Source organism: Hemicordylus capensis, chromosome 5, assembly GCF_027244095.1.
Source record: "Hemicordylus capensis ecotype Gifberg chromosome 5, rHemCap1.1.pri, whole genome shotgun sequence".
Taxonomy (NCBI): domain Eukaryota; kingdom Metazoa; phylum Chordata; class Lepidosauria; order Squamata; family Cordylidae; genus Hemicordylus; species Hemicordylus capensis.
The window spans coordinates 87,688,975-87,749,922 of NC_069661.1; the positions used below are offsets into that span (position 1 = coordinate 87,688,975).

At 45.4% G+C, this 60,948-nt stretch overlaps 1 protein-coding gene across 2 annotated transcripts; it reads left to right on the plus strand.

Annotated features, from left to right (window-relative positions):
• Positions 1-23,459: 23,459 nt before the first annotated feature.
• LOC128328192 (cytochrome P450 4V2) lies at positions 23,460-58,648 on the plus strand. 2 transcript variants are annotated; one of them, XM_053257930.1, is made up of 11 exons: positions 23,460-23,773; positions 29,078-29,190; positions 37,811-37,896; positions 41,474-41,664; positions 42,149-42,218; positions 44,196-44,322; positions 45,031-45,225; positions 48,781-48,883; positions 49,534-49,668; positions 49,763-49,942; positions 55,766-58,648. In XM_053257930.1, the coding sequence occupies exons 1-11, from the start codon at positions 23,560-23,562 to the stop codon at positions 55,936-55,938; spliced, it is 1,587 nt and encodes a 528-aa protein (XP_053113905.1). In that variant the 5' UTR covers positions 23,460-23,559; the 3' UTR covers positions 55,939-58,648. The 2 variants fall into 2 exon arrangements, with proteins under 2 accessions (XP_053113905.1, XP_053113906.1); XM_053257931.1 differs by lacking the exons at positions 23,460-23,773; positions 29,078-29,190 and adding an exon at positions 30,685-30,786.
• Positions 58,649-60,948: the final 2,300 nt, after the last annotated feature.

Below are 60,948 nucleotides of genomic sequence, written 5' to 3' on the forward strand. Positions count from 1 at the left end.
ATGCTTGATTCATGGTGTTATTTAGCTGGTCATTGACGGTAATACAAGAATCTGAACATATGCTTGATTCTTTTCTCAGGTGCTTTCTATCAGGTCCTTTTGAGTTCAGACGGTCTTTTTTTCATATGACACTCTACTATGATGCTCACCTTTCCCTGAAGTTATTCTCTCCCAGTTTGTAAAGAGTTAAAAATTGTTTGTTAGTCAGGCACAGAGTTTGTGTGACAAATATGTGTATGATTGTGTAACAGTGCTCTCAGATTGTAATTAGAGTGGCTGTTTTTAGTTAAGTGGTGAATGATTCCTGCCCTTACCATTCCTTCCTGGTGCTCCCTCCATCAGTAACTAAGAGCCAGTGTGGTCACTCATGAAGCTCACTGTGTAACTTTGGACCAGTCACTTATCTCTTAACTTAACCTACTTCTTAGGGTTGTTGTAACGATTAAAATAACTGAGCATGGAAGAAGGGTGGGATATGTGTGTAAAAATAAAGAACTGAGTACCATATCTTTTGGATGAGAATGCTGTCCATATATAGGAATCCACATAATCAATATAGTCATTTTAGAGCTGGAAGGGACCATGCTCCTAGTCCAGCCTCCTGCTCTGGGCTTGATGTTATAACATCAAGATTCCAGTAGCCTTGCGATTTACACACAAATGCACAGGAAACTTGATACCAAGCCAATTTGACAAAGCACAGCATTCCAAAGATGGGTGGAAAGTGCTTGAACAGACTTTTGAGAGCTGCCTGAGATATGCCACAAGGAAGGAATAGCTAATAAAACTTGTGGACAAGGTTTCAAGGACTCTTGAGATTCTTCCTCCTTGGCAAGAAGAATTCTATTTGCCTGCAGTTGAACAATAATTACTGCTTATACCTTTGGGGAGTAGGCAGGAAGTCACAAGGAAAGAATAGCTAATGAAGCTTGTGGACAAGGTTTCAAGGAGTCTTGAGATTCCTCTTCCTTGGCAAGAAGAATTCTATTGGCCTGCAGTTGGACAAGAATGACTGCTTATACCTTTGGGGAGGGGGAGAGCCAAAGGAACTGCTTGTGCTGTTCTCTAAATTACAAATGGATGTCTGCAAGTGCTACTAACAGCTCTCTGCTCAACAAGCTAATTGGTTTGAAGTTTGAATATGTCTTCTCAGGAACAAATGATAAGATCTGTCTTCCTTGGGATGCATGCGAGTGTTCATTTGCAATCCACAAACTGCCCCATGTGCCTTTAAAATTGGTATTCTAATGCATACCTGCACATCATAACACACAGACCCTTCCCAACTCAATGACTAATGCCAATGGGGAGCTTTTCTCTGGGGGCAAACAACAGTGATGGAGGAGTAATCTGAAGTGGGACTGTGGTGAGAGGCAAAAGGTTTAAGCTCCTTCCTCTCCACTGAAGTCCCAATTTGGATCAAACCCCCATTTGACTGCTATTTACATTTTAAACAAAACAAAAACCACAGACACAAATCAATAAATCACCATATTGTCTAGTTTGGCACTCAAGTCTTTTGTTAAAATGAATAAGGTGCCTTTCATATAATGACAACCTTAGGTTTGTTGTTAGTTGGGTTCAGTAAACTTTCCCCACTCTGGTAGTCTTTCCTGACTTTTGGAGGACAGGCAGTGACAACTGACACCCCTTCTCATCACCTGTCACACTGGCTCACGACTCACATCTTCTCATGAAGCATCTGGAATCTGTCTCTAGACAGTGGCTTAGTCAATCCATCTGTCACCATCCCTTCTGTTGGGCAGTACTGCAACTTGACTACCTCTTTTTCTTGCATGTCTCAAACATAGTGATACTTTATGGGGATGTGCTTAGTTCAAGGCTTCATCTTCTCCATCTGGGAGATCTAGATACAACTTTGGTTATCAACAAACATTACTGTGGGCTGTGGTTCCTCAATCCCAAAGTCTGATAGTAGAAAGTGTATCCACACCGCTTCCTTGCATGCTTCAGCTGCAGAAATATATTCTGCTTCTGTGGATGAGAGTGCAACAAGTGACTGCTTGTGGCTAGCCCAACTCATGGCTCCATTTCCATACAAGAACAGGAGTCCACTTGTGGACTTGCGGTCTGTTCTGTCTTTGCCCCAGTCTCAATCCCACTAGAATCAGTCTGAATTGACTGAATCAGTCTGAATAGACTGTATCCCACTAGACTGGGATTTCTGATTGCTGGAATTTCCAGTGTGAAGTGTTCAGTATCCTTTAGGTATCTGCCCAGTCTTTTGACTGCAATCCAATCATTATTGGTTGGTGCACTTACTTTTCTGCTTACTTTTCTCTCACTGATGAAGCAATATCTGTCCTTGTTACTGTGGCTATATACAGAAGTTTTCTGATTGCCTTTCTGTATTGATAGTTGGCTGGTAAAGGATCGCTGTCTCCATCTTGCTTCCAGAAATTTGCATCCATTGGTGTACTGACTTAATTGGCATCTGTCAGTCCCAGGCATTCTAGAAGAAGCTTTATCTTCTGCTGTTTGAGAAGAAATGTCCCATCCCTTTCTCTTTCTATTTGGATGCCAAGGTAATAGAAGATGCTTCTGAGTTCCTTCACCTCTAATTCCTTGTTCAGGTGCTGTACAATCTCATGACTGTCTTGTTTTTCCTCATGTTCAAGAATCAAGTGATCAACTTAAGTCAGGATGTAAGTCCATCTATTGTCTCTGAATCTTGAATATAGGCAGGGGTCAGCTTTTCCTTGTGTGAACCTTTCTTTAAGTAGCAGTTGATTCAGTTTCTCATTCCACACTCTGGCAGCTTGCTTTAATCTCTTTATGCTCTTTTGTAGTTTGCATTCAAGCCCCTTCTTTCTAGGTACCGCAAAGCCTGGTGGCTGTTGCATGTAGATGTCATCCTTGATTTCCCCATGAAGGAAGGCAGTCTTTATTAGGTCTTTCCGTGCATGGAATGGGGAGGCTCAAAGCTGGCGAGGGTACTGCTTTAAGAGTGGGGGAGGGTGCACTTACCCTTCCCGCCACTTTCCCCACACCGATGTCTTTTTTTAAAAAGCCCATTGGGTGGCTACACACTTCCCTGTCACCCCGTTGCCCCCATTGTCTGGATATGACCGGAAGTCTCTGATGTGCCTTTTGCACGCTGTGCCAGCACGCACAGGCACATCGGAGACTTCCGATCATATCCAGACAACAGGGACGACAGGGCGACAGGGTGGTATGCTGCTGCCCTGATGGACTTTTTAAAAAATGGATGCTGGTGGGGGTGGGGGGTGGGGAAGCAGCAGGAAAGGTAAGTGCACCCTCCCCTGCTCTTAAAGCTAGACACCCCCCGCCATCCAACCAATTCGGAGGTTCATAAAGGGCCTCTGAACCAGTTCTGTGCACATCCCTAGTCTTCACATCCAAGTGGTCAACTTGCATCTTTCTGGCTGCTGCCACGCTGAGCAGTGTCCTAACTGAAGTGTTTCACAACTAGTGCAAAGGTCTCATCATAATCCTCACCATAGATCTGGGAGTATCCTTTGGCTACTAGTCTGTCCTTGTAGTGCTGTACATCCCCTTCTCCATCCTGCTTGACTTTGAAGACCCACTTTTATCCCACAGTCTTTCTTCCAACGGGTAGTTCCATAAGTCTCCAAGACTCATTTCTGTGCAGCGAATCAATTTTTTCGAATGCTGCTTTTCTCCACTTCTCAGCTTCATCAGCTGGCATCTTTCCTATATCTCACCATGTGGTAGGTTCTTGTATCTCTCCTCCTTTGGTCATAAGTGAGAGCAGGGGCGTAGCCACCCCGCTGGCGGCCCGTGTGTGGGTGCCCCCGCTAGCCACGCCCCCGCGTCTGAAGTCAGATGCGGGGTGTGTGGTCTGTTCTCAAGGGGTGTGTGGTCTGTCCTCAAGGCTCTGTTTGGGAGTTGCAGTTTAACTGCTGAAGGGGCTGCGCGGCCCCTTCGGCAGTTAAACTAAGGCTGGCGCTGCCTTCGCAGCGCAGCCCAGGAGCGGCTCTTCCCTTTTAGCTCCTGAAGGTGCGCAGAGCTGCGCGGAGCTAGTTAGGCTGGCGCTGCCTTTGCAGCACGCAGCCAAGAGCGACTCTTCCCTGCCTTTGCAGGGAAGAGCCGCTCCTGGCTGGCGCTGCAAATGCAGCACCAGCCTTAGTTTAGCTCCTGAAAGGGCCGCGCAGCTCCTGCTCAGGAGCTAAACTACCACCCGTCAGACGTCAGATGTGGGGGGCGTGTGAGGGCTGCTCTCGTGGCCCCTGATTGGTCAGGGGCCAAGTTCTTTGAACCTGTTGGCCCAATGGTGGCTCCGCCCCTGAGTGAGAGCCTTTTGGGTGGAACCCCTTTGTTGGGCCTCAGTTCCGGCTCAGGCTGTGCAGCCCCTTCTGAATCTGTAGCCCCCTCTGAACCTGCTTCTGGTTCTGGCACAGAAGCCAGAAGCAGAAGTTCTTTGGGTTCACTGTCTGGCTCTAGCTTCATGAGGGTCCACTCACATGGTTCCACTTTCACCTGGATTTCTGGCACAAGTTCTGGTACATCACCTCAAATTGGCCCTTGTCTCTCATCAAAATACACCACCTCTACACTTGCAGGATCAAGGATTCTGTATTCGTTTTGGCCAGGTGCATATCCAACCAACATTCCCTGTTCACATCTGCAACTGAGTTTGGTTCTTTTGGCCTTTGGGACATATGCATAAGCCTTTGATCCAAATAGTCTGATATGGTTTAGAAAGGGTTTGCACCCATGCCATAGTTCAAATTATCTATTGTTTTGGCTGGCAATCTGTTTTGTGGGTAATTTTCAGTCATCACTGCTTCTCCCCAGAATTTATTTGCCAAGTCATCATTATATAACATGCATCTGGTCATTTATAGTAGTGAACAATTTTTCCTTTCTGCCACACAATTTGGTTCTGGTGTGTATAGGGGAGTAGGTTCATGTGAAATCCCATGTTCCGTTAGGAATCTTTTCATGTCATTTGACATGTATTCACCTCCATTGTCTGACCTTACTCTCTTAGGCTTTCTTCCAAATTTGTTATTGATAATAAATCAATGCTCTTTAAATTTTTCAAACACTTGACTTTTCTCTCTCAGAGCATATACGTAAGTAAATATTTTTAAATGGACTACAGACATCAGACATCAGTAAATATTTTTAAATGGACTACAGACATCAGAATGTATAAGTTCCAGAAGATGTTGTGACTCCCTCTGTTTCTGTCCAGAAAAACTGGGTTTAATAAAGTATGTTAAGAAAACATACTTTATTTAGTATGTAACAGTGACATTTAGTCATGGTTACTTCACATGATTCCACTATAAAATCCTTAATTAGTAATGAACAGCATTTGATACTATATGACTGTTACAGAAGGCTATTACTTACAGTAAGTTGGATTGGATTTATTTTCTTTCCCTTTTTTTGCATGGCGTTGGTAAAGAAGAAGCTTTCTCGGTTGTTTACAACCCAAGCAATCTTCGATGGTTTATTGCTTTGAATGGGTTTATGAGACTCTGTTAAACAATTAGTATAGAGCTATCTCTTTCCATGAGAACTTCTTCCCTTATCTTGAAGCAGAACATCTTCCAGTTTGTTTTCGTAAAGGACTTGAGAAAGCTGAAACCTCCCAACACAGCATATTCTAACTTGCCCGAGGACTGTGGGGGTTATGTTAACTGTTTCCTCTCCCCTTCGGAAAAATAGTTCGTGTTATTTTAATTGTCAGATAATAACGGACATGCGTTAATCTGGACTTTAGTATCTGATACTAGTAGGGGAACAATACTGTTAGGTAAATTTTTGTATTAACTCTTGCATTCCCTGTAAATATTACTTGGTAACTCTTTATTCGGGAATTCTACATTACCAAAGTATAGTCAAGCCCAAGTATTCCCTTGTCAATTCTGCTTGGTACTACTGTTAAGAGGGAATTCAGTTTGGGCCTATTTTTCAGTCTGTAGGAAACTCCTCTGTGAAGTTGCTTTTTGAGAATTATATATGTATTGAACATTATTATTCCCTGTGAAACTGCTTGGTGGTAAACAAAGTAGGGAATTTAAGTAGGGTTTAACATGACTGTTAAAATGATGTCTTACAACCAATTTTTTCTCTCAGTTATGGGAGAGCTAAATAAGATCTCCTCACAAATAGATAGTATGACTGCATGTTCCTTAAATAGCTGCGACTAAACTCTGCACTCTGTAAACATTACACAGCTCTTGTTTTTCTTGCTAATGGGAACAAACTTTATTCAACAGAAAGAGGAACAGCTGAACTGCATTGTAGGAAATCAATTTACACTACACTTACACTATAGTTTCATATTCTTCTTGCTTAAATGAAATGTGGTTCATGGAAGAGATCAAACTGGACTGTGATAGCTGTGAAAAGCTATTTGAATTTGTTTCTGAGTTTACATGTTTAGGATTGGAGCGCAGCGCATGAGGCTAAAAGTCAACAGAAATATGCATATGTTATAGGTTTGGAGGGGAGATAGAGTTTGTGTCACCTAAAGTTCCACAGTGGGTTTCGTGACTGAATAGGGAACACAAGTGCCCCAATCCTAGTCTTAAAACATTAATCACTTCACCACACTAGTTCTCAAATGTGTGGGTGTTGATTGCAAGAGAAATCTGATGCAGGAGAAAAATGATATTAATTTTTAGCAGTGAAGTAAACTAGTGGAGAAGAGAGTGTTAAATACCTTTAGAGAGCATGAAAGGATTTAATTATCAAAATGTGGGGAGGCTGTGGGCCTCAGCCAGGCCCTGTGGGCCCAAGCCCTGGAAGTTTTAAGTACCGTACCTAGCAAAACAACTGCAAGAGGAGAGAGTGGCAGGAAGGACTGTCCATGTAAAATCTGGTATCAGCAGGTATGTTGCTCAGGTTGTTCAGAATTTCCTATTAAATTCCTGCCCCCCCCATCTTTCCCTGAGTGTATTTTGGTGCAAAAAGTAGTGTATTCAGCTAATTTAAGTGGCAGGGCAAGGTGGTGGTGGGGGAAGGTGGGAGAAAGGGAATGAGAGAAAGCAGGGGAGGAGGAATGCATTTATATGCTGAAATTTGCAATCCAGAAGGTCTGAGTGAGAATTGTGAAGCAAGGGGCATGTGTTGTGCTTTTAACTTCCTCCCCTTACAAATGTACTACATGTCCAAGCAGGTTGGACATGTCCAAAAACTTCACTTTCACACACTATTTACATAGTATTTCATAAGTCAGTATGATTCTATAATCATATGAAATGTTAAGGGCCCCCCACACATGCTGACTTGCCCCCAGTCCCGTACTCCCCTAGGAATGGCACTGGGTGGTGGTGCCATGGCTGGCAGAAGAAGAGCTGTCATTGCAGGGCATTTAAAGGGCTTTCAATGCCCTTTCCTTGCCGAGGGAGGGTGGAGCACTCTGAAAATGCACGATTGCACTCAGCATGCCCCTTCTAGATCGTGGCCAACCACGGCCAGGCTGCTGAGATGGTGACACTTTGCCCGCAATTGGGCCGTGGAGCTGGTTGGAGTTGGCTTCAGAGGCTGAGCAGAAGGGAGAGGGTCCCCTCTCCTGCAAGTGGAGTTTGGCTGGCTGCAGTTGGTGAACATCTGTGGCACAATTTGGAGTTTCAGATTGAAACCTCAGCTACAATTAATCCATTACTTCTGAATACAGACTGAGTTAAACACCTTCCCCTTCAGAAATAGAACAGGGTTACCTGACTGGTGAGGGAGTCACAGAGTTTCAGCATTTTCTAATGTGGAGACTATTAGACAGCTTTTCCCCTCACTGAAGCAGAAGGGGTTGTTCAAGCTGAGAAACTGCCCGCTCTTTTTGATGAAGCCCTCCTCCCTTCCCCTGCTGCCAGCTCCATCCACCTGCTTAATTGTCTTAGCTCATGACTTTTCTATCCCATTGACTAACCTGGGGCAGTTGAGAGTGTTGGTGGCGGTTGGTCCCCTTCAGTTTTTTTGCTTCAGGTTTTTGTGAAAACAACCAACATATCTGCTGGTTGCCCCAGGCCTTCTGGTACCTCCCATTTCATAGTGATAAAGAAATTCCAAAGGGGTAACTGTGTTAATTTTATAAAGCATGAACAAAGAATCTTTTGGCACCTTAAAGATGAACATGCTTAAGGTTTTATGAACTAGAGTCCAGGTCACCAGCCACACCTCCACTGGCAGATATATAGACACACACATACCACTGGATACTAGGGATATGCAGAATGTTCCAAGCTTGGAACGTTTTGACTCAAATGGGCTGTTTTGATTGTTCTGAGCTCAGAACAGAACACCCTTCAAATGAAGACCCTGTTCCAAGCTTGGAATAGAACAGCCCCATTCTGAATTGAAATGTTCTGAGCATTCCGATTGCCATTTTGGGCTCCAACATGGTGCTCTCCTGGCCTCTGCATGCATGTGGCAGTCATTTGCATGGACAGCACCACGTGGCTGCTGTGCTGTGTGTGTGCATAGGCCAGGAGTCCAAAATTTTGGAGTCCAAAATGGCACTTGGAACATTTCGAGTGTTCCAATCTTGTTCATTCGGAACAAATGGCTCTACTAGTTGTTCCAACGGAATGTTCTGGGCATTTGCATTCCGTTCTGAGCTCAGAATGGAACACAAATGTCTTTCTGTGCTCATCCCTATTGGATACAGATAGGAGGGGGTAGTGGCAGACGTTACTGCAAAGCAAGGCCAGAAACCCTCACAATGCAAGTGTTAGGTGTTTCCCATGATGACTCAAAGTATAGATGCAAAAATAAGATCTAATCAATGTAGGTATGATCTGTGATCTGTTCTGGAACAGTAATGCAATCGCAAAGCAAGAGGAATGGTATATGCAATATTAAAATATGTAATTACTTAGCTTAATGAGTAAGCCACTCGCAGTTCTTGTTGTGCTCAGATCTGATAATGACAACTTTGTAGATCAATGCAAACTCTGGTTTTACAATGGAATCTCCCTGTGGCACTTTGCTTTTATTGTTGAATTACGACAACTATTCTTTTAACTATATTTCATTTGTATTTGTGCAATTGTAATGGGACATACTACTCTCTTGCCATTGGGGCATTTTGCTTTCAGTTTGTAATATAACATCTCTTCCACCACTCCCTCCATCTGTACAATCAGCTGTGGTGGTGCAGTGGGGAAGCAGGTTGCCTAGGAAGCAAGAGGCTGTTAGTTTGAATCTCCGCTGGTGTGCTTCCCAGACTGTGCTGAGGGATATATAGTGTAAAAATAGATATAGTGTGTTTATATTTATTTATTTATTTATTTGTAGTCACCTATATTGAGCAGCAGTGATATAGGAAGGTGCTGGAGGCGGATGCTCACTTCAGTGACAATGGCAAAGGCATCATCTCTTACTGTGCAGGAGAAAAGCAATGGTAAACCACTCCTACCAAGAAAGCCACATGGTTCTGTGGTCTCCAGGAGTCAACACAATCTTTCCTTCCCTTTCCATTTGTATGGCAATCACTCCATCTGTTTATTCCATCTGTAAGATAATCACTGAAGGTTCTTCTTTAAGTGCCTTCACCCAGGGCCGGCTCAAGGCTTAGGGGGCACCTTAGGCAAAGCCCACCTGGGCACCCCCCCACTGCCCCTGTCATCTGCTTGCCCTCCTTCCTGGCTGCAGCCTCCGCCGTGGTTGAACGCTATGGAGGCAGCAGGCGGTGGGGGGTAGGCAAGCAACGGGGAGCACGCACTTGCCTTCCTCACTGCAAAAGCAGTGGATGGAGGTGGCAGCAGGCAGGAGGGATTCTGAGTGGTTGGGTAATGGGAAACACCCACCTGCTCACCCTCCCCCCTTACCACCACCTCCTCCTCCACCCACTGCTCTTGTGGTGAGCTCGCTGCAAAAGTGGCAGGTAAAGGTGGCGGTGGTGAGGATGGGGGGGTAGTAGTGGCAATGGCAGGGGTGAGTGGGTGGGTGTTCCCCATCACATACAAGCTTGCCCTCCTCCTTGCTCCCACCGCGAAAGCACACGTGGGGGCAGTGGGTGATAGGGAGCGCCCACTGGAAGAGGTGGCAAGGAGGGCAATTAGAAGTGGCAGCGGAGAGGAGGGCAGGCCAGTGGGCAGGTGTTCCCCATCACCTACCAGTCTGTCCACCTCCTTGCTGCCACTGTGAAAGTGCAGGCAGAGCAAAGGCCACAGGGAGAGAACAGAGGGCAACAGGGAGCATCCACCAGTCCACCTGTGTGACTACGAGGCACAGCCACCCACAAGGCCCTTGCAAGGCCTGCCTGTGTGGGTGAAGGGCGTAGGCTGACCCTGGGTCCCATGTGACCCTGGCTCTTGCTGCACACCCTCTTTGTGCTCGAAGAGGGTGCTTAGTTCACTTAGTGGGTGGGCTAGCCCTGCTCTCACCATCTAAGATGAGGCAGGTGGAGGAAAGTGCTTTGATGCCCCATCTCTGGAGCTTTCTGTTGGAGACAGATCCAGCAGCATTGACTCTTTATACCTTCTATCCTATTTACATTGGGATTGAGAATAGAGATAGTAAGGCCCTGTGTGGTTTTTTTTTTGGTAGAATACAGGAGGGGTTTACCATTGCCTCCTACCACGCTATATGAGATGATGCCTTTTTCAGCATCTTCCTATCTTGCTGCTTGATATAGTGGGGATATCAGCTGGCAACCTTCTGCTTCTTAGTCAAGCATTTCCCTGCTGCGCCACTTAAGGTGACTAACAGAGATAGTAAGCAACCTCTATTCCCCACTCTTGTTGTCTCTCTCTCTGCTATGGCTTCCTGTGATTGGTAGACTGGTATTCTCAGTTTCCCCCACCTCTTTGTACCTGCTTGTTGTATTTTTACCTCTTTCCTTCTTCTTTGTTCTGATCTCACACTATGGAGACATAACACTCAGGGACACAGGCTTTCTGTTCAAGTATGTAACTCTTTTATTTTTTATTTTTTCACAAAAAATAATAATGGGCTTGGTTCTTCTCACACATGCTTGCTCTGTTATAACTGGGATCATTGAAATCCTTTCCCTACAACACTTTCTCCCTAGAGGGACTTGCTATGCACCATCCTTGATATCTTTTTGGTGCCAGGTGATACTTCCTCCCCACCCCACCCCACCTCCCCCCAACATTTTAATTGCTTTTTATGCTGTTTTGTTTATTGTTTTTACCAGTGTATTTGTTGGTCTGATGACATTGCTTTATTGTTATTCTGCTGGTATTGTTTTATTGTTGTTCTGATGCTATTGTTTTATTGTAAACTGCCATGAAAACACTTGTTGAAAGGCAGGATAGACATTATTCAAATAAATAATATACCAGTATCATGTATTTGATGAAATAGGCTTTGGTCTATAGAGTCTTATGCCACAACAAACTGATTACATCTTTAAGGTGCCTCAAGACTGCTTGTTGTAACCATATAGAAGCAAGCTTGATTAATCAACACTCCTAGTCTGTAGCTAATTGAGAAGTTTGGTGAAGCAGAGTGGTGCAGGAAAGCATATTGTGATAGAAGAACAGATTGCCTGACACTACAAGGGTCTGCTTAGCTCCAGATGATAAGAGAAAAACACACACACCAAATTAAAGCACTCACTACTGCTATAGTTGCTTGGTGATCCATGCCTGCTCTGTGTATTAGAAGCACAGATGGGAAGTTGGGGTGTTTTTTTAGCACATCAAAGCATGAGATAAATATGGAAGGATGCATTGAAATTGTTTGGTGAAAGGTGGAAGGAGACCCATAAAGGAAGAAGTGTTGAAAATGAATCAGTTAAGTAGAGCTGTAGCCACTGCTACTGTGGCTACTACTACTTAACTTTATTTGTTAGCTGCTCCATAACAAATTGTTCTCTGGGTGGCTCACAACACAACATCAAGATTTAATAGTGTAAATTTCTGGAAGAGTGGTATAGAAATCGAATTAATAATAACTAGCTGACCCTGCACAGAACATTTGTGTGCTCTTTGGGGCCAGCAGTTACCTCTCCCCCCTCCTTCTGCCCCAGTCTCTGCTTCTAGGCCCAGCCACCTCTCCTCCCCACTACCACTTCTGCCCCTCTGCCACTTTCTTTCCCCCCCTCCTGGGCCTTGCTTCAGCAGCCAGGCCCGCCACCTCTGGCCTCCATGGCTGGGCTGCCACTGCGGCAACCAATCCTCCTGGGTGTACCTCAGCCAATCAGGCGCATCCGCCACCCAGCCAATCAGCTGGGCTCTGGGACGCACATCCAAACACAACACAAATATATAAAAAAATACAGTTGAACAATCTAAAAAGTAATAAAATCAGAGAGCAAAAACCAGCAGCCAATAAAACCAAACCTAAGAGAGAGACAGCAGGGCTTCATACTCACTCTGCCCCCAAACCTGAATGAACAGGGTAGTTTTGAAAAGCAGGTGGAAAACCAGAAGAGAGGTAACAACACAAACCTCCTCAGAGAGGGAGAGAGTTTCACAATCGGGGGGCAACCACAGAGAATACTCTACGGACTGGCTTTAGCGTGAGGAGCAGAGCCCTCCTAGCAAATCTTGTAGGGCAGGTGGATTCATTTGGGAGCAGGTGGTCCAACTTCTTAAAGTATCTGGCACTCAAACTATTATGATTTTAACTGTGTTAACCAGCATCTTGAACTGAACCCAGAAACAAACTGGCAGCCAGTGCACTGCCTTCCAGACTGATATGATATGCACACATTACAAACAGTCCCTAATAATAATCTGGCTGCCAAATTTTGCATCATCTGTAATTTCTGAATGCTTTTCAATGGTAGCCCCATGTAGAGCACATTGCTGTAATCCAGCCATGACATCACCAAGGCCTGGGTAACAGTGGCCAAATCTGCTATCTCAAGGAAGGGTTGCAGCTGGTGCACCAGCCAAATCTGTGCAAAGGCGCTCCTGGCCACAGCAGCCAGCTGATTATCCAGGAGCAATGCTAGATCCAGAAAATCCCCCAAGCTGTGGACCTGCTTTTTCTGAGGAAATGCCACCCCATTCAGAACAGATTGATCACCTTCTTTCTGATCAGCATCTAACCCTCATCACCTCCACCTTGGCGAGGTTAAGTTTCAGCTTGTTTGCTCACATCGAGCCAATCACTGCCTTCCGCTCCTAGTTGAGCACATCCATCACTTCCCTGCGATCTGATGGCACTGTGAGATAGAAAGTGTCTTCAGCATAGGATTGTGCTGTTAATAACTTTAATTGGTGTGTTAATCAACTAAAACTTTGGTTGACTAATCAATGGGGGCCAAAATTTGTGAGGACACATTTGAAATGGTGGAGCTTTTTTGTTTCTGGTGTGGTACTGTAAGTTTTACCTTTAAGGGTAAGAAGTTAGAAACAGCACCTTGAATTGTGCCTGGAAGCAAATAGGGAGCCAGTGCAGTTGATACAGAATAGGCTATGGACCGGGTCTCACGATCAGTGAGACCTGGTTTTAACCTGTGAGCGGGAAGAGTGGGCTAAGCCCGCTCTCCCCGCTCATGAGCGGGCAGGGAGCCCTGGGCGGCCAGATCGGCCGCCCACACGATGGCCGGCCCCGAGACGGAACCGGCGGGGGGTGGGGGGAGCGGGGGCCACGCGGCCCCCACAAGCCCCAGTATGCCCTGCGCGAGTGCAGGGCATCTACTCATGAGCGCTGCAGGGGTCTACTCATGAGCGCTGTGGCTACTCACGATGGTAAAAAGCAGGTTTGCTGGAGCGCTTGCTCCGCAAACCTGCTTTTTACCAGGGGTTCTCGAGCGGGTTTGCCGCTCAAGAACCACCGGGCTCGGCTGCGAACCCGGTGGTTCTTACGGTCACCAAAAATCGGGCTAGCCTCTGCTAGCCCGATTTTTGCTGATCGTGAGAAGCGCCCCTATATGTCTGCACATTTACCTACATACATCAAAAGGCACAATTCAAGAAGCAATTCCTGAAATAATGAAAGAATAACTAATTGTTGCAAAGAAATTACTTATCCTCTAAAAGTAATTGATTAGGAAGCAACTAACTGAGAAACAAGAATTTGATATTCACTACTACTAACTAAAACATAGACTAAGAAAACAATCAACAGACTAACAGTGGCCAGATTCAGATGTACAATATGAATGCAGTTAACCATGGCCAGGGTTACAATTTCTAACTCCAATTTGCGCCACAGACATTCAAGAGACTGCGGCCAGCTGAACTGGTGTTTCTGGAAAGAGTAGCCCCTCCTTACTACTTGGCCTCCCAGCTCGATCCCAACCAGCTCTGCAGCCAGACTGTGGGCAAAGCGCCATCCCTTTAGCTGCTTGGCAGTGATTGGCTACAATCTCCAGTGGGGCGTGCCAAGCATCAACTTGTGCATTTTCAGCGTGCTCTGCCCGCCCTTTGTAGGGGAAGGACACTGGAAGCTCCTTAAATTCCCTGCAATGCCAGCGCTGCTTCTGCCAGCCATGGAACTGCTGCCCCCCCCAAGTGACCCCCAAAGCACTACGCAAACTCGAATTCCCAGTGGGTTTGGGGGCCTCTGTGTATGTGTGTGGAATCCCACTTTCAGTGTAGAAGGGGAGGGGGAAACCCACACTCACCAGAATGGGTTATGTAGATGGCGGAGGGCAAAGGATGCTGGGGGTGGGTGGGAGGCATCTGTCGCACCATGACCAGGGAAGTTGTTGCAAGGGGAGACCCCAGCAAAGCAGTCCTGCCAGACCCATCACAAACCCACTGCAAGCAGCTTGCTGCCCAGTGGGCTCACACTCTCATGAGAGGGCCAGTCTACTGGGGATATGCCTTTGCCAGCTAAGGTGCTATCCCCACCCTCAGACTGCGAGCAAATGACCTGAGCAGCCCACTTAACCACCAGGGAATCCAAAGGGGACCTACTCTAGTGGGGCCCCCAACTCTCTTTGTCGAAAACATAGAGGGGAATACTCCTCTCACCAAATCCCTCTGAAACCTTGCACGCACCCCAGAGGACATCTGGGGTGCCATAACCTGGCTGAGTGCATGGCCATGGAGTGGGTCAATGGGATGGTACATTCACTCAAGTTTTAACGTCTGGTCCAGTCAGTCTGTGTGCCATATGCGGATAAGTGGGCGTGAGGAATCTCAGGAGAGGGCACTTACCTCTGCTCTCCCAACCCTGGCGCCAGCTGGGTTGTCTTCAGGGGTCACTGGCAATGACACACCTGTGCACAGGTGTGAATGGCCAGGCGGGGGGCTAGTTTCCAAGGCAGCTTCAGCTGCTGCCCCTGGAAACAGGAAAGCAGACTCAAGGATACCCCCGCCCATCGCTTCCCAACATACAGACACAGCTCTACTTGGAGCACCCATGGTCTGATACTCTAATGAGCGGACACAGTGTGTGTGGCCATTTCAGTGCCACACTCATCATCATGCCTTGATGAGTAACCAGGGCCTTGCTCATGAGTTATCAGGGGTTGTAAATCCCCTCTCACAGGGAAGTGTCTGGGACCCACTTTTCCACCCTTTCTTTGTAAAAAATAGAACAGATCCCTCTGAAATCCCCTCACCCTCTTCCCTTATGCAGACTTTTGCATGCCCAAAGTCTATCTAGACCAGTGATTCTCAAACTTGGGTCCTCAGGTGTTATTGGACTTCAACTCCCATAATCCCCAACCAAAGGCCACTGAGGCTGGGGATTATGGGAGTTGAAGTCCAATAACACCTGAGGACCCAAGTTTGAGAATCCCTGATTTAGACACTCCGTCTTCCCTTTCCACCCATTCAAAACTCCCAGGTCCCAGTCCGTCCTCGCACCATATGCAGATCTACAGGGATGGGGATTGACGGGAGAGGGAAGCCCCATTTTTCTGGTCATCCCTGGACAGTGGGATCGCTGTTTTGGGGCAATGGCAAGGGTACATGTGTACATATGGGCAGGCTGGCAGACAGGGGGGCACGGTTTCTCAGACTTGTCTGCAGTCCTCAAGAAAAGGAAATTAGTCTCCGGGGTATCACTCCCCATGGCTGCCACCTCCAAAACATCTTTGCTTGATTAAGAGCACCCATGGTCTGATGCTCTCATGAGGGAGCTGTTAGTATGGGAAGGGGATGTTTTGCCGTATGGTATAATTGCAGATTTCTCTGGGCAGTTCTCTCCTCTCCCCTCTGGTCCTTCTTACGAGCTGTCTGAGGGTGTCTCTGCGGCCTTTCACTCTCATGCCTGGCCATTGAGCCCTGGGCCAGGTGACTGGATCCTTGAAAAGGGATTTCAGTTGACAGAAGACCGACTCTGTTGACTGGCCTTAATCATGAGCAAGCCTTTGGGGGTATGACCACCCCCATAGGGGAAGGGACTAGGGCCCCCTTCCCCAACCTTTCTGTGAACAGAACAGAACAGGGCTGCTCGGGAATCCCTTCTTGGGGGCTGCCTTTCAAACCCTGCCAATAGCACCCTCACATAAACCATTTGCATGGATGGTATGGGCAATGGGCTGTGGAGAAGACCCTTCCAGTCATTCAAAATTCCTGGGTCAGGACCAGCGTTGTGCCATATGTAGATCAGCCTCTGTGCGGGATCTCGGGTGAGTGGAGCTGTCATTTTCAGCAATCCCTGCCAAGCTGCTTGGGCGTGGTAGGCATAGAAAAATCAAGCATAAGTGCTGTGTGGTGACTTGACTGCAAGAGTGAGTGCTTTTAATCCGGCTGTCCACCACCCACCGAGACTGGGAAAGGTGTCCCTGCGGATCCCTGCCCCAGGGCTTACAGGGACATAGTATCCCAGCTGGGCGGCTGCAGCCCTCCGGCTCACATGCGTGCCTCTATGGCCTGTCACTCTCATAAGAGAGTGGTCCTGGTCTTTATTGGCAGGTCGATATCTAGATGTGACACAGGAGAATTCTGATCAAGAGGATCAATATCTAGATGTAACCCAGGGCAGTTCTTCTCATGAGGTATGACCAATATTGCATGCGTGCACCCCAGGGGAAGGGGCCGGGACCCCATTCCTTACCCTTCCTGTGTAAAAAAAAAAAAGTGCCCCTCCTAGCCATTTGCCCCCCTCCCGGCACCGTGATGGGGTGCCCTGCTTGTGCTGCCACTTGTAAACTTGTTTGTGTTTGTGAACATACATGACGGTTTCTCCCTTCTAAGAAACCAAAGCACTGGGTGCCCATCCTGTTGTCCCGTGCCCTTGCCGGGTGGGAGGAGCAAGGGACGGAGTGGGAATCAGGGGTGCCCCCGAGCGGCTGTGCGGCTTGACAGGCTGGCCAGTCCGGGATAGGGCATGGCGGTGTTCCTGTAGCCTCGTAACTCACTAGCTGCATGGCTGACAGGAGGGGCGTGGCATTTTTTTTGCTGCCAGCTGCCAGCAAGAAGTGCCTAAAGCATGGAGCAACCACGTCCTTGGGTGGGTCTGCGCTGCCTCCTCTATGTTTGGGGTTTGGAAATGGGCACGAAACTGCATTATAGCTGAGTCTGCAGTCGGGCGTAATGCTTCAGCGGCAAAACCTCAGTTGTCGGCGGCAAAGCTTAGAGAAAACCGAAGGTCCCAATTGGATTCTGGTGGGGCCAAATGTAGTTAACTTTTGGGCCATAACTGTGGTTTCATGCATTCGGGCTTACTGCAGTAGTTACAACCTTGGCCAGCTATGACCGTGGTTATCGTGTACGTGTGAATCCAGCCAATGTCTTATGCAGAGAGAGGGATGCAGGACAGCAAGTGAGGAAGAGACAAAATGTGAATCCACTCCCAAGCCAATACATAGTTACATTCAAATATAGACAAGTATGCCCTACATAAAGGACTAAGATAATGTCTATGGAGAAGTTCCAGAACTAATTGCAGTAACTAACTGCAGCTTATCTGCAGATTTCAAAGATCTGGAAACAGGTCAATATTCAAAAGATTAAAAACTGGCCTTGTATTTGCTATGCAGAAAACTTCTGAGCAGAGAGAATTTCAGGGGGGTGAGGAATCTACTTTTGTGTTTAATTGCTAGAGATAAGAACATAACCACCCAAAGAGCATAAGAACATAACCACCCAGAGACGCAAGTTTTGGGTGGTATGGAAATGTAATTAATTAATTAATTAATTAGAACAGCCTTGCTGGATCAGGCCCAAGACCTATCTAGTCCAGCACCCTGTTTCAGATAGTGGCCCTCCAGATTCCTCTGAGAGGCCCACAGGCCCTTTCTCTTGTTGTTGCAACTGCAACAGGTAAATACCTGCAATTAGCATTTAGTGGCCTCTTGCCTCTGAGGCTGGAGGTGGCCTATAGCCATTGAGAGACCTACCCTCCACAAATTTGTCTAAGCCCCTTTTAAATCCACCCAAGCTAGTGGCCATCACCACATCCCGTGACAGAGAATTTCATAGATTATTGATGCACGGTATGAAAAAGTACTCCCTTTTGTTGGTCCTAAATTTTCTGGCCTTCAGTTTCATGGGATGACCCCTGGTTCTAGTGTTGTGTGAGAGGGAGATAAATTCCTTTCTGTCCACTCTCTCTACCTCATTCATAATTTTATATACCTCCATCATGTCTCCCTGTAGTCACCTCTTTTCCAAATTAAAAAGTCCCAGATGCTGTAGCCTTGCCTCATAAGAAAGGTGCTCCAGGCCCCTAATCATCTTGGTTGCCCTCTTCTGCACTTTTCCCAGTTCGACAATGTCCTTCTTAAGATACGGTGACCAGAACTGTATGAAGTACTCCAAATGTAGCAGCACCATAGATTTGTATAAGGGCATTATAATATTCACATTTTCCCCCAACCCCCTTCCTAATGATCCCTAGCATGGAATTGGCCTTTTTCACAACTGCTATGCACTGAGAGAGAGAGAGCAGTTTATTCGGTCATTAACCAGCAAACCATGCACTGAGTAGACACTTTCAACGAGCTGTCCACCATGACTGCAAGATTTCTCTCCTGATTAGTCACTGACAGCTCAGACCCCCATCAGTGTATATGTTAAGTTGGGGTTTTTTTTGCCCCAATATGCATCACTTAGTTTTGTGTCATCTGAAATCATTTGGGCACTTCGCTAGGTACCCAACTTCTAGATCATTTATGAACAAGTTGAAGAGCACTGGTCCCAGTACAGATCCCTGGGGGACCCCACTTTTTACTTCCCTTCATTGTGAAAACTGTCCATTTATTCCCAATTCCTGTTTCCTGTCCTTCAACCAGTTACCAATTAACATATGAACCTGTCCCCTTATCCCATGACCACTAAGGTTATTCAAGAGCCTTTGGTGGGGAACTTTGTCAAAAGCTTTTTGGAACTCTAGACTATGTCAGCCAGATCACCTTTATCCACATGCCTGTTGACATTCTCAAAGAATTCCAAAAGTTTAGGTACATAGCTACATAGGAAACTGCCATATACTTAGTCAGACCATTGGTCTATCTAGCTCAGTAATGTCTTCATAGACTGGCAGCGGCTTCTCCAAGGTTGCAGGCAGGAATCTCTCTCAGCCCTATCTTGGAGAAGCCAGGGAGGGAACTTGAAACCTTCTGCTCTTCCCAGAGCGGCTTCATCCCCTGAGGGGAATATCTTGCAGTGCTTACACAGCAAGTCTCCCATTCAGATGCAACCAGGGCAGACCCTGATTAGCTATGGGGACAAGTCATGCCTGCTATCACAAGACCAGCTCTCCTCTCCTTAGAGCAGCCCTTGAAGAAGCCATGCTGCTTCTCCTTCACCAAGGCCTGTTCTTCTATATGTTTCACAATTTTGTCCTTAATTATGTTTTCCATCAATTTATCTGGCACAGAAGTTAAGCTAATCAGCCTGTAGTTTCTTGGACGCCCTTCTGGATCCTTTTTGAAAATCGGTGTTACATTAGCTACTTTCCAGTCCTCTGATACAGAGCCTGACTGTAGAGACAAGTTACATATTTTTGCTAGGAGATCAGCATTTTCACAATGGAGTTATTTCAGAACTATTGGGTAGATGCCATCTGGCCCTGGCAATTTGTTAATTTTTAGTTTTTCAGACAATTTAGAACATGCTTTCTCGTCACCTCAAATTGGTCCAGTTCTTCAGCCTCCAAGCCTGAGAAACTCGGTTCCTGAGTGGGTATATAGCCAGTATCCTCTGCCGTGAAGACAGAACTCATTCAGCTTCTCTGCAATCTCCTTATCCTCCTTAATAACCTTCAATGCCCTCATCATCCAAGGGTCCAACTGCCTCCCTGGCACATTTTCTGCTTGTGATATAGTTAAAGAGGTTTTTGTTATTCCCCCCTGACACGTCTTGCTATATGCTCCTCAAACTCTCTTTTTTGCATCCCTTTTTGTCTTGCATTTCTTTTAGAGTTTATGTTCCTTTCTGTTCTCTTCATTTGGGCAGGACTTACCTGCATGTGAATTTGCCCAGTCAATGCGAGTTTGAAGTCACCCATTATTACAGCTCTGTCTCTCTTTGATGTCTCTCTGATTTGCTTCCTCAATTCCAGGTCACTTTCAGTGTTTGGTTCCAGAGGGCGATAGCATGTCCCTAGTAGTAACACATTTTCTTTAGGTCCTCGTATTGTCACCCATAATGATTCTGTGGAGGATTCCAGTCCTCCTAGGATTTCTAGCTTGGATTCTATTCCTTCTTCAACATACAGTTCTACTCTATCCCCAATCCACCCCATCTTGTTCTTTCTGTAGAGACTGTATCCAGGAATAACAGTGTCTCACTGTTCCACAAGGTTTCTGTTATGCCCATTATATCTATGTTTTCCTTAGCTACCAAGCACGATCCAGTTTGCCCATTATGGCTTGGAGGCTTCTGGCATTGGTATATAAACACCTATACGTCAAGTCTCTTACCTAGCGTTAACTCATGCTATCTCCCTTACTGTCATTTGACCTTTTTGACCAGCTGTCATGTGTTTCCATCTGCTTTACTCCTAGTCCTACTCTGTCCCTTTCTGGTTTATTTGAAAAGTTTGCATACTTGCACCTTAGGGGATTTTGCTTGCCAAACCAGATACCACCCAGTTCCTGTCAGCAACACCCCCAGTCTCCTAAAGCACTTTGTAGGAAACCAATAAGTCGGAATTAAAAAGTTTGAATTAGTTGTCAGTCCTTGTTGTTCTTTTAGGTCTCCTTGTACTTTGGGCAACCACCCCATCAGTTTGCATTTGAGCCAATATGTTCATAGAATCTGCCATCTCTTATCAGGTCAATTGGGCACACAGCGTTGTGTACATGGAGCTGTCCTTGCCACTGAGTGAGCTCTGGAACATAGGAAGCTACATCATACTAGGACTGTGCATTAGATATCCAGTATTGGAAATCCTGGCTCCCACCGTGAGGAAGCAGCAATACGTGGGACAATTGTCCCTGGTAGTGTGGTGGTGGAGAGGCCCTTTAATTGCCATGCCAGCACTGGTGCAGCTGCAACAAATCTCAGGAACAAAAGGGTGGCAGGGAGTGGCACAGAGCACCCTGGGGAAGTGTGTGTGGCTTCCCATGGGAGAAGCTCTTAGTGGAAATATAGTCGTCAAATGCCTGCACTTCCTTCCAGCCACTGTGTGCGCTTCCCAAGGTTCCTGCATCACTCCCTGCTCAGCCCCCAATGCTCCCGAGACTTATTGAAGCTGCCTCTGCACCAGTGCTGGGGTGGCAAATAAAGGGCCCCCACCACTGCACTACCAGGGACAATTGCCCCACATTCTGTTGCCTCCTTGTGGTGGGGGCTGGGATTTCCGATACTGGAAATCCAATCCACAGTCCTACCATATACTAAGTCATTCCATTGGTCCATCTAGCTCAGTATTGTCTACGTTGATTAGCAGTAACTTTCTGAGGTTTCAGGGAGGAGTCTCTCCCTGCCAAGATTGAACCTGGGATCTTCTTGATGCAAATCAGATGCTCTCCCACTGAGCTAGGGGCCCATTAGAGTTTTCCCCAAAAGTCCAGTCTGCCTCCGCCCTGCACTGAGTCCATGAACAGCTTCTTGCAAGTCGGCAGGGAGAGCAGGCTTAGGCTGCTCCCCCCCAGATTAGTAACCTCCAAGCCCTGGGCGGCTAAATCGGCCTCCCACACAACTGCCGGCTCCGTCCTGGAGCCGGTGGAGGCTGTGGGGATTAGGGGCTGCCCGCCCCCTGGAAGTTCCGGAATGCCCTGTGCAAGTGGAGCACGGGGCATTCTGGAGAGACCCATGAGGCTGGCTGCAGCCTCCCAGTCGGGGGTCTACTTGTGAGTTGCCGTGCACCGCGGCGGCACACGAGCAAAAAAAATGAGGTTAACAGAGCGCCTGCTCCATTAACCTCATTTAAGGGGAGGGGGAATTAGGCAGGTTAGCCGCCTTGGAACCAGCAGGATCACCCGCAAGCCCAGTGGTTCTGATGATCAGTAGAAAGCAGGCTAGGTTCCCTTAGCCAACTTTCTGCTGAACGTGGGAATAGCTTCCATGAGTTTATATCTTTTGGTTTCCAGCTAAGCCCTTATTTTACTAACCAAGCTATTAATACAACAGATAGTGAAAGAGCCTTCTTTCTGCTTTTTCTTCTTTTAACAAGGTGACTTTTACCTAGGAGTGGTGGGCCCTCTCCCATATGTTGTGAATTAGGTTTATATCCTGGCTGTCAGTACATGGGTTACAAAGGAGTCTTCCTGCCTATGTTTTGAGTAGCTGCCATCTTCTCTGCCACTCAAAATATAGAGGGGGGAGGGGAATACCCCTGTTGGGGTCTCCTAGGATGCCCTCCTATATGCTGTGAATTTGATTTGTATCCAGCTGTAAGTGCAAATGACACACAGGCCACAGGCATGATCTCATAAGCTTTCTTCCGATCACAAGCATGAACGTCAGTCTACTTCATGCTTGTGATGGGAGGGTCTCTTATTGAGGGATGCACTTGCTGGAAAAGGTTTAGTTTTTTAAGGACCAGCCACTGGTGATGATACCTGGACAAATCTAGCCCTTGAATGAAGCCAGCTTGGCTCCTTAATTGCCAGAACAGGCAACTAAATGTGGACAAGCAGGAGCATCTGTGCCAATGGGGTGGTGTTGGGGTGTCATTCATATGACTTCAGGCCTTCCCCCACTTTTGTTAAGCAGCTCTGTGGGCAAATGAGTTGCTGACCACTGCCATAGGGAGGGATTCCCCAACTTGGGCCTCCAGATGCTGCTGGACTACAACCCCCATCATGGCTGTTTTCTTGGTAGAATACAGGAGTGGTTTACCATTGCTTTCTCCTGCACAGGATGAGATTTTGCCTTTCAGCACCTTCCTATATTGCTGCTTACCGATATAGGAGTTTCCCATATTCTGGGAAACACCCCAGTGGGGAATCGAACCAACAGCCTCCTGCTCTCTAGGCAGGTTGCTTCCCCACAGCGCCCCTGCTTAAAGTGTCAGCGGTCCGGTAGCTTTTGTGTAGCAAATCACCCCAGGATCTTCCGGCAGGAGCGACCCTTGGAGCTGCTGCCTGTGTGTGTGTGTGTGTGTGTGTGTGTGTTGCTGCAACGCGAGCAGCGGAGACGATCTCCTCTGGCCCCTGCTCTCCTTTTCCTCTTCCTCTTTGCTTCGTGACCTTTTCTCCTCCCTCTGCCCTGCCTCCGGGCACCGCCTCCTCCCGGGGCCTTTTTTCGCTGCAAACAATCGGCTTCTTCCTGCCTGGAATACAGGGAGGACACTTGGCAGCTGTTGCTGGTCCTGATACCGACGGCGAAGATGATGGAGTTTTTGCAGATGGCTCCGGAAGGCAATCGGCTCTTCTACTGGGGGGCGGCAGTGGCCGCCTTGCTTGCCACGCTCGTAGCCACTTTCACTTCTCGCTTTCTGCTTGACCACTACTGGAAGTGGAAGGTGCTGAAGCCCATCCCGGGGATAAGCCCCTGTTATCCGGTGCTGGGCAACGCTCTGCTATTTGAACGCGACGGGGCAGGTAAAGACTTGCTGCGCTGCCACCCCCGGTCCCCCAGGAAGGCGGGCGACCCTCTCCCGACATCTCACTTCCCCAACATCTCTCCTTCCAGTTGAGGAGGTTGCGTGGCATGAAGTGGGCGACCTCAACGAGTGGGGAGGGGCAGGCTTGCCAAGTTAAGAAAGAAAAGAACTGAGCGCTTTTGTGGGGTGGAGAAGCGAAAGTGTACGTAGACCCAATTCCTGGAAATGCTCCTCTGAACAACGGGCCATTTTGAAAAGAATTCTTTGTATATTGAAAGCAGCTTAATGCACAAAATACATTATGGGGTGGGGGTGGGGGCCGCGGGGAGGTCGGGGTCTTATCTGAGCTACACACGATGTTCAAAATGTTATTAGTCCTGATAGACAGTTTTCTTTAGCCAATAGCTGTCAGAACAGGTCCTCCTGCATACCAGGATCGTGGCCGCACTGGCCAGCTATGGATATGAAACGTGGTTGGTGTGTGTGTGTGTGCTTGTGTGTGATATTCTAAATTAACACAGGTTTCACTGCAAGGTTGTGATCTTGTGTACATGGTGCAAAGAGAATGGTCTAATGAGAACTGGAAGAATTAAAGTGACTTGTTTTAGCCCAGGGGTTCCCAGCCTTGGGTCCCCAGATGTTCTTGGACTACAACTCCTATCATCCCCAGCCTTTGGCCAGGGTTGATGGGAGTTGAAGTACAGCATCTGGAGACCCTAGGTTTGGACTCCCTTGGCTATAGTAAAAAAGTGTGTGACTCTTTTTATGCCTCAAATATCTGTAGCTGCAGAAAGTTCTTCTTTTTAATAATCAGTATTTCCACATAGGGAAGATGCAGACGATATCTTGTGATCGCCTCTAGAAAGAGCCTTGTGATCGCCTCTTGAACGCAAATCACATTTGCTGTAACTGTAGGGGGATGGCCATCTACAGATGGTCCACGGAGCACTCTTTTGAGCCAAACAGTTACAGACACTACATTATGGGCTGGTCCCTTGTATTAAACAAACAAACCTCCCCACATGTACAGAACTAGAATGTCAAGGTAAACCGTTCAGCCTTGCTCCCCCCCCCTTGTATTATGCTTATATGCAGGGAGTTTGTGTGTGTATGGGGGATGACGAACCTCCCCCACAACAACAGCAACAACACACACACACCCCAGCCTGAAGTACAATGGAGCGGCAGGGGGGCAGAATTACCATTTGGCTTCTGGCCTTCAGCTCTTGACTTTTAGGAAACAGACTGTGTTCTTTGCCTGTAGGCATAAGTGTTGAGTTGCACTTTTGTTGCTCTCAGTTAGTGGGACTGATGCCAGAACACACCCTCTTTTTTTCCAAACGAATTCATCCTGAAAAACTACAAGCATTTGTTTACAAATCTTTCTGAATGGCTAAAGCAGATTATAATCCCTCAGCCCATTCGTAAATGGGTGCTGGAGGAGATTGTGTGTGAGTGAGGAAAATTACCTTTCAGCATCTAATTTTACTCTTAACTAGCTTAATTATGAGAGACTAAGAATTAGTCCAGAGATTTCTCCAGAGACTCCAGAGATTTCAGAAGGCGCTACAACAGAAAGTTGAATGAGTTCTTTCTAGTAGGAAGTGCAAGAATGATGCCGGGCAAAACACAACCCTTGTCCAGGCATTAGTTTTTATAGAGAACATTTTAAGCAGGGAGCTTATTAGCTAGCTGCTTCCTCCCTGCATGCTGATGCATGTTCTGGCCATGGCACCTCGACACTCCCTTATTCAGCACTTGTCTAAGAAGTTTACACAGACAGGTGCTAAGAACTCTCGGGAGAACTCTCCCCACATTCAGCATCTACCCTTTGCAGACAAGCACTGAAGCAGGTGTGTATGTGCCTGTATCATGACTAAAGAGCCCATCAGCAAAGGCCAGCTGGCACACTCCTGTTTGTGCTCTCTAGTCCACACAGTGGTCCTCCATGGAGGCCTGAATCGGGTAGAGAAGCACAAGAACTTGTGCACCCCTTTCCTACTTCTAGTCATGAATGAAATGGCTCTTAGTTTACCATCTTTACCTGAATCCAAGACTAGCCCCCGCCCCCCAAGTTCCTTGATGTTAAAAACCAGTGAGTCAACTTAAATTCAGAGACCTCTTTCTTTCCAGTAAATACAGGTATAACCTGTATTAAAGCTCTAATTTTTTAAGGGGATTGTCTTAAATTTGGAGTTGTGTTCTGTTTGGGTAAATACAGTATTTCCTAAAGTGCCGGGCTTTCTTAACATTGCATCTTCGGGGGGGCAAACCGGATATGACACAGGAGACTGTGAACAGTTGTTTGGTTATTTATAAAATCATTCCCCACTTCATGTGAAATAGTCCTTGTAGGAGGGTTCAACAGGACTGGGAGCTATGCCTTCAAGAAAACTGTGCAGCTTGCAGAGGGGTGCACATTAATTTAAGTCACTCGAGGTAGTTCTAGTGTGCCTCAATCAGGGGCACTTTTAACCCTAGGACACCAGATAAGGCACCCTTTGGGAACTCCCTTATGGTGGAAGAAGAGGAATATGAAAAGCAGGCATTCTATGATCCCACTGAGTTTTCTGGGTGCCTTGTGCAAAGCAGGATTGGTGGTTTTGGCAAGGCAACAGGGCCATTATTGTTCTGAAGGTCCCTGTAACCGCCTAACCTTGTCACGTAGACCCAAAGGTAATTGTGGCTGGGAATGATGGGAGTTCATCATTGGTTGTCTAATAACTGCACACCATAGAGACGTCCGTGGTTTAATATCTTTAACAGCCTTTAAAAGAGCCCTTAGAACACTTTTTTTTTTTAAAGCCAGGCTTCTAGTAATCTTTGAATTTTTAAATTGTGTTGAAACTGTTTTAACAGTTTGTCTTATTTTGTTTTTGTTGTGTTTATTTTTGTGAACTGCCTAGAGCCTTTGGAGTCGGATGTTATATTAAATAGATAGATAGATAGATAGATAGATAGATAGATAGATAATAAAAATATGTGCCCACATGTCACTATTTTCCCATTCTCCTGAATGGGGGAAATAAGGACATGTTGGCAGGTAAGCAGCTGGGGCCCCAAGGTTGAGAATTCCTGCTAAAATAGGTACATCCTTACATATTAAATGCCTGTTCTGTCCTATTTGTGATCCTGGGCTGTTTCCTAGGGAGTCAGCATTCCTAGGGAGACAGCCTTAAAGTAATCTCTAAAACAAACCTGTTTGTTAGGAACAGGCGCGGCTCGTGAATTCGCCTCCGGAGGGCTGGCGGGCGGCTTCTTTAAGGTAAACGGAGCCGGTGCTCTGTGCCACCCAGCAGCCCCCGCGGCAGAGAATCGCTTCCAGCACTTACCTGGCCTCTGGTGGGGGCTCGCTTCCGCCGGAGCCAGGTGAGTGGCGAGGGCAATTCCCCGCCATGGGGGCTGCTGGGCGGCACGGAGCACCGGCTCCATTTACCTTAAAGAAGCTGCCCGCCAGCCCTCCGGAGGCGCGTTCACGAGCCGCGCCTCGTTAGGAACATTATAGGTAAACATGCCACACTCCATTCCAGGGGCATAGCTATAATTGAGCAGATGGGTTCAAAGAACCCAGGTCCCCCAGCTCCTGAGAGCCCCCTAGTCCCACCCCTCCCCATTTTCTTCATTCTCTCCCTCACTTGGAGGGTCCGCCAGGGAAAGGGCGAACACGGGCCCCCCTCACCTAGCTACGCCTCTGCTCCATTCTGTGCTTTCCTATCTGTCATAGCACTCCTAATCAGCTCTAACATTATTGGAGGCAATTATGTTTAGTGCCACAAAGCTGATAGGACCTGAATCCCATTTAGGGTATATTACAAACTACTGTAGATCTCAGAATATTGCCCTTTTTTCATTATAGTGAGCATAGACCCTGTGCAGATGTTGATTTGGGAGCACAAATGGTCAAGACATTTGGGGTTGTGCCCACTGGCCTTGCTTCTGACTTCACGCTTTCAAGTTCTCATTTGCACAAGAGCCTATGTGCTGTTTGTAGCCTCTGCGCAGAGAGTGCTTGAGTGTGTGCACATAGATATCTGTGGAAAAGGGAACTTGAATGCACGAAGACTGGGCCAGTACATGTGATCCCGCCTCTCCCAAATGAACATTTGCATAGGGGTTAGGCAAGAAGCAAAGTAATCCCTGCTAACTATTTACAGTGGTAGTTCTCTTACACTTAAGAGGGATGGAGCAACTCTTCCTATTCAGCTCCAGCACAGCATCTCTGCAGTGGCTGCTGTGTTGTCTCCCTTGCATTTTTTTTTAAAAAGACTGAGCCCTTAGGGGAGAGGGAACCATCTTTTTATTCTTGTTTCTATGTAAACTGTTTTGAGAACTCTGTGTGTGTGTGTGTGTGTGTGAGAAAAGCAGTGTGTAAATGTTCTTAATAAGAACAATTATATGCAGTTGAAAGATCCAAAAAATGCTCCAGCCACTATTATATGACCCCTGATAATATAGCCTCATAGCTTTCTGATGATTCTTAAAAACATATTTGCAGCAAGAAACTTCAGTAGTTTCCTGTCCTGTTTCAAGGGTTTATTAAAAAAGATAGTGAGGCGAGTCACACGAGCAGTGTGCTGTGCCGAAAGGAGGTCTGTGGGGAGAGTGGGCTTAGCCCGCTCTCCCCGCAGACAATCCAAAGGCAGCCTGGGTGGCCGGATCAGCCGCCCACATGACTGCTGGCTCCATCATGGAGCTGGTGGGGATTGGGGGCCGCGTGGCCCCCAGAAGTTCCAGGATGCCCTGCACAAGCGTGCGGGGCATCCTGGAGAGACCCCCGAGCCTGCAAGGCTGCTTGTACACAACCAAAAAGATGAGGTTAATGGAGCGCTCGCTCCGTTAACCTCGTTTAAGGGGAAGGGTATTTATGGCGGTTTGCTGCCAGGAGCCATGCGACTCCTGTTGTAGCACACAATCGGCCAAAAGTGGGCTAGGCTCCCTTAGCCCACTTTTGGCTGATCGTGAGAATAGCCTCAGTTTCTTTTTCTAACATTTAACAGGCACGGCCAAGCATTTTCAACACAATGTGCCATTGTCTATTTCTATGAAATTAACAACAATTTTACACACACCTTTTGACTTTATTATATTCACAGGAAATGATTATTATACATAAACTATCCAAAAAAGAAGGTCAAAAACTTCTTATCTCCTGTTAATCATATATCTTCAGACTGCAATACATGGCTATTGAGCTCTTGGCTAGAGTATATGCTGTTATCTTAAGAACAAATGTGTGTTCTGTCTCATGTGGATGTGGGTGTCAGTGAAATTCTCATTTTCAAACGAAATGCATGTTTTCCAGCTTTCTTTCATCAACTGATGTATTATAGTGAGGAATTCCGGAATTTACCACTTCTAAAGCTTTGGGTAGGACCATTACCCTTTGTGATCTTATATCACCCAGAAACAGTAGAGGTGAGTCTCTGTTTTGGTCTTTACTAGATGTGTAATGTAATCCTAAGCATGTTTACTCAGAATCAAGACTTAAACTGTTTAGGATTGCAGCCTGGGTGGTGCAAAGCATGGGCAAGTATCATGAAATGTGCGAACTCTTCTACATTGCAACAATTGTTATTTCTAAAACTTTGGCCTTTCACACATTGAATGGAGACAAATCTGAGTTTGCTACTGCTATTGAATGCATGCTTAACAGAGAAATGCAGCCAGTGATTGCTCTCTGAGTGTATCTGTATGACACACGTGTCTGTTGTATTTATGATTACATTTTTACAAGTACCTGTACACATAAGAGATCTTAGGTGTTCACCTAAAAATGTGAATGTTGAAATGACTGGAAGGGCTGAATAGCGTTAGTTGAATGTTTTGCCATCCAGCCGTCTGTCCATTCTGGCTGTGGGAAGAAGAAGATTTATCTCCAGTTTACCCTTTTTGGCTGCCTATCCTTTGCTGCCTCCCTATAACTGGACATGGTGCGGATTTGCTGGCGGAAGCTATGGGTGTGAGGTGTGGCTTTTTCTCCAGCTGTTTGAGGGGAGGCAAACAGCCATCGGCACAAAGAGCAAGCCAGTCCTGTAGCTCTTATTGTTTAGTGCTGGTCTGGCTATAATTATGTGTTTGGGCTCAGATCATTTCTCAAATCATTATCTCTCAGGCAGATTTCAGATTGTGTCACTTGGATAGTTGCCCTGTGTGTCTTGGATAGTGCTATTGTATGGTGTCCTTTAAGGCTCCATCCTATCCCCAATGCTTTTTAACATCTGCATGAAACCCCTGGGTGAGATCATCGGGATTTGGAGCAGGGTGTCATCAATATGCTGATGGCACCCCAAACTATTTCTCCATGACATCATCAACAGGAAATGGCATAGCTCTCCTAAATGCTTGCCTTCAGTCAGTAGTGGGATGGATGAGAGATGTCTGGCTTTTGGGAGGAGGAATTCTCCAAAGCGCCCTTTCTGCTCTCTCGCAGTGAATTATAGGCGTGGGTGTTGCCTCAGAGCTGGGGAAGTAAGTAAGTTTATTCACTCCCTTCCTTCCCTGTCAGTGGGAGCTAAAAGCCTGAGCTCCTCTCCGGGAGACTGTCAGGCCCACAAACCCCATCCCGATTGATTTGCTCATCCTCAGCAGCCTCTGCCTTAAATAAAGCCCTGCATCTCGGACACTCCTCCCTACTTTCAGCCAGCTCCATCTGCCCTGGCCAGGCACGTGTCCTGGACACCCAATCCTTGGCCTCCAAAGGGGGCTCATTCCCCAACTCTACTCCCTGCCTTATCATTCCTCCGGCTGTGGAGCTGCTCTCCTGGCTATTTCCTCTCCACCAATCTGCTGTCTCTTGGATAACGCCTGCCCATCCCCCAGCAGCTGTTCCACATCTCTCTGAATCCTCTCTGGCTTCTGAGAGGTAATTGCCGGGGCTGTCCTGGTGTCTGGAGCCCCCAGATTCTCTGGGCACTCTACTGGCTAGCTGGGCACACCTCCCTGTCTCAGGGAGGAGGGGAGGAAACCCCGACAAGAGATAATAAATTGAAGCTGTATCTGAACAAGACCGAGGTACTAATGGTGAAGGGTCACTGGCCAGCTTTGGTTGATACGACAGCTGTGTCCGTTCCTTGAAGATAATGAACTCAAAACTGTGGTGCACTCTCTGGTAACTTCTCAGCTTGACTACTTTAGTGAGCTGTATATGGGGCTGTCTTTGTATGTCATTTGGAAACTTCAGTTAGTTAAAAATGCAGCAGCCAGATTGGTCTCCAGGGTTTCTTGGAGACACCATGTTATGCCTGTTTTAAAACAGCTGCACTGGCTGCCAATATGTTTCCGGGCAAAATACATCATGCTGCTAATTACCTTCAAAGCCCTAAACAGCTTAGGACGGGTTACTTGGAAGAGTGCCTTCTTCAGTATGATCCCCACCACACTTTAAGGTCATCAGGAGAGGTTGTCTCTGGCTGCCACGAGCCTGCCTGGCATCGACTCAGGATTGGGCCTTCTCTGTAGCTGCTTGTAGGTTCTGGAATGCATTCCCTATGGATATTAGAGACTTAAGGGTTTTAACAGCCTTTAAGAGAGCCCTAAAAATATCTATTTAGCCTGCCCTTTAGTGATTACTGAAATGATTTTAAACTGGTTTTTATTTTGTTTTAATTATCTGTTTTTGTATTTGTGAACCACCTAGAGCCATCTAGGTGAGGTGGTATAAAAGTCTAGTAAACAAAAAGTGTTAGCTCAACACTTAAAAGGTAGAAATAGTTTTAGCAAATTCTGCCCCCCCCCCCCCCCGTTTACAAATGTTGTAAAGAATAATCTATATTTTATGGCTCAACTAAATGACATTGTTATTTTATTTTATTTTATTTCTATACCGCCCTTCCAAAAATGGCTCAGGGCGGTTTAGAGAAATAATAAATACATAAGATGGATCCCTGTCCCCAAAGGGCTCACAATCTAAAAATAAACACAAGATAGACACCAGCAACAGTCACTGGAGGTCCTGTGCTGGGGGTGGATAGGGCCAGTTACTCTCCCCCTGCTAAGTAAAGAGAATCATCAGGTTAAAAGGTGCCTCTTTGCCAAGTTAGCAAAGTTATATAAATATCTTTTTACAACTCTAAAAAAAAATCATTTTGCTAAAATCTGTTATTACACTAGGTTCCATAGTTTCAAACAGACTATGTGGAACTACCCAAATTTTGAAAACTCAAGCCATATTCAGACATTAATCTTTAAAAGCGCAGTTCATGGTTTCAGTGCTGAAATGGGTCAGAGGTTCTGCCCTGACACTGTCATTCATTTCCTGTCTCTAGCTGCTCATAGTTATAGCACCGTTTGTGTGAAAAAGCTAACCATGATGGCCAATGCTTACATGCTCGTCAGTCTGGATCGCCCCAGGCTGCTGATCACAGAAGTGCTAGCCATCATGGTTATGGCGCTTGCCCTTTGACACAAATGCCACTGTAACCATGATCAGCTAAATAAATGGGATGACTTGACAGTGCTGGGGCAGAACTTCTGACCCACTTCAGCACTGTAACCAAGACTGGTGCTTTTGAAGATTAACACCTGAATGGGTGTTAATGTACTCCACTGAAGGTTAATGCATTGGCACTGTCAATTGCCTGAGAATCACACACAATCAAATTTTGGCGATATCCTTCAGACCATTTGGATGGACCAACTATGTTTTCAGTAGTATAAATGAGAATTCAGTCACCTGCCCTTTCAATGGGAAAAGATTAAAAATTGGTTGTTAACATTCTACGTCAGGCCTGGGCAACAGGTGACCCATTAAACTAAATGCAACCCAATGGCCATGTATTGTGGCCCCTTCAGTTCTTGGCCCACCCCTTTAATCGGGAGTTTCAGGCAGACAGCAGCTGGCTTATCAAGCCCTTGGCAGGCCATCATATGCAGCTGGTTGGCCCCATTTGCCTTAGTGGGTTATATGTTTTGTAGGCCTGTCCTAGGCTGATCTTAGTGATTTCAGGTTTCATTACGTTGTGATTAAGCTTTGCAAAAAAGGACTAGACTGAGCACAACGGTGGCTTAGGTCTCATCATGGAGAGAGAGGGAACTGGAAAAGGGTACCAAGAGGTATCTCCTGACAAGCTACTGTAACCTGAGTAGAGATTTATCTGCTGGTAGGTGCAGCCGTAAATGCATCTTGTTCTGGGTGGGAAATCACTTTAACTCCAGTGCAGACAGTTTATTCTTCTATACCACCTTCAGTGAAAAATAGCCTTAAGGGTGTTTGCAACATACTAAAACAAAAAGGCAATAAAAATTGGTTTTAAAAACTAAACAACTTAATAAAAATACTGTTCAAAACTCCACAACACTAACCACATAATACTAGAGCTACAAGCCTATGTTTATTTACCTGTGCTTCAGGTGGGACTTATTTCCAGATAAACATGCATAGGATTGTAGTGTAAGGCTGGAGTTCTGTGCATGCATTTCTGGGAGTAAGCCTTATTGAACTTTATTTAACTTTGGACTTATTTCTGAGTAAACATGCTGCTGTTTTAAGTGTATGCTGTGTCTTGAGTGCCTGTGTTTTCTCAGGATGGATCCCATGTTTATCCATGGGGATCTCATAGATAGATTTTTGGATCCCACTGATTAAAAAGTGCTTCTGTTTTCCAATAACATTGTTTAAGTTGTTTATCTAATGTTTGATCCGTAGTAAACCTTGAACTTGCTGTTCCATTATCAGCGTCATGGCTGTGTTTAATGAAGATGCTATGTTAATGATTTCCTAATTTCAAAACCTCAGTTGACTATTTGTCCTCTGTTTTCAGATTATTAATATTATTATTATATGCCATTAAAGCCCGGTGTATTTTTATTACACTAGCTTTAACAACAACACAACAAGCAGGTGAAACATTTTGCAGGATTTAGATATGGAGTTGCTGTGTGACAGAATTTCACTTGCTGTACAGCACACCTGATGACCTGTTTGCTACAGCAGAGAAGCAAGGCCAGCTCAGTGTTTTAGGGGGACCTTGGCAGATAGCCTTTTATAGGCTCCAGGTTTCAGGAGGTCCTTAGCAAATTCCTTCTTCTACCAGGATGGCCACTGAGACTCAATCTGCCACCAACACATGAAAATCTTTGGGCCCAGAGATGTTCTTAGGAATCAGCAGGGACCTTCTGAGGGTCCTGGGCCTAAAGTAGCTGTTCAGTGCTGCTGACTCCTGATGCTGGTTCTGAAGAAGAAGACAACAAATGGCAGCACTTGGGAGTGGAATGGCAGGATGGGAGATGAGGGAGGAGCTGTGGCAGTCTCCTGAGATTGGTTTCAGAGCTCTCTGGGTCTCAGCTCTACAGTTTTGATTGACTAGGAAGCACATCTTCCAGCACAGGTGGCATACCTTTCAGCCAGACAGGAGCTAAAAAGGAAAAAGAAGTGAAATGAGAGCCTCCCCATCTCTGACAGCTTTTAAAAAGTCTTTAAAGACGCATTTGTTCACCCAGGCTTTTAACTGATATTGTTTTGATTGTTTTAATGTTGCTTTTAGAATATTGTTTTTAAAAAATTAAATTGTGTTTTAGATTTCTTGTTTGTTTTTAACAAATTTTTTATTTTTGTTTTTATCTTGTTGTAAACCGCCCAGAGACGCACGTTTTGGGTGGTATAAAAATATGTTACATAAATAAATTCATTCATTCATTCATTCATTCATTCATTCCTGGTCCTTATTTGACCTAAAGGTGCTCCCTGTTTCCTGATCCTTGACTGACCTAAAGAAATGTCTCTGTGTGTCTGTTTTTATGTGGTGGACCATTCTCTAAGTGAGAGTGAGAAGAAGTTTGGTTCATACTGTTATCCAGGTGTTTTTCTATCTCTAAACTTGTGTCAGGGGTAAGATTAAAATAGACTGATTTAGAGTCTACTCCAAATAGATAGGAATGCATTTTTAATGTGTGTTTTTAATGTGTGAATATTTGGCAAGATTTTAGCATTTGGGATCAATGCATTGGAATTAATAAAGTGTTACTATTTATTAGATATCTGGAAATATCAACATGTGGCTGGGATGTATGGTAGCAGGATCTATCTATCTACCGTGTTTCCCCGAAAATAAGACAGTGTCTTATATTAATTCTAGGCCCAAAAAATGCACTAGGGCTTATTTTTGGGTAGGTCTTATTTTTATTGAAGTTCAAAAAAGTTCTAGTTTGAATAGCTGGCTGCTACCCTTCTACTCAGTGTCCTTTCAGTCCATCAACTGTTACTCAGACATGACACCTCAGTTTGCTGTGTTCTTGACCTTAATCAAAAGTTATTTGTGTTTCCCCCAAAATAAGACAGTGTCTTATATTAATTTAAGGCCCCAAAAATGCACTAGGGCTTATTTTCAGGTAGGTCTTATTTTCGGGTAGGTCTTATTTTCGGGGAGGGCTTACTTTCGGGGAAACACGGTATCTATCTATCTATCTATCTATCTATCTATCTATCTATCATATTTGTATACTGCCTGATATGTAAATCTCTAGGCAGTGTACAAAATTTAAAATATTTAAAAGTCACAAAAGTAAAATACAAGACAATTAAAACAGTAGAATAAAATTATTAAAACAAGTTTTTAAAATTATTAAAATTAATTCTAGTTAAAAGCCTGAGAAAACAGGAGAGTCTTGAGGTTCTTCCTGAAAACAAACAGAAGGAGATGCTCTTATTTCAGCAGGGAGCTTATTCTAAAGCCCCGGGGCAGCCACAGAGAAAGCCCGGTCCTAAGTCGCCACCAAATGAGTCAGTGGCAACTATAACCAGACCTCTCCAGAAGATTGTAACAAGCGGCAGAGATTATGACAAAGGAAGCACTCTCTCAAATAGACTGGACCCAAGTCATTAAGGGCTTTATAGGTAAGAACCAGCACTTTGTATTTCACCCAGAAACATATTGGCAGTCAGTGCAGTTCTTTTAAAACCCTTTGGTTTAAAGGTGTTATGTGGTCCCTGCGTGTTGTCTCAGAGACCAGTCTAGCTGCCACATTCTGTACTAATTGTAGTTTCTGGACTACGTACCAACCCATGTAGAGTGCATTACAGTAGTCAAGCCAGGAGGTTACCAGGAACTGTACCACTGTTTTAAGGTCATTCACCTCTAGAAATGGACGTAGCTGATGTATCAACTGAAGCTGATAAAAAGTGCTCCTGGCCACCGCCTCAACCTGAGAAACCAGGGAGAGCTTTGGGTCCAGGAGCACTCCCAAACTATGTACCTGATCTTTCAGGGGGAGTGTAACCCCATCCAGAACAGGCATATCTAAATCATCTCTCGGGTCCCAGCCCCCAACAGTCAATACCTCCGTCTTATTTGGATTCAACTTCCATTTGTTATCTCTCATCCAGCCCATTACTGCCTCCAGGCAGGCATTTAGGGAAGATATGCCATTTCCTGATGAGGTCAGCATAGAAAAGTAGCTCTAGGTGTCATCAGCACATTGATAACACCCAGCACAGATGATGATGATGATGATGATGATGATGATTTTTACATTTATATCACACTCTTCCTCCAAGGAGCCAAGAGCTGTGTACTACATACTTGAGTTTCTCTTTCACAACAACCCTGTGAAGTAGGTTAGTCTGAGAAAGAAGTGACTGGCCCAGAGTCACCCAGCTAGTTTCATGGCTGAATGGGGATTTGAACTTGGCTCTCCCCGGTCCTAGTCCAGCACTCAAATCACGACACTACGCTGGCTCTTGTGATTGTGGCCACTGTCCTTGCCTCCAATTTCTGTATATTGTTTGCATCTTCCAAACAAGCTCTATGTGTTTAGCTCTATGTGTTTAGGCTCCCTCTACACAGTCCCTCCTTCAGTGTGTGGAGTAGAGTTTGGAGTGTGGAGGTTGGAAACAGTCGAATCAATGTGCACAATCCTGCCTCCCCTACACGTCCCAAGTGTGTCAAAAGATTTGCTGGATTGGATTTCCAGTGTTCAGAGAGCAAAATTAAATTGACCTATAGAATTGTTTTTCCCTACCCATGACTATAGATGTGAAAGCTGGGGGGGAGAAATGGGGGGAGGGGAGAAAAAAGTTTTTTTGAAAGTTTTTTTCATCTCCCCCCCCCATTGTTCCCTCTAATCTTTTTCATTAGTGAGTGGATTGAGTTTTGTTCTGGGCCTCAGTATCAAGGCAGTGTGTGCACATGTGCATTATTATGTGCCACTATAGATACAACATCCACCCACACACACCATAAATATGGAAGGAAAGAAGTGTAGAAGTGGCCTATAACATAATAATAAAAACTAAACTAAAAATCGTCTAGGTTCACCCCTGCTAACTTGGCAAAGAGGCACCTTTTAACATGGTGATTCTCTTTATTTAGTAGGGGGAGAGTAACTGGCCCTATCCACCCCCAGCACAGTACCTCCAGTGACTGTTGCTGGTGAGTATCTCATGTTTCTTTTTAGATTGTGAGCCCTTTGGGGACAGGGATCTCTCTCTCTCTCTCTCTCTCTCGATCTCTCTCATTTCTCTGTGTTATTCCCTGAGCCATTTTTGGAAAGGCGGTATAGAAATAATAATAATAAGCAACAACATTGACAATAAAATTCAGCCATCCCAGGTCCTTGGGAAGGACTCGATGTCTGGATAAAACAAACTAGTCAATAACACCTGTCTGACTGTGTAAACAAGAAATAATAATAAATTATTATTTCTGTTTATTTACATTTGAGTTCAACCTTGCTTTCTTGCTCTTATCCTGTAAAATGACTGAGTGTTAATTGCCTCTGTAATTTGATAGTCGCACAGTAGGCTTCCCATTTCCCTCCAGATATCCTGGAGCTAATACATGCCTTAGATTAACAAAACTAGCTGCTTGTCAAGATCAGAGTGCTAGATAAGGTCCTAGGTACTTAAAAGACCCAGGCCCTGTGGGTCACTGCCTCCCCACATTTTGATAATTAAACCCTTCCATGCTCTCTAAAAGTATCCAACACTCTCCTCCCCACAAGTTTGCTTCACTTCCAAAAATGAATCTCCTTTTTCTCTTGTAATCAATACCCAGTTGAGAACCTCTTGCAGATGGTATGTTTTGTTCTTCTCTTTTGGCAGGCTGTGCTGAGCAGCTCAAAGAATATTGAGAAACCTTATCCTTACAGGTTTCTCCACCCCTGGCTGGGCACAGGACTTTTGACAAGGTAAAACAGTCTGTTGCTTGGGTGAGCAACAGACACTTGGCCCATAGTCAGATACTGTCCAGCTTCGGACAGTTTGCTTGGACTGTCCAGAGCTGACTGAACCCATTTCACTTATTAAGGGGAAAGTATTATAGGACAAATGGGAAACTATTAAGGAACACAAAACTGGCCCAGAGATTCTGCACGTTTAGTGAAAAGGTAGATCATTTGGGGGTAATGCTATGATGCCTAACAGAGCAAACCTATGCATGTTTACTCTTAAGTAAGCCCCACTGTGCTCCATGAAGCTTACTCCCAGGAAACTATGTATAGGAATGCAGCCTAAAAGTGCTTGGAATGAGAGGTTCTCAGCCTTGGCAGTATCTGTTCTCCAAAACTGCAATTTTCAAAGTTCATCAGTCTGTTAAGTTTCAAGCAGATAGTTGAAGAGGGTAGAAGCGGATCTGGGAATGTTCTAGCAATATACCTGGCTTTGCAGTCACTGGGGATTCTTGGAGCCCAGAAATTAGAGAATTAGAGTTCTCCAGAATTAGGAGAATTAGGCTCCAGAATTAGAGTTGCATTCCTGTAAGCTGGGGTGCACAACTCAAATGCCCCAGTGGGCCAGAACCAACCATGACTTGGTGTGCAGTGGCTGAGGTCAATTTTCAGCACACTATGCATTGCAGTAAAATTAATTATTAAAAAATATTAATGAAAGTAAGGGGGTGAAAGGCTGGAGTCAGGGGGAAAGGTGAGGGGAAAGAGGGAAGATGTCAGTGAGCTCCAGCCCAGGGATGGGGAATATCTGATCTCAACCAGCCAACTGCATTTTGTTGCCACTGGCCATCAGCAGATAGGCCAAGAGCTTTTCATGGGTCTTACTGCAGGATATTCCTACCTGGGGGCCAGCGGAAAAGTCCCTGTGGGCCAGATCTGGCCCCCAGACCTTACGTTGTGCAGGCCTGCTATATGTAGTATAAGTAGATGGTGCTGGTTTGCAGCCAGAATGCAGAGATAGCAGACTAGAAGTTCTGGACTGGAAGCTGGAGCAGGAAACTCAAAGAGAAAAGACAAGATCTTGGGAAACATCACATTCTGGCCAATCTAGTAATTAGGATGTTATTTCTGGGGTTATAGATATGGAAACTTGAAGCAGCCAGAACAGTGTGGCTTGACTCCTTAGGCTGGCCAAGGTTTGCGATCATGCAGTGACTCAGATCAGACATAATAGGAAACTATGGTTTGTTGCTATGAGGAAGAGTAGGCACAAACTTCAGGCTTATGCACTCATCTCCCCTCTCCTCCTTTGCAAGTGATTAGAAGTTTTCACTTTCAGTTTGGGGAAAAAACACAGTTTATTAAAACAACAGGTAACAAATCAGGATCTGAAGCTATAATTTGATCCTGGTTTGTTTTAGCTAACTGGGGTTTTAGTAAACCACAGTTCTTCAAGTTCATATACTATGGGAAACAGGTTTGTTACAAACCAACAATGCTTTCTATCATGCATGAAGGAGGCAGAGGAGAGAGAAAGGGAAGTGTGAGAGCCAAAGGCTTATGCCTCCTTGTTCTCAGTGGAAACCATTAGGGATGTGAAGAATGACTCAAAATGGCCCGTTTTGAGTGTTTTGAGCCTGTTTTGAAGGGCCTGTTTTGAGCTTGGAGCAGAACCACCCTGTTTCGATGATTTGAATGCCATTTTGAATGGCTTATCATACAAATCAAATGTTGTCATGGGCAACTGTGCCCCCATTGGCTGGGGGGAGGGAGGGGGAAGGAGGAATACGAAAGGATGTAATTTCAAAATGTATCCAAAATGTATTTGACTGGGAAGCAGAGAGAGTCCTTAAAGTGTGCCTCTTGAAGAAGAGGATACATCAGGAGAAGAGGAAGGAAGGTTTGATTTTGTGGCTTTCTTTTCTCAGCACTGAGTATAATATGCTGTGCTACTGCTGCTATAATCTGACTTTGCTGGATCTCAGATTGACAAAGGCAGAACTTGGGGGCCTTTCTTCCTTGAGTTGTGGTTTGTTTTGTTTGTGAGATAGTGAGGCTATTCACACGATGGGAGAAAATCGGGCTAGCAGAGGCTAGCCCGATTTTCTCTCATTGTGTGAACCACCGGGCTTGGCTCTGAGCCCAGTGGTTCTTAAGTGGGTCACCCTCTACAGTACCCCTCCCCTTAAACTGGGTTTGCAGAGCGAGCGCTCCGCAAACCCAGATTTCTTAATAATGAGTAGCCACGGTGTGGCTCCGTGCCACGGCTGCTCACGAGGAGACCCCCAACTGGGAGGCTGAAAAGCAGCCTCCCAGCTCAGAGGTCTCTCCAGCATGCCCTGCGTGCTTGCGCAGGGCATGCTGGAGCTTCCAGGGGCCGCCTGGCCCCCCATCCTCCCAGCCCCCACCGGCTCCCTAACAGAGCTGGCAGTCGTGTGGACGGCCAATCCAGCTGCCCAGGGCTGCCGCCCTGCTGCCGCCCAGGGCTAAGCCCGCTCTCCCCGCTAACCCCCTAGAGACTCTTCTCATGGATCATGAGAAGAGCCTCAGTGTTGTGGTGAGAAATGGACGGTGACAGCTCTCTGTGTGTAATATTACTTGGTAATTGCTGTGCTGAGCTCCAGGTTTGACGTTGAGACTAACTTGTGCTTCAGTGCTCTGCAGTCTGCATTGCAGGGTCAAAAATGTGGCTGAAGTTACTCTAGTTGAGCTTATGGTTATGCTTGCTGCTAAGTAAGTGTGCCACTGTTGCAATGCTAGGAAGTAACATAAGAAGCCATTTGTATAAGAGAGAGCAACTTGTGCCAGTGATTTTACTGTTGCACAGGCACTGTGGCTGGCAGTGGATTCTGGGTCTGTGATTCTTTTTAGGCCATTTTTGGACTTGTATTTGAAAAATGTGTTCTGCGTTGGGAGAGACAGATTCCCTTTTACTGTATGCTTCTGCAGTGTTTTTCAAGGCTGGGTTACAAAATGCATTGCAAGTTGCAGGGCAAAACTTGTGTGCACTCTGTGAGTGCAGCTTGTTCTGGCCATAGGGAACAATGGGGAAACTCAAAACATCCCATTGTTGCCCGTGGGTAGTTCCTAGGGACACCAAAATTTTTAACAATTTTTTAACCTTTCCCCATAGGATCCTATGGGGGTTTGAGGGAAAGTTTAAAAATTTGTTTAAAATTGCCCACTTGCCCATTTCCTTTGTGGGTTGGTAGGTAGGTAGCACCTATCATGCCCTACCACCCAACTCACTTTGGTATCCCTAGGAGTTACCCATGGGGAATAATGGGGTGTTTTGAGTCCATTGTCCCCTATGGCCGAAACACTCAAAACGTTTTGAATTATTTTGGTGAAACAGCTGGCTCAACCGCTTTTTGTGACTAAAAGTTTTGGCCTTTTGCATTTTGTTTTGAGCTCGGAACAGAATACAAAATCTGTTTCATGCACATCCCTAGAAACTATGGCTTCCTGTTATGTCTGAATGGGGCTGTACTTTCCAGAACTGTTTTATTGCAGTGGACATTACCACAGGCAGCTAGTGCATCTTGTTTGGGATTTGATTATATATAGACAGATTCTTTTTAATTCTCTGTTTTTGCAGCACTGGAAACAAATGGCGGTCCAGAAGAAAAATGTTAACTCCTACCTTCCATTTCACCATCTTAGAAGATTTCTTAGAAGTGATGAACGAACAAGCTAGTATCCTTGTTCAGAAACTTGCAAAACATGTGGACAAAGAGCCATTTGATTGTTTTTTATACATTACACTGTGTGCCCTTGATATAATCTGTGGTAAGTCATGATGATCACCTGTTTGGTTTTTTGCCAAAAGCAAATGGTCTAAAAATCCCAGCTCTTATGCTGACAGAGTGCAATTTATTGTGATAAAAAAGGGAAAAAGCAATTGCTACATTTTGACAGTATTGCTACATTTTGTTCATCATATTGGAAGTATTCCATTTTAATTAATTTTATAGCTTTATATTTAGTCAATTGTGAATTAATTTGTCCATGATATACAAATTAATATAGGACATGGATTTAGCATCTTGATAGAGACAGGAAAAGGTCAGCTGTATTCTTGTTAGGACTGGGAAACAAAGGAGAAAGGAAAAAAGGAGGGGGAATCCTAGTGGTTGTGCACAAAAGTGGCTGCAACAATTGCACAGTAACTTTTTAAAAAGCCCTTGCCTACAAATTGACAGTGGCTGTAATAGTCCGTTTTTGCTTTGTAGGTGAGTGCTTCTTTTGCTAATGTCTCTCTTCCTGTTTCTAGAAACAGCTATGGGCAAGAACATAGGTGCACAAAGCAATAAGGATTCAAAGTATGTCCATGCTGTCTATAGGTAAGTATCACTGTAATTGCATTTTTCTACTAGAGCCCTGATCAGAAGTTAGTTTTGGTGAAGAGCCATATGGCCAAAAGCACTGCCCCACCATGCCCTTTCTACTATGCAGATAGTCTTCAGTGTGGACCAGGCCTGCTCACCTTAGGCCCCCCAGTGTTTTTGGACTACAACTCCCTTCCCAAGGTACTGTCAAATTTTCACCTTAACAAAGATATGTCTCTCCAACATTCTTCAAGGATCTTTCCACACCTTTGGAGCAAGCTATGCACTCCCTAGATGTGTGATGAGCCTTGCTATACTACCTAAATAATACAAAATGTTTCAGGACCACCAAACGCCTTTTTGTCACTTACAAAGGCTCAGCTAAGGGTTGCTGTATTTCTAGACAACAAATGTCCCACTGGCTAGTGGAACTAATTATACTGACTTATAGATCACAGAACGTAGATCCTCCAGAAGCTATCAAGGCTCATGCCACTCGTGCCTATGCTTCGTCCACTGCACACTTATCTGGTATCACTTTTAAGGACGTTTGCAAAGCAACAATGTGGTCCACAGAGTTACCATTCATCAAACACTGTACCATAGACTTACGCTCAGTGGCTGAGGCCAGCTTCAGGAGAAGTGTTTATAGCAGGTGTTACAATGACTACTACTGCACCCTCCTCCAAAGGGAGCTAGCTAAAAACCTATTCTTATGGATCTCAACGGATCACGATCCAGATAAACAGGTTGCTCACCTGTAACTTATGATCTTAGAAAGTGCACTAGCTGCATTCCTTTCTTGAAAAGGTAGATCTGGCCACAGTTACCCACGCCTTAGTCACGTCATGGCTGGATTAGTGTAATGCACTCTACGTGGGGCTGCCCTTGAAGAATATTAGGAAACTTCAGCTAGTGCAAAATGCAGCAGCTAGGATTTAATCTGGAGTTGCCCCCTGGGATCACAGCTATGGACATCACACCCATTTTGAAAGAGCTGCACTGGCTGCTAGTTTGTTTCCAATTCAAGGTGCTGGTTTTGACCTTTAAAGCCTTTAATGGTTTGGGCCCGGGATACCTGAGGGACTGCCTGCTCCCAAGAGTTGCTGCCCGCTTGACAAGGTCATCTGAGGGGGCTCTGCTCTGGGAGCCGACAATGAGGGAGGCTCAGCTCTTGTTCATGCGGGACAGGGCCTTCTCTGTTGCTGCCCCCAGACTCTGGAATGCTCTGCCGGTGGCTATTCACTCCTTGGTCTCCATCACAGCTTTTAGAAAGCATGTGAAAATTTGGCTTTTTACCAAGGCTTTTGTGTGATTGTATCTACTGCTGCTTCTTTGTATGTTATATGGTTATTTTATGTGTATATTTTAATTTTGTTTTAGTTAGATCTCTGTTTTTATATTTTATCTTAATATTTGAATTGTGTAATTTTTATAGTCTTGTTTTAATTTTTGTATGTAAACCGCCTTGGGGTTGTTTTAATAAAAGGCGGAATACAAATTTAACAATTAAAAAAATAAAAAAAATTCCCAGCCACAGTGGCCAATCGCCAGAGATTATGAAAGTTGTAGGCCAACATCTGTAGGAGGGCCAAAGTTGAGTAGCCTTGGTGTTGACTGAACCCTCTGAGTGAAAGGTTGTTTAGATGGAGGCTTGCTTTACAAGATTCATCTCTTCTCCCCCACACCAATTGCATGACCTGAGTTTCCAAATGGTTCAGTGCTAAGACATTTGTGTGTAAACTGGGCTTGTGCATGCACTTGTGTGTGATTTCTCTCAGCATGCTATTTCCTCCATGCCCCTACTGAACATATGATCTGGAACTACGTGCAACTGTTTCACATAAACAGTGGCTGTATGTTAGTCTCTGCCCCTTTACACGGGACTCTTATTTTGCTCAGCCTAGTAGCAAAATGGTCAGGCTGCTCCCTCATCTTCTAGAACAAATGTGAAGAAAGAGATATAATGTAATGCTCTGTTTGTTACTCTAGAATGAGTGATCTGATTCATCATAGACAGAAGTCACCATGGCTTTGGCCTGACTTCATCTACCTTATGTTTCAAGAAGGAAGAGAGCATTACAGGAGTCTGAAGATACTTCATGGTTTTACTGACAATGTAAGGTGCTGTATTTTCCCTTTATGTAGCATTGCATAGACAGAAGTACCAAAATACTTCCACCAATACTTCCACTTCAACATTGCGTTTCTCCCACTTATCACTTGGAGCTTGAATGATATCATTTATTCACATCACATTTGTATCTCTCATTATCTCCAAGAGGTTCGAAGTGGGATACTTTAGATTTATCATTTTATCCTTGAAAAAGGATGTGAAAGATGATGACTGAATCCTCAGGCTGCCTAGTGAGCAACATGGCCAAGACAGAATTTGAACCAGATCCAAGTCCAATGCTGTAGTCATTATGTCTCATTGGCTCTGATACATTTATTGCTTCCACCACCAGAAGTGTGTCCTTATAACTAGGGGTTCTGGAGATCTGGAGTGCATTCAAGGATTTCTGCCTTCATAAAAGCCCCTTGCCTATCCCCCCCACCCTTTATAGTCAAATATTTTGGGGTCAATTGCTGAATTGGATATCTGATTTTCTTGGAGTTTTGCCCCCTTTCTCATGTTCATAGAGATGTAGAACTTGGATATTTTTAATGCCAGTTATCTTTTTTCTGTTTGCCCTAACAATGCATATTCTTAGGTCCAGGGTTCATCAGATATAGCTAATCACTTTATTACAGCACTATATAAAGCACACATGATTATGCAAACTAAGATACAAATGTTTTTGTTTTGTGTTTTTTAATGTCTAAGGTTATTGCAGAAAAAGCTTGTGAGCTAAAAAAACAACAGGAACAGCATAAACCTGATGCTGTCAGCAACGGTGAGCAAAGCAAGTTGAAAGTGAGGAGAGCCTTCCTTGATCTGCTTCTGAATGTTACAGACGAAGATGGGAAGAAGTTGAGCTATCTGGACATTCGAGAGGAAGTAGATACCTTTATGTTTGAGGTATAAATTACCCCTGCTAACTTGGCAAAGAGGCACCTTTTAACGTGGTCATTCTCTTTATTTAGCAGGGGGAGAGTAATTGGCCCTATTCCCCCCCACCCCGCCCCAGCATAGTACCTCCAGTGACTGTTGCTGGTGTCTGTCTTATGTTTCTTTTTAGATTGTGAGCCCTTTGGGGACAGGGATCTACCTTATTTGTTTGTTTGTTTGTTTGTTTGTTTGTTTGTTTGTTTATTATTTCTCTGTGTAAACCACCCTGAGCCATTTTGGGAGGGGCGCTATAGACATCGAATAAATAAATAATGCAGGACATAGAGAGTGGTGAAGTACAGTGGCTACAAATTAACGACTACTGGACTCCAAAATAGTCTCCTTAATGCAAATCACTTCTTCCACCCATATATATATGGCCATTATCTCCCATACTCAGTCCTGGTGGCATCTTGCCCTTCCTGCCACTTAGAACTGCTGCAGAGAGCCACATGTTTAGGAGGGGGGAGACTTGGCTTGGCAGCAGTGCACATGGAAAAGGAGCCAGGCACCAGTTCAGACGATTCGTTCCCACAATACAAGTATTTGGAGTATGTGTAGAGCCATGCAGATTGATGGGCCCCCCATGAGGTAAAGGGAGGTGCCAGGAGGGCCTCAGGAGGACATCTGAAGAAGACATCATGGCAAGCGCAGCCTTGGCACATCTCCTTTCTGATTGTGTGGGTCAGTAAGCTCTCATCCAAACGAGCCCCATGTATCTTAGGGGTCTGCAAATTGAACACAAACAATCAGTATGGCGAGGTCTGGGGTTCCATTAACTCTGAGAGAGTGTGAGTCCATATTAGGAACAGTAATAGTTCCACTCTGTTCTGTGCTAGTCAGACTTCGCTTGGAATACTGTGTCCAGTTCTGGGCCCTGAATTTCAAGAAGGTCATTGATGAACTGGAAGAGATTCAAAGGAGGGCAACAAAAATGGTGAGGTGTCTGGAAACCAAGTCCTGTGAGGGTGTTAGATATGTTTAACCAGGGGAAGAGAAGACTGAGGAGATTAAATAGCTGCCTTAAGTATCTGAAGGGCTGTCATATAGAAGAAGGAGCAAACTTTGACTTGGCATTTTAAGGTGCCGCATTTACTGGGTTTGTCTACTCCCCCAAATTAAAGATTTTATTCAGGCTACGATGACTGAATCCTCAGGCTGCCTAGTGAGCAACAATTACTTATTGATTGCATTTGTATTATTCCTTTTGTTAAGTGAGCTCAGGGTGATGTTTGTGAGGTTATCTCATTTTGTTCTTAGAATGATTCTGTGATGTAGCTTAGTGCAGGGTGCGGGGATGGAGAGGGCATGAGCAACCTTGCTCATGCCAAAACTTGATGTAAAGCTAAGTTTAAAATGGAAGCATCAGGACTGCAAGACCTTGCAATCTGTTACTGATAAGCCTGGTAGGCCACCAGAATGCCCTTCTCTTCTGATCCAAGTAACTTGGTTTAAATATATCGCTAGAAATGTCTGGCAACACAAACTTTGGATATGTATTTCATGTCAAGAATAATACATCTCAACCCTCCTCGCCCTTTCTTTGATATCATAAATATATATCTAAAGCTGCTCTTAGTTGCATAGTAATTGTGCGCTTACAATAGCTAACCAGTCTAGTAGTATATTCTTCTTGACAAGCAACAAGGGAAATAAATTTTTATTCGCATGTCTGTCAGTTAGTTAAAAAAATTGTGGATTTGAAGTAGATTATTAACTTGCTTTGAAGTTTATTTCGAAGGAAAAAAATTGTCAGGCTGGTACATGAAACCATCAGTATAGAAACCATCAGCAGGTGGCAATCAATATATTGTAGTACAACCGTAACTTCATTTACATAAAATGGTAACTCAAAAAGTCATTTTAAAATTAACTTAGCAATAGTGTGTTCTTTTGCCCTCTTGTGGTTATTGAAGGTACTAAGACTTCTGATAAAGTAGACCCTTGCTGGCAAAGAAGTTCAGCTCAGATTACAGAAAGTTAAAGAAAATTGGCTTTTTGTTGTAAATGTTCCAGCTCTGTTTGCACAGTTTTGTTTGTTCATCTTCAATAATTTTATTGCATATTGTTAGAATTTTGGGTCTTGGGCTTCAAATTGCACATATGTATGTTGCTGTTGTTATATCAATGTATTCTCCTCCAAATTTTTCTTCTTTCATATTCCACTCTTCCTATGCAGCTGTTTACAAGCACAAATGCTCCCTAGGAATCACTTCCTTATGTGAAAAAATATTGTGCATAGTCTAGCCAAAGTCAAGCCCTTTTATGCAGGGGTGGATTAAACTTTCTGTGCTTGGCTTGGAGATAGATAAAGTAGTAGGCATATTCAGTATTGTAGCAAGGCATTTTCAGACACAGGAGTGACTCTCAAATGTGCCTCTATGTCTTCAAATGGGAACTTGGGAAATGGCCAGGGCTGAAAACATCCCAGACACCTGGTTCCTGTTGTATCCTATCCAGTAATCTTTTGCAGTTTGTTTGTTTTGGACATTTGCCCTGTGGGGATCCTGAAGAGAGTGTGGGGGAGGAGTCTGAAAGGAAAAAGAAGGGAAAGGAGAAGGAATTGTTATTGAATGAAACTTAAGTTAAATCTATATTCTGAGTCTCTTCTCACAATTTGTGAGAAAGGCTCACTGACGGGTTGTGGGGAAGGTGGGTTATATCCACCTTCCCTGCAGTTGATCGGCTCCCTTTCCTTGGACAGGCAGATTGCCTAACCAGATGAGTAGCGGATCACCCAGACCCAACCAGGTAGGCAGGGGCTGAGGTAAATTTTCAGCACATTAATGAATTCATTAAAATTAATTATTAAAAATATTAATGAAAGCAAGTATTAGTTACCCACAGCATGAGGAGGGAAGAGGAGGCTCCTAGCAACTTTTCCTCTTCCTTTCCCCCCATGTACTTTCAATGTCTTCAAAGGTCAGTTTTGAAAGAGGGCTGACCCCCCCACCAGATCCATGGGGCAAGGCGGTATGTTGCACCTCACCTCAATCACTACAATACTTTGGGCCAGCAGTGGGGCCAGCAACAAAGTCCCCACGGGCCAGATCCGGCCCTTAGGCCTTATGTACAGGCCTGCCGTAGTGTGACAGCCACTGCTACAATCAGCCACGGCTGCCACACGATCCAGAAAACAGGGTTAAGAGAGTGCTCACTCCCTTAACCTTGTTTTCAAGGGTGGCTGCATTGGCGGGTTTGCTGCCCTCAATCGGGCCCGATCCCAGCAGTTCATACATGCTTGCCAAACCAGGCTGGTCTCCCTTAGCCTGGTTTGGCACTATTTCCTTGTGTGTATGAGGAAAGTAGCTATAAAACAGTCCCTCAGTATGCTCATGAAAGCTGAAGCATTTAGTCTTGTGTATGAGGCTAGCACCTGAAAATTCTGTAGTAGCTCTGACATAAATGATGCAAAGGATTTGAAATATAATGAAATATTATGGTGCTTGGAAAGCACCATAAACATGATTGCTGATTATCCTAATTTTGGGACAGAATTCTAGATTTTTAAATCTTTATCCTTAGGGTCATGATACTACTGCCGCTGCGATGAACTGGACTGTTTATTTGCTTGCATGTCATCCGGAAATCCAACGAAAAGTTCACAGTGAAGTGGATGAAATTTTTGGTGAGATTTCCCCCCTCTCCCCAGGACATGTAGGTATAAACTTGAGATCCTCTTCCCAGGACATGTAGGTATAAACTTTTCAGAAGGCTTTCCTGAAGGCAGAGGGTTAAACATAAGCTCTTTATGTTGTGGCCTTCACAACTTTAGTGTAGTCAGATATTTTGCCAATTAAAAAGTCAGTAATGTGTTGATAAGCAATTCATTGCTTTATTATCTTCTGCTTTGGAAGACACTTTGACTAAATGCTCAATTTACTTCTGCCCAGGCTAGTATCCCAAAAATAAACAGTCAGAGCGTGATGTAGTGGCTAGAGTGCTGGACTAGGTCTGGGGAGACCCGAGTTCAAATCCCCATTCAGCCATGAAACTAGCTGGGTGACTCTGGGCCAGTCACTTCTCTCTCAGCCTAACCTACTTCACAGGGTTTTTGTGAGGAAAAACCTAAGCATGAAGTACACCGCTCTGGGCTCCTTGTAGGAAGAGCAGGATATAAATTGTAAAAATAAAATAAATATAAAATAAATATTAACAGCCTAGATCTGCAATGCTCTCCCACCCATGCCCACTCTGCTTTAGATCTCTAAGTTTAGGATTTAGTTTTTGTTTGATATGGCAGGCATATTTATCTCGCTACCTCTGTTATCTTTTCAGATAACTCTGACCGTCCTGTCACAATGGATGATTTGAAGCAGCTACGATATCTGGATTGTGTTATTAAAGAAGCCCTTCGCCTTTTTCCTTCTGTTCCGTTCTTTGCCCGCACTTTCAATGAGGAATGCTATATTAGTATGTAGACCAAGCAAGTTGATGGGTTTCTCAGAGCTAATGGAGTTAGTGTCATGAGACACTGCTTTTATTAATACTAGTTCTTCTTTGGCAGGAGGATTTAAGATGCCAAAAGGAATGGATGCCATAATTGTGCCTTATGCACTGCACAGAGACCCTAATGTCTTCCCGGAGCCTGAAAAATTCATACCTGAGCGATTTTTCCCTGAGAACTCAGCTGGGAGGCACCCATATGCATATGTGCCTTTCTCTGCTGGACCCAGAAACTGCATTGGTAAGTACAAGTATTTTGTATTGCCACAGAACTTCAAAAGATCATATTTTTGGTTGGCATGTTAGAAATTTTAAAAGAAAACTTAGAGCAAAACATTGACACTCACACACATTTGAGTGGACATTTCAGTCCTTCCCTAGCAATCATAACATGTCCCTCAATTGTAGAGCGTCTGGCATGCCAAGAAAGTACCTTCCTTGCTTATGCTCAGCGAAGGGGAAAATGCACACTTTCCTATCAGAAGAGATGCTAAAATGATCACTCATGGATTTATGGACATACACAATGTTGTGTGAATGACCATATGTGTCTGGTCTTGAATCACATGAATGATCCCTGAGGAACCTCAAGCTTTCATGTTGCTTCCTCCTTTCTAGCTATAATCTTGAACTTCTGAGCCTTGTTTGCACCCGGATGCCCAATAAAGACAGGACAAGCATGTATGGATGAAACTAGGGCCACTTTATTAATAATACTTATCAGGATCTGCAACAAGCATAACAATATAACATTACCCAGAGTGCAGGCAATTCCACCCCCTCAAGGGTAAGGCCAGCCTCCTAAGAGGGCAAGCATTCCTTTACTGTTGGGCGAAACAGCTGGGTTTGGCATTTGCCAGCCGATAATTCAGCACGGCCCTGCCAGGCCACACAGTTACCTGTGTTAAGGAGATAGCTGTCCATGTCTCTCTCTCTCTCTCTCTCTCTCTCTCTCTCTCTCACACACACACACACACACACACACACACACACACACACACACACACACACATTCTCTCTCTCTCTCTCTCTCTCTCTCTCTCTCTCTCTCTCTCTCTCTCTCTCTCTCTCTCTCTGCAAGCCACAGGATTCTGAGTGGGTGAGTTGGATAGCGCCCCAAAAGTGGTCCATTCCCAGACACCACCCGAGATGCAAGACCCTGGGGGTTCTTCTGTGAGACCACCAATTTCCTAAAGGTGCCTTCGGCTGAACACCAGTTTAGATCTTAACCTCCAAAACCTGCGCTCACTTGCCACAAAAGGGTGCAAATCTCAATTTAGCCCCACTTTCTCCCCCAGCCTACTAACCACCTCACGAATGCCCTGCTGCAGATCCCGTAGAAAGATATTATTACCCTAATCTAAAAGGTGAACACCATCCTCCTTATATAAGTGTGACTTGCTATGACTAATGTCACCATGAGAGAAAGCCTCTGGTAGACAGGAGGGAAGTAAAATATGCCAGCTTTTTATACTCATGGTCCAAGGAGATGGGACAAATCTCATGGCTTCTGGGAGAGGACTGCTGGTCTTGTGGTAGCAAACATGACTTCTCCCCTTAGCTAAGCATGGTTCACCCTGGTTGCACATGAATGGGAGACTAGAAATGTGAGCACTATAAGAAATTCCCCTCTGGGGCTGGAGCCACTCTGGGAAGAGCAGAAGGTTCCAAGTTCCCTCGCTGGCATCATCGCCAAAATAGGGCTGAGAGAGAGTCCTGCCTGAAACCTTGGAGAAGCCACTGCCAGTCTGAAGACAATACTGAGCTAGATAGGCCAATAGTCTGACTCGGTGTATTTGGCAGATTCCTATGATAACCAACCCACCAAGCACCCGCATCATGCATCCTACTTCCCTGTTGACTCCCCTACGCACCCTGTCCATGGCACAAGGGTCGCCAGCCACATGCCAGCACCTCCTAGGAATAACTCAGGACCATATGATGATTAACTGGGGCCAATGGGCCAACATGATAAAGTCAGCAGCTGCCTACAAAATTAGGGCCTTACCCTTCAGCAATCCCAGGTCATTACTGTCCAGGTGAATGACCAAAACTTGTGGGAACAGGCGAGATCTGAAGTGCTGGAACAGCAAAGGTAGCAGCCGGCATCACACCATTCCACAACATACAAACCACTCGACCCGAGCAGAGGCAGCACAACACAACTGGGTCCCCCAATTGCTGGAGCATGGTGTCTGGCCCAAAATATGAAACTGTGCCTGCAGATCAAAACATGGACCAACCCCAGACAGCCAGTTACATCTGAAAAAGAAATGAGAGTTACATGGATGAACTATCTCTTAGACCCTTTGAAGGGCTGAACATAGCTTCGGTAAGCCAAAGAGTGCCAATGCCCAATCCTCTGAATAGAAGCTGGGGGCAAGTCCATTGCCGTGGAAGTCGCCCCAATCCTGAAAGAATGGGTCCCAAATGAGCCCACAGGCATGCCAGCCTCGAGCAATGCTGACTTTGTGATCATTCAAAATCGATATCCAGCCAGTGGACCACCATGAAAAGAGGGCCCAGGGAATCCCTGCGAACGGACAGATATGCTGTGATGGCCAAAATGTGGCAGAGCAGCACCAAGTTGAAAAGCAATACTCTTGCATCTCTGATCCATCTTGGAGATGCAAAAGTGGATCCCTAACTGAGAAACCTGAACACCAGCCCTATCTAATGCCCTGCCTGAAACATCTCTTGTGGAGGAAACCACTGGCTTGCTGATGCTCAGGGCCTCCCAAAAGGCTACCAATGCTGCTAATTGAAAAAGCAGGGTTTCATAACTGGAAGAACAGAGCGTCCGAAAATTACCTACAACTTGTGCTAAAATCCCAGAGGAAAGAGGGGACATGCTATTCCGGGCCCGCGGCTAGCCCCTTACCCAGCCCTCAAGCAAACACAGCAGGTTCGGAATCTGGATAGGGCTAGGTCCTATCCAGATAGGGATAGGAATCTGGATAGGGCTAGGTCCTTGGCCACAGGACTTGTGATTAGCCTGCTGGCCCTGGGTGACTCCTCGATCCCAACCATTTCTGTTGCAGCTGCTGAAAGGGTGCAGTCCACCAAACAGGTGTGTCTGAAACGGCACTGCCAGTGCAAGCAGGCTCTGGAGGAGCCATACTCACAATAAAGCAGGTGGGGTTGAACTCCCTGTCTGTCCCCACCTCCTCTGGGCTGTGGTGCCAGTGATTTAGTGATCAAGTGGATGCTGTCAGAGTAGTTGCCCTGCACAGGCCACGATGGGCACATAATTTGGAGCCACATCTGGGGGTGGTACTTGTCCCAAGGAAGGGTGGGGTTAAGGGATGATCTCGTGCAGAATGACTCATCATACCGCACCCAAGCAGGCCACTAAATTGGGAGTAGGCATGATGAATAATATCCATATACTTCACCATCAAGGCAGCCCTACCCAGTTGCTTTTATAGTACAACCCCCATATAGATCATATACCCAACAAATCAATTGGCCAAGTTGTGATTGACCTGTCTCTTCTTGATCTTCTCCAAGTCCCTACTATTTTTATTCTTTAACTTGGTCTCCCAGAGCAAAAGAGAAAACATTTCTACAAAGTCATTACACCATATCTTCTCCTTTGTTGCCGGGAGTAAGTGATTGCCCATAGCAAAGAGGTTTCCCCATAAGGAAAGTACAGTCTGGGAACAGAAGCCCCAGATCCCCCATACGCACTAGCACCTATGCTGGACAAAGCACTCTCTCGAGCCCCTTTTTCACCTCCCCTGGACTGTCCAGCCAAGTGCTGCTTCCATGATTTAAGCAAACTCTGGGTGTTTCCTGCCTCAGCAGTAGATACACTAGATAACCCAGCCTCAGCACATGGCACCACCAGCGGCTGTGCCACAGGCATTCCAGCCCAATTTGAATGTGCGTACCCCTGAAAACCCCACACCCCACTGCATGTGGCCACCATGGTGAAAAGGCAGGTCATTGCGGGTACACCCCACCCTCCCAGACTGGTATCTGCATCCGGTGCGTTCAGCTGCAGGGATTCCACAGGATCCACAGGTGGGTCATGAGGTACAACCCGATTGTCAGGTGCCTCCAACGCAGCGAGCTGGGCCTGCAACTCCTGGAAAAGAGCAGCCTTGTGTTTATAAACAGCTTCTTTCCCACGCTTCTTACCCTGCTTCATCCTAGAATGTTTTCTCCCATTTGACCCCAAACCCTTCTGTTTTTTCAATGCCTGGGTCATCGACAGCATGGCAGCCAATGCCAACTGCCCCTCATTCTCGGAAGATGAAGATGGCTTGGGGGCCCTAGGCCGCTGCCTCTTTGGCACAGGGGCCTTTCCTTTTCCTTTTCCTTTCCCGTTCTTATTTGGACTCTTCTTAGGCATCATAGCCCAATGACCACCGCAGTAGGCACACACCCCAGAAACTGCTGCCAGGCCAATCAATAATAGGCTGAGCAACAATGCCCAGCAAAACCCAACAGGTGGCAGACAGGACCCCCTATAACCTGCCCAGAGACAATGCCCAGCAAAACCCAACAGGTGGCAGACAGGGCTCCTTACAATGAGCCCGGAGACAAGAACACAAGGCCTACCCTCCTGCCCAATGCAGTCACCCTAAAGAAAGTGGCATACAGGGCCCCTAACAACCCAAAACATGGAAAAAACAGGGGGGAGTGGGCTATCTCAGTCCCAACTGCTCAGATCCACCCCCAGCCCTTGAGCCAGCACAACCCACTGACAAATCATCTCCCTATGATCGAACTAGGGCACCTTAATAAATAGGGCAGATAAGACCCAGGGTGTGTGTGTATGTAGAAAAACAGGCAGCTTACTGGCCTAAGGGCCCAGGAATCTAGCCAATCCACCTGCTGATTGTCCCCCCAAATGCTGCCTCTGTGCCCGGCTGAACAGCCAGCAAACGGAAGCCCCGCAGCACAAATGCTCCCAGCCGTCCCTGTACGGTTCTCTCTCTGCTCTCAGAGGCAACACAGCCACATACTCCCCACTCCTACGGCCAAGCTGCCCAAACACCGCCACAAAGCTCCATCTCTGCTGACCCCACACTGAAAGAAACCCCCAGGCCAAGCAGAGCAGCTCTCCCAGCGAACAACTCAGCTGCTACTCAGAGCTAGACTGAGCTGGTAGCCGATGCGCCACCTCTCACAACAGTGCACTGGCTGATTGACAGGAAGCACCACATACCCCAGAGAGGCAGGCTACATGCAAGACCTGTCTCCCAAAGGGCCGGGTGCAAAGTCTGCCCTCTCCCCCAGCCCAACGGGCATTGGGATTGAGCGGGGTGTGGCAAAACCATAGTTGGCTAGTTTGTCCAAATGAGCAAACTATGGTTTGTGCTTGCCTGGAAACCAGTGTTTGATCCTGGTTTTTGATCCTGGTTTGCAGACCATAATCCATCAATTTGGCCAGGCTGAGAAGTTGTGGTTTGCTGCTAACAAATATCCAAGTCTCACAAAAGGGAAGGAGGAGGGGGACAATATACAAAGCCAATCTTTCACATCAATCTATGGTTTGGCATATGTCTGAATAGGTTCATTATCAATCATTGCATGCAGTCCATGCTGAATCTAATTTTATCTATCTATCTATCTGTCTATCCATCCACTAAGGACGTACGTGGCAAGCCCCATCCCCGCAGCAGCCAATGAAAATGCGAGGGCGGGGCTTCACATGTACATCCTTGGACCGAAGCAGTGGAGGTGGCGGCAAAAGCTCCCTCTGTGGGCCTGCCTGGGTGGCTTAAGGCGTGACAGGGGGCCAAATCGGCCAGTAAGGGGGAGGTAGAGAGAGCCACATGGTGGCAGAGATGCAGCCCATGAGGCATGGAAGAGGGATGACTAAGGTGGGAGTGGTGGCGGAGGCAGTGATATCTCCTTCCTTGAGCCCTCCTGCCACCCAAATGACAGGCCCATTTCAGGGCTTTCTGTGTGCATGCAGAGTGGGAGCTGAATTGGTGGGGGTGGGGTGAGAGACAGGGAGAACTAGCGTGCTGATGCTCTGTGCCAGGCCAGCTAGTAATAATAATTGCTGTAGGGAAAATTGTAACTGCCATTGGTTTCAATTCATATGCAGGTCAGCGCTTTGCACAGATAGAAGAAAAGACGATTCTAGCCATTATCCTGCGGCACTTTTGGTTTGAAACCAAGCAAAGACGCGAAGAGCTTGTCCCTGTAGGAGAACTGATTCTTCGTCCGCAAAAAGGCATCTGGATTCAGTTGAAAAGCAGACCACCTTCTGTCTCCTAAAATAAGAAACCTCAGGAAGATTCCCTCAGCAAGCACATTTGAGAGCACTTTCTTCCTCAATAAAAGCTCTGTAGTTTTCATAGAAGGCACTTCAGACTACCCAAACCTACTATTTTTTAAAAAACTAAAATAATTAAAAATACTACGACAACTGAAAGGCAAATATTGATGCTTGTTCAGGTGCTGGAATGTTCAGAATGACTTGGAATTCTTAATTTCTATTCATAAACTGAAGTGACTGCTTTTTCTCATCCTGCAGGAAATTGTAAATTCATCTTTAAAAAAAGAAGTCACATCTGTATTTATGCATGAGAATATCAAATTGCACACCTGCACATACAAAGATAATCTACATATCATATCATTATAATTTTAATTAAGAATACAAAGCGGCAATCCTAAACACTTCCTATGGAGGAAGGCCCATTGAAGATAGTGGGATTTGCTTCAGAGTAAAAATGCATGTGGTTGTGCTGTCAAAGTATGTGTGATATCTGGCCTGTGTTTCATAACCATACATATGGTTGCAAGGAGTGAACTGCTGCTGCCTGCCCTTTGAACCAATTTTGAAATGAACCAACCTTTGAACCAACTCTTTGAAAAACAAAAAGGCCCTTGGCAAAATTTGACCTGCAGCTCCGAACCTTTGGGAAGATAGTCTGATACTGGAATGTAGTCAAATGCATCTGGCTAGATCCCAATGAAATTTGGAGGGGGAAAGGTACAGAAAATTAATGACATAACATTTTTTCATGAGCAATACGTATAATAGAGGTTTTGCATAAGTGAGTTTCAGCTATTTATATTATAAAATGTTTTACATGTTAGAGGAAAGGCTGTTCTTATATAAAATTGAATGTCTGTTTTAAATCCACACACACAGCCTCACTGGATGTGTTAATAAGTGGAAGGAACATAGGTTTTGATGTGAAGGTTGATAAAGTACACACAAATTATTCTTTAATTCTAGAGGCCTAGCAATTTAGTCTGTTGTAGCAAAAATAACAGTTGGTAACATACTGACTAATGTTGCATATGCGGAAGAACATTTTGCACACTAAAAGTGGGGAGGGGTGATATTTGTCAGTTCCCCTTCCCTCTGTGATTGATTGACTGATTGATTAAATGCCATCAAGCTGGTGTTGACTCTTAGCGACCACATAGATAGGTTCTCTCCAGGATGATCTCTCTTTAATTTGGCCTTTAAGGTCTCTCAGTGGTGCATTCATTGCTGTCATAAGTTGGGTCTTCACATAATGTGTCCAAAGTATGATAGTTTGAGCCTTGAGTGACAATTCTGTATTGATTTGTTCTATGATCCATTTGTTTGTTTTCCTGGCTGTCCATGGTATCCTCAGAAGTCTTCTCCAGCACCAAAGTTCAAAACCGTCAATTCTTTTTCTATATTGCTTCTTCAATGTCCAGCTTTCACATCCATAGAGTGTCATGGGAAAAACTATTGTCCAAACGATTCTAGCCTTTGTAGGTATAGACACATCACGGCATCTAAATATCCTTTCCAAGGCCTTCATTGAAATCCTACCAACTGCTAGTCTGTGGCCTGTTTCTTGACTGCTGGATCCTTTGCTGTTGATGCTTGAGCCTAAAAGGCAGAAGCTATCTACCACTTTAATGTCTTCATTATCAATTCTGAGGCTGGTTGCTGTACCCATTCTCATTAGTTTAGTCTTCTTTACATTTAGTTGTAGTCCCATTTTTTCACTGTGCTCCTTGACTTTCATTACTAGAGCTTGCAGACCGTCCGCATTCTCAGCTATCAGAGTGGTGTCATCAGCATAGCGCAGGTTACTGATGTTTCTTCCTCCAACTTTAAAACCACGCTCATCTTCTTCCAGTCTAGCTTCTTTCAGTTTATGTTCAGCATATAAGTTGAATAAATAAGGAGAAAGTATACAGCTTTGTCATACTCCTTTGCCAATCTGGACCCAGTCTGTTTCACATGTTCTGTCTGGACTGTGGCTTCCTGTCCTGTGTATAGCTTTCATTTCCTGGCCTTCAATTTCATGGGATGACTCCTGGTTCTAGTGTTGTGAGAGAGGGAAGGAGAGAGAGAGAGAATGAGAGAGAGTGAGTATAAAATATTATATTCTGAGATTGTAGAACTGGAAAAGATGCAGAAGAGGGCAACCAAGATTATAAGAGGCCTGGAGCACCTTCCTTATGAGGCTAGGTTACAGTATCTGGGGCTTTTTAGTTTGGAAAAGAGGTGACTATGATAGAGGTGTATAAGGGGAGAGATGATAGAGGAGACACATGATAGAGGTGTATAAAATTATGCATGGAGTAGAGAGAGTGGACAGAGAAATTTGTCTTCCTCTCTCACAACACTAGAACCAGGGTGTCATCCTATGAAACTGAAGGCCAGAAATTTAGAACCAACAAAAGGAAGTACTTTTTCACACAGCACATAATTAATCTATGGACTTCTCTGCCATGGGATGTGGTGATGGCCACTAGCTTGGATGGCTTAGACAAATTCATGGAGGAGAGGTCTATGTATAGTTTACATCTAGCTACCCAACAAAAGCTATTCCAAGTGGCATCTATGTGACAACTGTAAGATACATCTCAGGCTCTTATATTACTTCTAGCAGTGCACAAGAACCCTGTATTTCAATGTATGCATGATAAATGTTGACATATAATATCATTAAAAAGTTGAAGTCATACTTCATCCAATTGTACCAATGATACAGATAAGCTTGGTTTTTAAAAAAATAAATGCTAGCTTGTGTGGCTATGCATTGGAATATCCCACGGAAATGAATATGTAGGACTGCTCCCCCCATGTCATGGGGAAACATCTATTCATGCCACAGCTCTTCCCATGCAGTTCTGCTTCTGTTCATTTCCAGCACGGGGAGCCCTCTTTTACCAGAACTGAGGCTGTGCAAGTCCCGCTAGGAAGTCACACAAGTGCAGCTAGGAGTTGTATTTCCACCCAGAGCTACTTCTCCCAGCTTCTGGCCCTCCACAAGAGCCTACACGGTTTTGATTCTTGTAAAAGAGACTTCCCGCCAATGCCAGAAATGTGTGGAACTGCATGGGGAGGGCCCTGGTGTGAGGGGACACCTCCCCTTGGCACCAGGCTGGGGGGTTAGAACATAAGAACAGTTCTGATGGATCAGGCACAAGGCCCATCTAGTCCAGCATCCTGTTTCACACAGTGGCCCACCAGATGCCACTGGGAGCCTATAGGAAGGAGTTGAAGGCATGCCCTCTCTCTTGCTGTTACTCCCCTGCAACTGGTATTCTATGAATTCATCAGCATTGCATGTTTTGATGCACAGCCCTAGCAAGTGCTCATATTCAGTTCAGCCCCTACAGATTAACAGCCCATTGGAAGATGTGCTCACTTGGGAAGTTCGAAAGGCTAGATCAAGGATGTACATAGACCAGATTTAGGCCTGGATCCAGAGCCAGATTTGTAGGTCCTAGGTCTTCTCATAATAACAGCCCTCCAAGACAGATGTATAGGCAAATATATGTGCAATGTATAGGTCCACCAATATGTTCCATAATATGTCTAATGTGTCAGAATAGGCATACACAGGGCTGGATTACCTATTTCCTCATAAGAAGGTGAATTGTGGAGTGGTGAGGCGAATTTTTCTTACAAGTTTGTGCTGTTACAATTTTGGCTTATGCTTGTTGGTATCTTCTTGTACGGCTTGGAGAACCATTTTTTAAAAATTAAAAATCATGCACAAATGAGGAAAGAACACACAAATGAAGTGTGTCACCCATCCTTTGCCGGGTGTGGAGTGAATCAGCATGTGCAGGGCCTCCTTAACATTTCATATGATTATAGAATCACTGACTGATGACATACTGTGTAAATAGTGTGAGTGAGAGCTTGTTTGGTCATGTCCAACCAGCTTGGACATATAGTGCATTTGTAAGGGAAAAAGTTAAAAGCACAACACATGCCCCTTGCTTCACAGTTCTCACTCAGACCTTCTGGATTGCAAACCAACTTGAGCTTAGCAGCCTGCCAGCCTACACTGGAGAGCTTCAGGGATGCCAGCAGATGGTCCTCTGGAAGCCCCACCCACCTGTCAAACAGCTGATAGTCAGGTGAGAGGAGCTGTAGCCAACAGCCTGCCCCAGCATGCAGGAGGAGCCTTTCAATAGCAAGCCAGCCTTCAGATCCTGGCCAGCCCCATGCTGCTGGCACACAGGGTGCAGAGGAGGCATCTCAGAGCCCTCGCCAGCTGCAGTGCAGGGAGGCAGGTGCAGGGCCTGCAGGTGCACAGGGCTGGGGGCAATTGCCCTGGTCATCCCACCCTAAGGATGACCCTGGCTTCAAGTGTGTGTGTGTTTGTGTGAATCACTTTCTCTCAAAACAGTCCCAAAGGAACACACACAAATGAAGGTTTTCAAATTGGGGTGGGATCTCTATCTCACACATGTGTGCACACACCAAGTTCATACAGGTGGGAAAGAGAAAAACACACAGTGACATCTAAGTGAGAGGAAGAAATTGCACACAAAAATTGTATTTGTAGACCCTTGGGAGCTTGGTTGGCCCTAGGCACTGTGCCTGTTGTGCCTGATGGAAAATTCTGCCCTGCCTGGATCAGCATTTCCCAGCCCTGCAGTGACCTAACAAATTTTAATCAAGCCATGGTAACGATATTTTACAGTTTCACATGCAATTAAGGCAGATGAGTATAAATGCATATTTCATATAAATGTTACTGTATTGTATTCCATGCAGATTCTGGAAAGGGAAAAGACCATTTTTGTACTGTCTTGAGTATTATTCAGGAAGCATATTCATGTCTCAGCCCTGCCTCCAACTTATGACATCATACAGTCTGTGTCTAGGTGCCACTTATCTGTGAAGCCCTTCTGGATAATGGCCAACTTTGGGTCGGTACCAATGTTACAGTCCCCTGCAAACCCTATTCAGAAGGATGCATGGAGAGTGCACCCATTGGGATGTTCTCTGTGGTTGTCCCAGCGTGTCCTTTTATTGCATGGCGG

Coding starts and splice junctions, on each gene's coding strand:
- LOC128328192 (XM_053257930.1), top strand. CDS start 23,560: ATGATGGAGTTTTTGCAGATGGCTCCGGAAGGCAATCGGCTCTTCTAC. Junction 42,219..44,195: donor TATGTCCATGCTGTCTATAG/GTAAGTATCACT, acceptor TTGTTACTCTAG/AATGAGTGATCTGATTCATC. Junction 48,884..49,533: donor TGAAGTGGATGAAATTTTTG/GTGAGATTTCCC, acceptor TTATCTTTTCAG/ATAACTCTGACCGTCCTGTC.